This window comes from Podarcis muralis, chromosome 7, assembly GCF_964188315.1.
Source record: "Podarcis muralis chromosome 7, rPodMur119.hap1.1, whole genome shotgun sequence".
NCBI lineage: Eukaryota > Metazoa > Chordata > Lepidosauria > Squamata > Lacertidae > Podarcis > Podarcis muralis.
In genome coordinates, this window is record NC_135661.1 from 32,637,445 (window position 1) to 32,709,533 (window position 72,089).

At 45.2% G+C, this 72,089-nt stretch overlaps 1 protein-coding gene across 2 annotated transcripts; it reads right to left on the bottom strand.

Annotated features, from left to right (window-relative positions):
- Positions 1-8,763: 8,763 nt before the first annotated feature.
- Positions 8,764-47,821, bottom strand: VSTM2B (V-set and transmembrane domain containing 2B). Of its 2 annotated transcripts, none has more exons than XM_028740258.2 (6): positions 46,925-47,821; positions 45,211-46,067; positions 43,993-44,177; positions 36,377-36,406; positions 31,011-31,485; positions 8,764-9,547 (listed from the first exon to the last, which is right to left on the bottom strand). In XM_028740258.2, exons 2-6 carry the CDS (start codon positions 45,281-45,283, stop codon positions 9,459-9,461), a joined length of 852 nt encoding a protein of 283 aa, XP_028596091.2. In that variant the 5' UTR covers positions 45,284-46,067; positions 46,925-47,821; the 3' UTR covers positions 8,764-9,458. The 2 variants fall into 2 exon arrangements, with proteins under 2 accessions (XP_028596091.2, XP_028596090.2); XM_028740257.2 differs by lacking the exon at positions 46,925-47,821 and adding an exon at positions 46,604-46,821.
- Between the last annotated feature and the right edge of the window lie 24,268 nt (positions 47,822-72,089).

Genomic DNA, 72,089 nt, shown 5'->3' on the forward strand with positions numbered 1-72,089 from the left:
GAAACCCAGGCTGGATCTATACTGATAAAAAACACACACACCCCGCTATAGAAAAAAGTGCTATAAAAGTTCTCAGTGCAAAATCCCATTGGTGATGGATCACTGGCCTACAGGACCACCTGGTGTCTCATGTTTATGACGCAGTTATAACGATATAATTGACAAGTGTTTGGAGCTGCGGTCCAACAACATCCAGAGGACTGCAGGTTCTCCAGCCATGAATTGGACAGCTTTGCCTAGCCCAACTTGGGAATAAGCACCATTGAACAAAGTGGAATTTACTTCTGAGTAAAAGGGCATACTGGTACACAGTCAGAACTCTACTGATTTCCATGGGAGGACTGCATGTTCAACTCTCCTACTGAAATCAGTGGGATATAAAAGTACTTAAGGGATATGTGTTCTCACCATTGCCCTTTCTGGCTGACAAAACCCCTTAAACCCTCAAGCCTGCTTTTTAATTTTTATCCACTGTCTTTCATTACGGCTGCTAGTGTTTTATTGTATTGTCATTAGGTTTAAGCTAATTTATTTTCTATAATGCTGTTGTTCACATTATCATTGAAAGAGGCCATGGGATCTGTTTTGATGAAGGGCATTTTAAGTAAATGAATAAAAATAAATTAAGGTGGCCACCCTGTATCCACTTACCTGAATTAAACTTGCTTCTGAGTGGACAGGGATAGGAGCATGCTATAGGCATCGGTTGCAGCTTGTCCATTACTTTTTCCTTTTTTAACTGCGCTGCATCATACTTTTTGAATTAATATTCTCACAGTTACCCTCCACCAATCTTCTCTTGGCTAAAAGCATTAATTAAGACATTAACATTTTTGATCCCATCAAATTTTTCAGTTCCTTTTTTATTAAATAGAAGTACTGAGGGACTTGCAATAATAACTGCCTGAATTTCAGGGATAATGAAAAATGAACTTGACGAACCTCTGGTTGAGCCTGAAATATATTGGGTCCTTGAGATGCTGTGGATACGAGCTTGCATGTTAACCACTGGTCTGCACCACCTCCTGCATGAAGAACTAACTCCATTGTGCCCTCCTCTCTTAATCTTCTCTTTTCTGGGCTAAGCATGCCCTGCTCTTGCAATCATTCCTCACAAGTAGAGATGCAGTGGTATAGGAGTGTGTGTGTGTGTGTGTGTGTGTGTGTGTGTGTGTGTGTAGGTTATTCTTTCTGTAGCAGGGTCCCTTTCTCCAGCATCCAAGAGCCACCCACTTAACATGAAAGGGGAGCTTCTTAGCCAATGAGAATATGTCTTCTCACCTTTCATGCCAATAGGAGCCAATCGGAGTGAAAAGAGGCGAGTTGGCCGCTGAGGATGGGCTCCTAAGGTCCCCCTGGAGCAGGTACAGGGGAAGAACTCCAAGGAGTTGTTGTTCTGCATGCTCGAAAACAAAGCATTTGGGAACATTGGTGGCATTAGACAAAGAGGATAAAGTTAACCCTTTCTCATCCAGCTGCTACCCTCTCAGGGTGTCCCTCCCCCAGTTTTTGAAGAGGGCATGCAGAGGGCTAACTCTTCCTTCTGCAGCTGCCCCCATACAAGGCATTTAGGCTTGGGATGGGGGAGGTCCCATTTGCACTAATGGAAGCTCACCTCCCAGCTGATGTTGGCAGGATGGGGATGAGCAGGGGCAGGGTGTGAGGTGAATCCAGCCTGCTGGCCAGAGGTTCTCTGCCCCCAGTGGCGTAGCGTGGGTTGTCAGCACCCGGGGCAAGGCAAGTAATTTGCGCCCCCTAACCCATGGATTTGCCCTAACCCCAGATGTTGCGCCCGGTGCGGCCGGCCCCCCCTGCACCCCCACGCTACGCCACTGTCTGCCCCTACCATAGACAGAAGGCCAAAGCCAAAAAGATCTTTCTAGTTGTCACCCACTTCACCACTAACAGGGAGGCAACAGAGACAAACACACACATGTAAGATGGGAGGAGTCCAGGAAGGAACACATTCAGCTTCTAGAGGTTCCACACCTGTTTAAGCATTAACATTCATTTTGAATCCCTCTAACAGAGTGCATCTAACAGAGGAGCTTGCTGGTCAAACATTATTATTTTTTTGTATGACAATGTCCTCATCAGTTTCCGCAAAGAATGAGCTAGGTTGCAAGAGTTACAACTAAACGATGGTGCTGTATAGGGTAATGGGCGGGCCTTTCCTCCGCATACCTGCTGCTAGGTAGGAGAACAAAAGCCAGAGTGGTGTGTGCAAGCTAAGCAGGAAGCAGGCTGGAAGCAAGAGACAGCAGAAATATGCTCGCTCTGTGCAGGATCAAAAGTGGTGCCAAATAGAGAAGACAGATCTCTTGGGGTGTTGAGCCTGGGAGCATCTCCATTTTAAACTCAGGTTTTATATATCTGACAATAAAACCATATATTCTAAAGACACCACAATCTCTGCTGACTTTCATTTCATGGAAACAGAACCCCTGGAATCTCTCATGACTTGGAAACCGGGGTGGCATGTAACGTCACGTTCATAATTCCCAATTTGCAAACATTTTAAGAACAGTTGCAAAGCTGGGATGAGATTAGAGAATGGAGTTGGTGACGTCATGTGTGTTAGCCAATGCATGCTCAGCATAACTGGCTTTTCCTCGACATGCTAGAAAACGGTAGCACCATTCCCCCTCTCCACAGCTGAGCTCTCCAGCACAGAAACACCCCCCCACACACATGTAAGTGCATTGCGGGGCAGTGAAGTTGCTTCCCATCTACTTCTCTCGCTTTTTAAAGGACATCTATGTCATTGTCCTGAGTATCTTATGCCCCAAGCCACATAGGGCTCTGCTGGTTAAGAAGAGGCCATTGCTTTGTGCATAGAATGCTTAGAAGAAGTCAATGTAGATTCCAGAGCACTGGTGCAATGTGCTTAAAATAGACACTCTCATCAAGATGCAGGCTGTTGGGTTGCCTGCTACGTCCTTTAACCCTGCGCTGCTCGGTGCTGTGGCACAGCCAGAGTTTGTGACCTGTTTTGATGCACACTGTCCGTACAAGTTAGAAACCGTCCACAGCACCCAGATGGCACTTTGATTTAATGTAGCACATCAAAGGTTCAGCTAACCCATTGTTCGATTCCGAAAGGCTTCAGAACTGAAGGAGATTAGGTTTGGGGAGGATACACACACACACACACACACACACACACACACACACACACACACCCAAAACCACAAAGCCTTTGTACAGCTAGGCCAGTGTCCATTTCTAATCCACCATGACAGCCTGCACTGGAAAGAACATAGACTTCTTCTGAAGGAGTAAGGCTTGCCCCAGGCCTCTGTCGATCAAAGCCACGACAGATGCACTGTGCCCAACTCTCGTCCTTTGCAAACACGGTCAGTAAAAAAAAAGTAGGACTCTCAAAGCACCACGGGGGGGGGGGGATTTCAAAGCTCCTCTGCCTATGACATGCACCCACTCGACCACTTTAGCACTATTTTAAGTGTTGCATAAGAACTCGATCATAACTGGATCTTTAAGTATGGCAGTACCTACACTTCGGAACTCCCTGCCTATTGATAACATGAGGGCGCCTTCCCTGTAAACTTTTTGGTGCCAGCTCAAAACCGTTTTTTTAGGCAAGCCTACCCAAATGTTTAGGAAGTAGATGCGAGTTTTAATCTATTGTTATTTTTAACTTTTCAAAAGTCTTAAATGATTGTTGTTAATTCTTCTTATTGTTGTATCTTCTTTTTCTGTAAATTGCTTTGAGGGCTTTTTTTTTTTTTTAACAATCAAATGGTTATGAAGTAATAAGAAGTAAATCTAATCCAAATCAAGAAATTCACTGCTACACTTGACGAGCTGTGTAAAAGTTGGAATTAACCTCACCGAAAGCAGGTATGTATAGCAATGATGTTTTCACCACTTGGAGAGGCTCACATCACTCTCCCCAGTCTATCATCACATGGATAAACTCTTGTGATGGTTAGGGTGCTGGACCAGGACTTGGGAGAGACCAAGATCGAAATCCCCACTTAGCCATGAAGCTCACTGGGTGACCTCAATGGCCAGCCACCATCTCTCAGCCCAGCCCACCTCACAGGGTTGTTGTGAGGATAAAAATGGGGACGGCAGAAACCCACGCACACCGCCTTGAGCTTGTTAGAGGAAAGGCAGGACATAACTGTAATAGATAAATAAAAAAAGAAGGTTGAAGTCAATATGGATGATAGGAAGATCAACTTTTTAGAGTGAGGACTGATTTTGTGAGTTGGGGGGAAAGGGATACAGCAAAATGCAAGACCTGCTTTCTTCAGCCGTGCTAGCCCTAAAGAAAAGGAATAATCCAGTGGGGGGAGAAGGTAATTATGTCCCCAATAACCTGATGCAATGTTTCATCCCTGTCGTAGTTCCAGGGATCATAGACACAGGAAAGCTTCCTCCTATTGAGTCAGACCATTGGTCCATCTAGCACAGTTCTCCCAACACTGACTGGCAGCAGCTGTCCAAGTTTTCAGGTAGGCAGCCTTACCTGCAGATGCCGGGGGAGGAAGAGGATGGAACATGGGACCTTTGACATGCAAAGCATGTCCTCTGCTACTGAGCCAAGACAGTTCCTTTCATTTTTTTAAATTTTGTAGTTGCTGGATCATCCAGATGAATTCTGATTTCACTGTTGATTAACCCCCCCCCCCCGCCTCTGCTTCTAATTCTTCCCTTCGTGCTCCCCCCAGCCCATTCTTCTAATGTGATTAAAGGATCATGCAGGGGAGATGGGGGGGGGGGGAGGAGAATAACACCCCTTGGTTATTACATACGGTTTCTCAGCACACACAAAAGCCTTTAATTGATGTCAAACCTTCGCACAGATAATTGATTGTATGACTAAAATGTAGCAAGTAAATGTAGAGGGAAGACAGGGAGTCAAGGGCAATGTCGCCAGCTCAAGTCATGGGATTCATTTGGACTGAATCGGTGTTTATCCAGAGCCCGGAATTTCAGAGGGCAGCTTGGATTTAGAGGGGCCTTGGGAGACAGAATCTTTTTGTTTCAAAATCCTTTACCAAGGGCATGGCAAGAATGCATTCCTCTACAGCAGGGACAGATGGGGAATTCGATTCCGTTTGCATTTAAACCCAGTTTGATCCAGTTCACACTTCCGGAAACAATTCATTAACTGAACACAGCCATCCCTCTGGAATCTATCCAAATTTTTCCAATGCAAAGAGCATTTATAAAAATGCATTATATTAAGGCAGCATGTGCACAAGAACTGAGATGTTGTTGAAAATGACATACACAAATGCATTGTGCTGGGAGAAATAGCTTGCAAAACTGTGCGCTTTTATCAAAATTGCATCCCTCCTGCCCCGAGTTCAGATCTTACAAGCTGCTGTGATAAAGTATAAAATGTACTTAAGAAGGTTAAGGAAACATCAACACAGACATGCACACTCAGTGGAACAGGAGTTTAATTTATTTCAAAGCCCAAATAGTCTAAAGAATGAAAAGAACCACATGGAAGAGAATGAAGTTGAAGAGAGCCAGTGTGGTGTAGTGGTTTAAGTGTCGGACTAAGACCTGGGACAGTCCATGGTTCAAATCCCCGCTTGGCCATGAAGCTCACCTTGGGCCAGTCACTGCCTCTTAGCCTAACCTACCTCACAGGGTTGTTGTTGGGATTAAATGCAGAAGGAAAGACCCATGCACAGCACCTTGAGATCCTTGGAGGAAAAGGTGGGACATAAATGCTATAAATAAAACAGCTAATAATAAGATGAAATCATTCAACGCTCCACCACCAAACAAATTTAATTCATGTTCATTTCGCCCATCAATTCCGGGAACTACTTGCGGGTGCAGTTCCAAGATTCAGTGAACTTTGTGAAATGGAACTAGTTCGTTCCAAGCGCTGAGCTCAACTACCAAGTCCAGCACTCAAAATTCCCTCGCTGCGACCACTAGTTTGAAGAGGATTCTGAACAGTTATGGCTCTGAAACAGCTCTCCAGCTCTACGCTATGCTTCTGAGAGAGGAGGATGCAGTTAATCATAGTGTGAATCTGTCAGTGCTTTGACTGCAAGTTGCTGGCATCCTTTTAAAGCACTGGTCCTGTAGATTCTGCCATCTTCAGATTGCTTTGTTTGTGGAAACAATCAGCCAGGTTGCCCATTGTACAGCGGCAGCCTCAGCAACTCCTTAATTAAGTGCTTTGTTGAGGTATATTAGAGAGATGCATTCTGCCAAGGACTCTCACATCTGTTTCAGGGTTTTCAACCTCTTGAAATGGCACTCAGGGAACTGCGTCTTGGTGGGGGCTTGGAGCTCCCCGGAGGCTCCAGACAAAGGAATAAAAAAAACACACCCTCATTGCTCTGATATTCAGGCTGCTGTGCCAGCAGGGTAAGATCCATTCATTCTGTTCTTACGATGCAGTGATCAAATAGCGAGTGGACAGATTCTCTGCTGGAAGGCCAAAAGCCACCAGCTGCAGGCAAATATCAGAAGAGATAGTCCAAGTCAGCTTGGAGTGTCTGAAAGTTGACATGATGCGCCCCTCCCCTTAGTGGCACATCTATCTATCATCTATCTATCATCTATCTATCTATCATCTATATCTATCTATCTATCTATCTATCTATCATCTATCATCATTATCTATCTATCTATCATCTATCATCATTATCTGTCTATATCTATCTATCTATCTATCTATCTATCTATATCTATCTATCTATCATCTATCTATCTATCTATCTAACTCTATCTATCTATCTATCTATCTATCTATCTATCTATCTATCTATCTATCATCTATCTATCTATCATCTATCTATCTATCATCTATCTATCTATCATCTATCATCTATCATCTATCTATCTATCTATCTATCTATCTATCTATCTATCTATCTATCTATCTATCTATCATCTATCTATCCATCTATCATCTATCTATCTATCTATCTATCTATCTATCTATCTATCATCTATCTATCATCTATCTATCTATCTATCTATCTATCTATCTATCTATCTAATCTATCATCTATCTCTCTATCCCTCTATATCAGTGGTTCTCAACCTGTGGGTCCCCAGATGTTGTTGGACTACAACTCCAATAATAATAATAATAATAATAATAATAATAATAATAATAATAATAATAATAATAATATATTAATACCCTGCACATCTGGCTGGGTTTCCCCAGCCACTCTGGGTGGCTTCCAACAAAACACCAAAATACAATAAACTATTAAACATTAAAAGCTTCACTAAACAGGGCTGCCTTCAGATGTCTTCTAAAAGTTTGGTACCTCAGCGTCTGGGCAGAATAATGGAGGTGGAGACGCTCCTTCAGGTATACTGGACTGAGGCCATCCCTGAGCTCTGCCCTTGCTAGCTAGGGGTGATGGGAGTTGTAGTTCAACAACATCTGGGGACCCACAGGTTGAGAAAGGCTGCTATATATCTATATCTATATCACCAATAGTTCACAATTTGACACCTTGATGTGCATATAAAAATGAGATGGCCACTTGGATCTGCATGATGTGGTCCAGCACCTCAATTATGAACTGTAGAATTGGAAGAGACCCTGGAAGAGACCCTGAGGGTCATCCATTCCAATGCCCCCTGTGATGCAGGAATCCTGCCTACAGCCATCCCTGGGTGGACTCAAACCACCCACCTTCTAGTTAGCAGCCAGACACACCAAACCATTGTGCCACAGAGAAAGAGCTGTATCCTCCTTGGTCGGGGAAGAGCTCCAGAGTCGAAGATGACTGGGTCTCCAAATGTACCTAGTAGTGGCATACGAGAGCCGAAAATATTTCCAATATATTTCACATCCGGCAACCAAGGTGCCCCTTTGGTTTCAGATAGTACATGGGTAGACGAGTCTTCAAAGCTGGGGACACCAATTTTCAAGGCCCTCTAGCAGCTATGTACCAGAAGTAATATATTTAGCATTAACTCAGGCAGCGTCTCTGCATGTATATTTTCCTCTGGGAGGCTTAGTTTGGCCAGAATTGAGTATGCACTTCCAGAGTGTAGCTAAAGTGAATGGGAAAGGCTGCTCGTGCAGGAGCAATGTGTTCACACAGTATGGGTCTGGACAGAAGACTCTTGCTTATAGGAACATACCAACATCCACTTTTGTACGGGGGAGGTCCCTAACCTCGAATGGAGGGGTTCATGGGATGGTGGGCTCCAAACTTAGCACTGTGCAGGTGTGTGGCTGCCGAATGGCTGGCAGAGCCCCGTGTTGGTTGTTGAGGTCCTGCTCCCTCAGTCATTCACCTAACCTACACCTCCTCCACTGCCTTGCAATGTCCTTCAGTAAACAGGTCATCTCATCCTGCCCTATGAATTTCTGTTCAGTGACAGATGCTGGTAGATTCCAGAGAACTGGCTTGCGAGCAACTGCTGGTTATGCTTAGAACAGATGTGGGGAAACTTTGGCCCCCAGATGTTGCTGGGCTGCAACTCCCATCACTCCTGGCCATTGGCCATGTTTTCCAGGACTGATGGGAGTCGTAGTTCTACAACAGCTGGAGGGACACAAGCCCCTCACATCTGGATAGGAACAACGACCAATTCCCTTTATGGACCCAGCTGAAAGCAGGGAAGAATGAGCATTAGGTCTAAAGATTAATGGTATTTATGTGTGCGTCTTTACATGAGGAAAAAAACCTATAGGAAGCCTCCCTGCTCTAAGAAATCTAGCAGCACAATGTTGGATTTTTCATGGGTTGTTTTTTTTTTGGTGGAAATTTATACCTCAATGCAGAAATGTTATTTCAAAATCTCTTTTTTTTTTAATTCAACTGTTATTCAGCAATATACAATACGGTTTATAAACAAATGTCTTACCTTGTTTCCAATCTTTCTCTTTTTTTATATTTAAAAATAAATATTATCGACAGTGAATATCCATTATGGTAAGATGTGCCTTTTTAAAAAATCAAGAGTTCCCCCCAAAAGAAATAATTTAATTAAAAAAGAGGGGGAGGGGAAGGGAGGAAGAGAAAGGAAATAATAATAATAAAAATAAAAAGCCTAACCACAATAATCTACTAAAAAATAGGACCCTTCCTTAGAAGGGCTTTGCCCCCCCCCATGTCTTTACATATCATCATAAAAGCAACTGTTCAACAGTTCGTGCAAAATTAATTGTCAGAGGAAAGGTTTAGAAAAAAAAGACGTTGGAAAAGAGAGAAATAATAGCTACCTTGTGTGGAACAGGGCATTGATACCATAGAATCTCGAAACTAGATGCATTATTTCAGGTGACTGACCTTTGTGTAATGTCCCAAAAATATGCTTTACCCCTCCCCTTGTTGAATGTGTTCATGCTTCTTTTCCAGTCTCTTTCTGTCCATCTTTAAGATTCTAGTTCTCATTGAGGGTTCTTTTTCCGTGTGTTTTTTGTTTTTGTTTTAAATAGTTTCCTTCTCATTTGGCTGAGGATTATCAGATAAAGAAGTCCATCAGTGGTCTAAGAATAAGTGTACAAGCTTATGGAACATCAACAGGAACGAATAGAGGAAAGGATCTGTCACGTAAATTGGCTCAGTACCTAGGAGGGAACAAGAGGAAGAAAAATGAAGGAGGGAGGGACAGAGAGAAAGAAGAGAAAGGTTTAATTTTTGCAGCAGTTCAGAATCATTGATAACTTTAGTGTTTTGGTGAAGCACTGAGTGGTCACAGGGCAGGCATGGGGAACCTTTGACCTGTCAGGTGTTGCTGAACTACAACTCCCATCATCCTTGGCCATTTCTTCTGGGGCTGATGGGGGTTGAGCTTCAGTAACATCTGGAGGGTCCACAGGCTCCCCACATACCCCACAGAGAATGCCTTCAGTTCAGGCAGTTTTGAGCAGAGGTGTGCAACCTGTGGCAGTAGCCATCTAGATGATGGACCAATAATGCAAGGACCATTTTTAGAAGTTTATGTCCATAAATACGACACATCCCATGTTCATTGTCCAGGCTGGGTGTCATTCCTAATCTGTATATAGGCGAAGGGAACTCTTGGATTGTTCTGTCTAGTCCAGGGGTAGTCAACATTTTTATAGCTACCGCCCACAAATGCATCTTTCTTTATGGTAAAATTTCCTTACCACCCACCAGTGCTCGATGGAAGGAGGATTCAGCTTGTGCTGTAGAACCTCCTACCGCCCACCTAGAATCCTGAAACGCCCACTAGTGCGCGGTAGGGACCAGGTTGACAACCCCTGGTCTAACCACTACAAATCTTTCTGGACTGATCTATGCTCACAACTGAGATAGGGATGGCTGGCTCCATAGTCAATATTGTTGTCTAATGCATGCTGATTGTGAGCATGAAGACGCTGAACTCCATTCAATGTTTAGAGCTTCAAAGATATTCTTTTAAAAGAAATCTTATTCCCCCCCCCGCCTTATTTATTTGAAAATAAATAAAGGCATACTTGGAACATAAATTCTATGGTTGATTACAGCTTGCATGGATCGAAACAATAAAATATCATATTGCCTAGATGATGAAAAGGGATAAAAAACAAGCAAAAAGGTGCACTCTTCTTTGCCTCTATCAATCGATAACACTCATCCCCCTGTCTGCATTCCTGCTATTAGATTTCAGTGCAATCCAATTTGGAGAGCCCCAAAGAGCGTTCCAAGAAGCCACCTTGCAGGAATATGGCTGGCCTCCGCTGTTCATACGCAATTGTAATTAAAAGCTCTGCATAAATATTTGTGTAGGGTTGCATCACCATGGATTAGCTGTGTGTGTTGAAAAGAGAAAGGTGAGCTCACACGCCTGTGCTTCTGGTACAAGCGAAATACCAGCCAATGTAAAGGCACATATAAAAGGTAAAGGGACCCCTGACCATTAGGTCCAGTCGTGGCCGACTCTGGGGTTGCGGCGCTCATCTCTCTTTATTGGCCAAGGGAGCCGGCGTACAGCTTCCGGGTCATGTGGCCAGCATGACTAAGCCACTTTTGGCGAAACCAGAGCAGCGTACGGAAACACTGTTTACCTTCCCGCCGGAGTGGTACCTATTTATCTACTTGCACTTTGACGTGCTTTCGAACTGCTAGGTTGGCAGGAGCAGGGACTGAGCAACGGGAGCTCACCCCTGTCACGGGGATTTGAACAGCTGACCTTCTGATCGGCAAGTCCTAGGCTCTGTGGTTTAACCCACAGTGCCACCCGTGTCCCCAAAGGCACATATACTGCTCCCTTAAAGCAGAACAATACTGATGCTGTGTAGATGGATGAAGAGGGGAATCAGAAGAAGCTTCTTCTCCTTTCTAGGGATGGAGAGAAACTGGGTTCTTTTCACACTTCAATAAGAAATGACACAATTCACATTTTTTGCAAAAAAAACCCCTCTGTGCATCAAAACTTGGTTCTCTCTCCAAGATTGCACAGCTCCAAATTTTGCAATGTGTTTCTTCAACTAAGTGATGTATACAAAAAAGTGCATGGGGTGGGGGAGTGTGTGTATAAGAATCCATACATTCATGGCAATAGTAAAGGTAAAGGTACCCCTGCCCGTACGGGCCAGTCGTGTCCGACTCTAGGGTTGTGCGCCCATCTCACTTAAGAGGCCGGGGGCCAGTGCTGTCCAGAGACACTTCTGGGTCACATGGCCAGCGTGACGAAGCTGCTCTGGCAAGCCAGCACCAGCGCAGCGCACGGAAATGCTGTTTACCTTCCTGCTATAAAGTGGTACCTATTTATCTACTTGCACTTGAGGGTGCTTTCGAACTGCTAGGTGGGCAGGAGCTGGGACCGAAAGACGGGAGCTCACCCCGCCGCGGGGATTCGAACCGCCGACCATGCGATCGGCAAGCCCTAGGTGCTGAGGTTTTACCCACAGCGCCACCCACGTCCCATTCATGGCAATAATGTACGAAAATATGCATTGCATCAGCAGATATAGTTTGCAAAAAAGTGCATAATAGGGAGAAAGTGCACAAAAATGCAGATGAAGTTTCATGATTCGCTCGCTGATAAGGAAATGTGGAGAACGGAACTTAGAAAGAGAAATGCCTGTGGGAAACCCACAAGCAGGATTTGAACTCAAGAGCACCCTCCCCTCCTGTGGTTTCCATCAACTGGTATTCAGAAGCATTACTGCCTCAACTGGGGAGGTAGAGCATGGCCATCGCAGCTAGTAACCAATAGTAGCTTCATCTGCCATGAAATTGTCGACTCTTCTTTTAAAGCCATCTTCTTTTAAAGCCATCTATGTTGGTGGCCATCACTGCCTCCTGTGGGAGTCAGTTCCACTGATCCTTCAGTTTGTCTAATCCTGTTTTTTTTAAAAAAATGCAGTCTAAGCTACTGGCCATAGTGATGTATTTGGAAACCCAAAAGTTATTTAATTTAATTTATTAAACACATTTATATCCCACTTTGAAAGAAAATATCTTCACACAGTGGCATGCAATTACATGTAAAATACACATAGAGCTACAGATTCAACCCCCCCCCCCCAATTTGGGAAGCAATCATACAACCTCATGGAGGAGAGGGTGTGATAACTTGCAGAGCCTCCAACCAATATGGCTTGGAGCAAAATTGCTTTCTGACCCCCCAGCAATGCCATGAGTACACACGGAAATCCCTGCAGCATTATGTATTTTGAGAGAGTTCCAGGCCTGAGTTCTGTAAAACGTAAACAGTAGAAGGAGTGCCTCTGTGCATGCGGTGCCTATCTCTCACTGCTGGGTAATTTGCAAACAGCCCCCGCAGGTCTTAGATTAATTGACCAGACACTGTGCAGCAGATCCACTTAAATCAATAGTTAACTGCAGCCTAAATATAGTTTGAAGACACTCGAACTCAGGACGCAAGGGAGAAACATGCTACAAGGAAGGCATGCTTGGCAAATCCACAACATGATCAGCTCCCGCCTAGAAACCAATGTCCCCACTGTGAAGGACGTGTGGATCCAGAATTGGCCTCCACAGTCACCTACGGACTCATTGTTAAAACCGTGTTTATGGAAGACAATCTTACTCAGCTACGAGTGATCGCCGAAGAAGAAGATACTTTGAGATGCTTAAAATGTCAAGGCTATTATGATAGAAGCTCAAATCATACACCCTTAAAAAGAAAACCACCCTTCACTACAACCTGAACTTATTTCCAAGATGCGCTATTCATTAAATATATATCATCCCTGAAAGACTGATCAAACCTGAGTATGATCCAGGAAAAGTTACACTCCATTTCACACAGGCACACAGGTCCCTCGGTGACTGCAATTCTGGATGATTGGCAGCTGCACATAGGAACTAACAACTCCTCTGACTTGCATTGCAGACGATGCAGAGTGGAATAAAAAATGCTGTCTGTGGTGCAAATCAGGAGCGGATGCCAGCCATTATTTGGGTTTGCCCCCAAGCAAGTATCTATTGCTTTTGCAGCTTAAAATTGTGTGTGCCTGCAATCCAATGTTCACTTGGGGAGCAAACCCCACTGCAATTAAAAAGGCTTATGTCTGAATAAACATATATGGGGATGCTCTGTTAAGTCCCACTTGTACCAATGGGATTCGAACATTTCAGCTTCTCTGCTACCCGGCTACCCTTCTGCAATAAAATCTGCAACAAATATAAAAATGAATTCATGATGATGGAAAAGCAATTATTTGCAGAATTGCTTTGCAAATTATGTGGCTTGGGAGTTGCCGCAAATCCAGTGGTTCACTAAGCGTCTCCATCAAGACTCTCTTAGAAACACGGTACTGTTGGGGAAGAGTCAAAAGCTCTGAAAGCATCCACTGCCAGGCAGCATGTAGGCAATAGATGGACCAGTGGTCTGGCATGGGATAAGACCATTTCCTATGCCTATCAAGTTCAATGAAGACAAAAATCAGCACAGATCACCTAGATCGACCATGGGACAGGATGTAGCTCAGTGGCAGAACACCTGCTTTGTATGCAGAAGGTCTCAGGTTCAATCCCTAGCATCTCCGGGTAGGGTTCTGCCTGATACCCTGGAGAGCTTCTGCCAGCCATTGTAGACAACACTGAGCAAGTTCTACTGATGGTCTGGGTATAAGACAGCTTCCTATGTTCCTATGTACCATCTTTAACCTTCGCCATTTGGAGTATCCCAAAAGGAGCTGATGGAAGAGCATTTAGTACAGGCACAGCTGCTGCAACCAGTCCGATTCAGAGCTGATCTAACCCAGACTGTAGCTTTCTTTGCACTTTGCTGTGACCAGACAATGGCCTCTGCCCCATCTGCTTGACACATCTGCATTATAAGTTTATTTAAACAAGCTTGAAGCCAGTTCAAATGTCATGGCTTCCAGCCCACTGAATAGAAGCAACATTCTGAAAGAACTGACAGTGACATGGCACAAAATTCCTGGCTGCTTTACAGAAGCACAACTCTCAGGGATGTGCAATCTCCGGCAGCTGTTAGTTAGGATGGCTTCATTACCTCCCAAATCAGAGAGATACTTTGACACTGATTTAGGGCTGAGAGATACCTGGTTTTCAACATCACGATATATCACGATGTCTGAAATAAGGATGGAACTATGTAGAAGTGAACAGCAGGGTTGGGTGATATCTGGTTTTCAGCTTTGTGATATATCACCAGCTAAACATTGCAATATACTAATATATGAAATAAGGATGGAATTATGAAGAGGAACTGGCTAGGTTCATGGTTTTTTCCCCTATATTGTGATTTTTGCATAACAGCCCCCCTCCCGATTTGCAATAAATTGCCAGGTCAAAAATTATGAAACCAGTACAGTGGTACCTCGGGTTAAGAACTTAATTCGTTCTGGAGGTCTGTTATTAACCTGAAACTTTCTTAACCTGAAGCACCACTTTAGCTAATGGGGGCCTCCTGCTGCCGTTGCGCCACCGCTGCATGATTTCTGTTCTCATCCTGAAGCAAAGTTCTTAACCCGAGGTAATATTTCTGGGTTAGCGGAGTCTGCAACCTGAAGCGTATGTAACCTGAAGCATATGTAACCCGAGGTACCACTGTATCATGATATGGACCTCAAACTGGTTTTGGACGATATGTTGATATATCGCTCAGCCCTACTCTGAATACCAGTTGTTGGGAAACACAAAGGGGGAGGGTGTGGGATAGTTTCTGCCTCACACTTTAATCAGTCTCGGCTCCCCCCAAAGAATTCTGGGATCTGTAGTTTGTTATGGGTGCTGAGAGCTGTTCACTGACCTCCCATTCCGCTCACAGAGCTACAGTTCTCAGAGTTCCCTGGGAAGAGGAGTTGATTGTTAAACCACTCAATGCATATTAATCTTTTCCTGCATGCAAACTGCGGAAGTTTAAAAATGCAGGGCAAATGTTGGTTTACAACAGATGGCTTGTGGAATCCTCAGGGGTATTTCCCTGTCTTTTGAGAATAATCTCTGATCTGTCTTGTGAGTAGGACAGCAAAGTGCTAGATAATTAATCTTTAAAGGGATCAAGTCATAACCCTATAAAACGTTAGGCTTAGCATCAAAGTTCAACACTTGGTCAGTTTTTGCAGACCAGTGGGTCAAACTGAGTTGAATTTGCTTCTTCTGTATGCCTGTGTGAATCTCTTAGATGAGTGGTGCAACAATGCTTAATATTTGTACAGCGCTTTCCATTGCTTAGAATACTTCATGAGAATGCAAAAAGAGCTGGATCAGATCAAAGGCCAGTATCTAGGCCAGTAACCCGTTTCTCACTGGACAGAAAGGTGCTTCTAGAAAACCCACAAGCAGGACCTGAGGGCAATAGTCCTCTCCCAGTGTCACTCATGAACTACAGGTATTCAGAAGCATACTCCTGGAGGTAGCAGAGCACAACCATTTGATAGCCTTATTTGTCACGAATTTGTATAATGCCTGTTGAAAGCTGGGAGCAGTCTTGAGGAATTTGGGGCCAATTTGGGGTCATTATGCTGTTGACACTCAGCTCTCTTTCTCCAGAACATCTGAGTTAGGAGAGCTGTGCAGTCCCTGTATCTGTGTTTGGATGCAGAGGTGAGAGGGATGGCGAAAAGGAAGCTGAGCTTGAATCCCGGCAAAACAAGGCCAGTAGTTCCCATGACCAAGACATTGGTACGATTGCCTAACCTGGGTGGGATTCCCTTTCCCTGAAGGAGCAAGTCTGCAATCTGGGGTGGGTGCTTCTGCATCCAGTTTCGTCACTGGAGGCCCAGGTAGCCTCAATGGTTAGAAGCGCAGATTGAAGCAGATGTTTTACGTAACTGTTTTTTAACTGGTAATTTTGCTGTGTTGTTCTTTTTGTAAACTGCTTTGAGGTCTTAAAAAATAATAATCAAACAGTATGTGCATTTTGTGAAATAATAATAAATAAAGCTGCCTTAAGTCTGCAGCCATCAGCATGTCTTGTGGCCAGGAATTCCACAGGTTAACTACACATGATGTGAAGAAGTAGTTCCTTCCTTGCCTGTCCTGAATCTCCCAATCATCAAGAAGTGGAGGAAAACATCTCTGTAGACACTATGCCCAATTTTATAGACCTAGGAGCATAGGAAGCTGCCTTGGACCAAGTCAGATCTTAGCTGAACTATCTCAGTATTGTCAACAGTGACTTACAGCTGCTGTCCATGATTTCAGACAGGAGTCTGCAGAAGTACAGAGACATTTTATTATTATTATTGGGGGAAGGAAAAACTTCAAAAACAGTCATATGAAGACAGAGTGCGCTCTGTAGCTGCTATGGAATGCCAACTGTATGGGGTGGGGTGGGGGATGTAAAACCAGTTGAGGGAGGAGGTGAAATGGAGTATCATTTCAGCAGGACATGGCTGGCTGGGTGGCTGCAAGATCTCTGCCCTGCCTCTCTTCTAACAACAACAACAACAACAACAACAACAACAACAACAACAACAACAACAACAACAAAATAAAATAAAATAAAATAAAATAAAAATAAATTTATTTATATCCCGCCCTCACCAGCCGAAGCCGGGCTCAGGGCGGCTAACAACAATAAAATACAGATAGGTAGCCGTGTTGGTCTGCCATAGTCAAAACAAAAAAAATTCCTTCCAGTAGCACCTTAAAGACCAACTAAGTTAGTTCTTGGTATGAGCTTTCGTGTGCATCTGAAGAAGTGTGCATGCACACGAAAGCTCATACCAAGAACTAACTTAGTTGGTCTTTAAGGTGCTACTGCAAGGAATTTTTTTTGTTTTAACAATAAAATAGTACAACATTCTAAAATCATTTCATTATAAAATTAATTCAAATCAAATTAATGGCAACCACTGGGCTAGAGTTCTGTGAGCATTACCAAAGGAGGGGGTCAGGCTGTGCCCTGACCAAAGGCCTGATGGAACAGCTCTGTCTTGCAGGCCCTGCGGAAAGGTGTCAAGTCCCGCAGGGCCCTAGTCTCTTGTGACAGAGCATTCCACCAGATCGGAGCCATTCCTTCATGGAATTCAGTGCGGCCTCAGGTTTCCAGCCAGTCTCCCTTGTACCTCTGCGTGTTCAGCAAGGGCTGGTGCATCGCATGCCTCCCAACCATCATTCTCTCCCTACTAAGCTTTGTCCTTTTGAAGTCAGAACTGGTGCCGGACTGAATGGTGACATCCTTTCCTTGCCCAGAGCCATATTCACAAGATACAGATTCCGCTGTTCTGCTAAAGTGCTCCACTTCTCCGATGACAGCAATTTGCCTCCCCGTTGGTAACAGCCCAGCAATGCAAAAATAACGGTTGCTAAGGACTGTTGTGACAAATAACCCCCCGTTTCACTGACACCCCGGCTTTTACCAATGCAAAAACCAACAGGAGCTGTTTAATATTGATGCACACAGTTGCTTTGTTCCTGCCTTGCTCGCAGGAGCGCAGTGGTACATACAGGCATTGTGCACTTGCCACAAGACGCACTCCTTAAATTAAAAACCTATAATCAATTCATCTTCCTCCTAATACAATGCTGTCAGAGATTTGTACGGTGGGGGTGGGGTGGGACAACAGCAACAACACAAACCGGGTCCTTTCAAAATACTCACAATTGCTGTGCTTTTCTTCTCTACTTCCAGACCTTTTTGGCCCTTGTTAATAAAAACGTTGGCTTTGCTTCACAGAAAAGAAAGAAGGAAAAAGACTCCAGCATGGAACCAACTCCAGTGTCAGAGACATCTTGCCTATGTATATTTGTGGCTGAGATTCGCAGGTGAGCAGGGTGCTCTTGTCCTGCAGCCTTCCCACAGGCATCTGACTGGCTACTTTGAGAACAGGATGGTGGACTAGACAGGCCAGCAGGCTCTTCTTATATTCTTAACTAAGGTTGATTCATGGCAGATGAAAGGAAGGACTTCTTTACATAGCACATAGTTAGACTATGGAACTCACTCCCACAGGAGGCAGAGATGGATTTAAAAGAGGAATGGATCAATTCATGGAGGAGAGGATTATCAATGACTACTAGCCACCATGCTCTGTCTCCACAGTTGGAGGCAGCAAGGCTTCTGAATACCAGTTGCTGGGAACCACAGAAGGGGAGAGGGCTCTTGAGTTCAAATCCTGCTTGCTGTTTTTTCACAGGCAGCTGTTTGGCCACTGTGAGAACAGGATGCTGGACTAGATGGTCTGATCCAGCAGGCTCTTTTTATGTTCTTATGCTTTGATCTTTACCTGGGAGTAAGTCCCATTGAACTCAAGGGGGCTTATGCCTGGGAAGGCATATACAGTGGTACCTTGGGTTACAGACGCTTCAGGTTACAGACTCTGCTAACCCAGAAATAGTACCTCGGGTTAGGAACTTTGCTTCAGGATGAGAACAGAAATTGTGCTCTGGCGGCGCGGCGGCAGCGGGAGGCCCCATTAGCTAAAGTGGTACCTCAGGTTAAGAACAGTTTCAGGTTAAGAATGGACCTCCAGAACGAATTAAGTTGTTAACCCGAGGTACCACTGTATAAAACTGCCCTGTTAAACACTTACCGGTATTTACTGCTGCAGTTCCTGCTACCGTTGCTGTATTATGAAAGGAGCTGTCCAGCAGATCAGGAAGAAGGTTTTCAAAAAAACAGGACTTTTCCAGCTAAAGCAAGGATGAGAAACCTGTGGCCCTCCAAATATTGTTGTGCTCCAACTCCCATCAACTTCAGCCAGAGTGATCAAATGTTGGGAATCCAAACCGTATCTTAAGGGTCACAGGGTTCTCTACCCCTGAGCTAAGCAGGAAAGCAGAACTAGGAAATGGGAAAGAAGGGGTGTTGCATTAGCAGTAGCTAAGCCTCACCTGGACATTTTTTTTAGTTGCCTCACCGCTTTCTAGAGCATCAGCATAGCCATGATACAGAGCATGATTCTGAAGTCATCTTCCCACATAGAACTCAATATTGGAGACCTTGTGTTGCCAGATAGCCACTGAACTTCCTGGTTTGGGTATCCACTTGGCCTCAATGCTGCTCCTGTTGTCCCAGGGATTTTGGGCGGTGAGAGCAGTGAGGGTATCCTAAATTGTCAGCTTTCTTGAGGGCAGCACATTTCAAGGTAGTGGCCTTAGAGACGGATGCTGTTGTCCACTGTCGTTAGCCCATGGACAATTATGATCCTGGGGCTTCAGATTCCAAGCTGCTAACATACTATCAGTGACTACTATAGGTATATGAAAGCAACTGTGCTAGCAAAACTTTTGGTTTTTTTGGGTAGACTCCCAGCATTGATGGATGTATTTACAAGCAAATCTTGGGTTTGTGAACTCTCAGCAGGAACAGTCTCTTTTCTCAGACATTTCACAGTTAATGACTATATTGGTTGTATCTTCCATTTTTTTTTTTTTTAAGGAGTGAAGTTTTTACAGGGTGCCTCTCCCACCTACTCCACATAATTATATATCTGTAAGTCATCCCACACACATCTGGATTAGAGGAAAGACCTGCCCCATCAGATAATGACAAACCCTAAAGGCGTAAATGTTATTCTACTACTGCAAACACCCCACAAAAGGAGCCTTATAACTTAATTTGTTTCTGTTGCAAACTGTTAGGAGACCCCCTATGCCACTTACAGAACTACTCTTTGATTGCTATACAGATTGATATGGCAATCTGTGATAGGAATAGGAGTCTCCTAGCAACTCTCAGAACCCGTAACAAACTACAGTTCCCAGGATCCTTTGGGAGATGCCATGGCTGTTTAAAGTGGCATACTACTGCTTTAAATGTAGGCCATTCTCAAGGTGCCTCTGTGGAAAGAGGCAGGAAGAATTCAAGTAAGACTCTGGCTACCTCCAGGCTTTTGCAAGGGGGAAGTTAAGTGCAGGTTAGAAATCTAGGTTTGGATAATTAAAGTGGATCTGCTGCCCTGATGCAACAAATCCATGTTTTTTGTTTGTTTTTGTTTTTAAATGGTACCTTTGTGGTTAGGAAAATGAACTGAAAAGGATGGGATGAATGGATCACCATACAAACAAATCTTGATGAATTCACGATGAATGTTCATTGGCGTATATCTCTCCCAGGGCCAGATTAAAACCTTTAGAGGGCCTAAACACTGAAAAGATGATGGTGCCCCTCCATACATAATTCTAAATAAAAACAACACAAAATTATAAAATGGAAAGAAATTGTTTTTTTAAAAAATGTGACAAATCTACTATTTATGCTGAAATTAAAACGGCTTCTTTCTAGTTTCCTGATGGCAAAATTCTTGGAAAGTTCATTGAAGCTGACTTGACAAAGCAGGCTCGCTTCCAGACACAGTGGAGAAAGTGAATCAAGTCTGTCCTTACATATTGGTGTTATCTGAGGATTTTTTTCATTTCAGCCAAGAAAAATAGTGATCTGCGGAGCATTTAGTAATAATCAACATTAGAAGAATGATGACTACTTTGATGATTTTTTAAAAAATACAAATGTCAAATTCTTCTTTTTTAATTAAAAAAATTCCTCAATTCTAGTTGGGTGTTCCTGTTTTGCTGGTGGCTTAAACACATGCTTAGCCTACCTATTCGGTAATCCAGCTGCACAAACAAATCAGGACTGAAATAGACTGAATCAGGATTGAAAAGACTGAATAGAGTCTAACCTCTATGTAAGCTTGGAGGAGCCCTAAACTACAAACTTTGCAGGTTTAAAGTAGCACCCAGGGTTGCTGGAAAGATGAAACATACAAAAGCCAATCCCCTATTTTGGGAAAGATAAAATCCAGCTCTCATGCAGATCCACCTCCATCTTTAAGAGACTGATATTCTGTGTACCTGTGAATAATTTCCTATGTACCTTTGGGGACTCCTCTTTTTGCATTCCTGTATGTACATCAGCCATTTGAGAACAATGTTCCAGGCATGCATCAGATAAAATGAGCTCTAATCTAGGAAAACAGCCACCACAATAAATCTACTAGTCCTTAAGGTGCTTGGAGACTCTTTTTTATTATTTTTAAAAGAGTGTGTGTTCATAGCAGGGACTCCACATTCTAGGCATGTCTGAACCCTCATTTTAAGAATTAAGCACTGCCACATATAGCTCTTGACCATCACAAACCTTCCAAATGAGGAAGTTCAACCACCTATTTGTTTCCTCTGGTAGACTCTAAGGACATTTTTCGTACTCTAGGAATTAATCAACATCCCATTACAAAAAAACAGCAACCCCTTGTTCCCTCACTTGACCTCACCGCGATTCAAGGGAGTCCTTAATAAGCCGGGCTTTAAAAACTCTAGTGATGCATGTTTAATAAAAAGTTCCTTTTGCATGTTTCTTGCCTAGTGACATTTAAGAACCCTATCTTGATTTCAATTATGGCAAATATCCTTTGTGGTATTTAATATACCTAGGATAAGTAGACTAGCTGCTGGACCCAGATCTCTTCTACATCAGGAAACAAGGCTGTAGCCCTTAGTTGTTAAAATGGGCAAAGGTAGTGCACACCCTCCAACATTTTTCTGATGAAAAGAAGAATGTCCGATTTCATCATCACCATCATCATCATCATCATCATCATCATCATCATCATCATCATCATATTTATACCCCACCTATCTGACTGGGCTGCCCATAATAAAACATTAAACGTCAAAAACTTCCCTATGCAGGGCTGCCTTCAGATGTCTTCTAAAGGTTGTATAGTTACTTATCTCCTTAGTTTGGGAGTTGCATAACTCTATTCCCACCAGCATTTCTCCGATGAAAATAGGGACATCCTAAGGAGAAGTGGGATATTCCGGGATCAAATCAGACACAGGGACGGCTTCTGTAAATCCAAAACTGTCCCTGGAAAATAGGGACACTTGGAGGGTCTGTTAGTAGCCAATGTGGTATTTCTCCCAGACACTGCTGGACTACAACTCCCATCATCCTCGACCATTTGTCATGTTGGCTGGGACTGATGGGAATTGGAGTCTAGCAACCACACAGGCACCTCCTATCATAGGAAGCTGCATAGAAAGCTGCCTTATATCGAGCCAGACCATTGGCCCGTCTAGTTCAGTACTGTTGGACTATAACACTCATCATCCCTGAACATTCACATGCTGGCTCAGTCTAATAGGAGCTGTAGGGCATCAGGTTCCACATCCAAAGTCTATTGACTAGGATAATTGGGGAAGGACAATATTAGCAACATGGGAAGTTGCCTTACACCAGGCCCAAATATTTTCCCCGACCATCTCACAGCCCTAGCCATATCAATAATTATAATGTATTATCAATTTTAATCCCATGCTTTGTTACCCCTAGGATGGTATACACAGCTATTAACAGTTGTCCTGTGAGCTTCCATAACAATATTTTCCTCTAATTCTTGTGTTGCTTTGCAAATTTTGTATTTTGTACAGGTCTTTGGCTATGCACAATTAACTTGAGTGACTAGAGCCCACTGTTATCTGCTTTGAATGGCAGCAGCTCGTTAAGAGTCTCAAGTTCCCATCACTTTCTACCTGATCCTTTTAAGACTAGCGATGTCAGAGATAGGGATGGAGAAGAAATTCAATTCAGTACACATGCAAAGCCAAATCACATTCTCAGTATGCAAACTGAAACACAGCAGTGCTTTGAAACTGGCATTTATCCAAATTTTGCAATTCAGTTGTCCAACTAATGTTTAGAAAAAAACATGGGAAAGTGTGCATACCAATCGAAGATATTAGTGAAAATAACATGCAAGAACACATTGTATTAGGAACAACAGCTTGCAAAGATGTGTTCATGAGTCAAAACTGCATCTAAAAATGGGTTTATAGGAGACATTCTCACTAAAATGCTGATGGATTTTAATGAGGATTTTATACAAGAAAAACCTTCCGATTGCTGCAAAAAGGCGGAGATCTGAATTTCAGATTGGAAAAAGGAGAAGCAGAGTCAACCAAAATTGTTAGGTCCTTCCATCCCAAAATAAACTGGGATGCATATATATATATATATATATATATATATATATATATATATATCTCACCACATTATCTTAGGCAAATGCATTAAAACATTTAATGAGTTTAGTTTTGAGCATCTATTTCTTGTACAGATGCTTTTAAACACATTATTCACAGAGTGTCTGCCAAAAACACACATTTTATTAACCTCAGGATCAGAAAGGTTAAGTCAAACAAATGCAGAGGTGCTATTAATGCTTCAGTAATTAGGCAAGGATACAAAATGTACCGCAAACATCTGCTAGTACATCACAAAACTGAAGACCTCCTGGGAACTCCCTTCACCCTCCAATACAGAGACTTCCACTAGGCGCAGAGGCCTAGTGAAAAAGAAATGTCCCCCCCCCCTCCCGGCTCCTGCAGATATGTAATGATGGTGCCAGGTGAGCCTCCCTGGGGGCAGCAGTCCTTGAACATGTCCATGATGCAATAATAGTGCATTCGTGGTGCACTTATAATGAACCATCCACTCCTCATTCCACCTTTTCCAGAGGCCAAAACTTGACGCACCCCTTTGCGCTGCATTCCCTGGCTAAGCAAGGCACTGGGCTTTGGGAAGGAGGCACAAGGCTCTGGCAGGGTCCTAAAGCCCTCCCACCCCCTTCCCAAAGCTGGGAAAGCACTAACTAGGCTTTGGGAAGGAGGATGGAGGGCTCTAGGACCCTGTCAGAGCCCTCATGCCTCCTTCCCAAAGCCCAGTGGAGTGGGGTGTCAAATGTTGCTGAGGGCCACCAGAAAAGGTCTCAAGGGCTACCTGTGGATTGCCCTGGGATAGACTGTTGATGGGGACAGACTTGACATCAGCACGTAAATCCGGTGCTTAAGAGCTTGCACCAGAACTCTCCCATTGTTTGCTTATGTGTTTCTTCCATTCGCATGCCATCGTTTCACCATGATGGAACTCAGAGAAGGCGCCATGTTTTTCCTGTCCCAGGACTCCTCAGAGCCTCAGAAGGCCTCATCTTTGCAAAGAACCTCCTGGAAGAGGCTTTGCTCTTAGAGTTTAGTTACCCCTTTGCATCACTGGACACCCCTCTGTTTTTGAGTCCCAGCCAGGGGGAAATGGGGGGGATATAAATAAACAAATAATTTTCCTGTCAGCTCTTTCCCCTTCTTCATTTCCTCCCTCCCACTGGCCTCCCGCTTTTTACTCTTTCACTTTTGCTCTTTCCCTCCTGCACTTTTCCCTTTGAGGTATCGCTTCGTTGTCTGTCTCTTCTGCCTCCCTTCACCTGCCTCTTTTTCCTTGTCCTCTCAGTGTCACTCCTCTTTCACTCCTGTTTTCCCCTCCTTCTCCTCCTCCTGCTTCTTGCTGAGGACTGAAACTGACTCTTCCTGGATGTTGCCTTTTCATATTGCTCTGAAACACTGGCAGCATCCTCCTGATGCCTGTTGAGATCGCCTCATAATAGGGCTTCCTCCCCAGAAGATGCCTCATGAAGGCACTAACCAGACCCAGACCTGCAAAGCTGTGCCTTCAGAACACATTCTGGGACTGGCTCCACCCATCACACACCTTCCCACTTTGCACTGAATTCTCTTGTGATCTAAGATTGCCTCTCCGTTAACTGGCTGCAACATTTCCTGCCCAATCATCAGTGCAGGAGGCTTCAAATGGTTTGTTAACACGGTGTCCCCAATTCAGGAACATGTCCAACCACCAGAGATATAGAGCAGATAGAAAAGATAAGGCCAGATTATCAGGGGCAGGGGATCTTTGCCCTAACAGACATATCTGACATGCTCTTTTAGCTGCAAATGTTTATGCCCATCTGTTAGCGTGGCTTTGTGCCCATTACAATCTGATCTGGCTGTTTCATTAGGGCATATGCACTTCACAACCCACAGGCAGTCTACGCAAGGCTAAATAAATCAGCTGTGCAGGAAGCTTGGTTTTTCTCTTTGATAGTCGGAAGGCTCAGGCCCCATCTGCACAGTAAATTCAAAGCAGCATCATACTGCCTCTCCCCATATGAACCAACCCAGACCGTGCCATCATCATCTGAGGCCGTTCTTCATGTGCCTCCTTCGCAAGAGTTTTGGGGTTTGGCAACTCGGGAACGGGCCTTTTCTGTGGTGGCTCCCCGCTTGTGGAACGCTCTCCCCAGGGAGGCTCACCTGGTGCCTTTGTTACATATCTTTAGGCACCGGATAAAAACATTCCTCTTCTCCCAGGCCTTGGACTAATTCAACCATCTATGGCATTTTAAACGGTGGGTTTTTGTTCACTCTGTGTTTGTTATTATGTTATGCATTTTCATGTTTTTATATTGCAAACCACCCTGAGATCCTCAGGAAGAAGGGTGGTATAGAAATCTATAATAAAAAAAGCAGTCACAGCTTCCTCCCTCCCAAAAAATCATGGGAGCTGTGGTTTGTTAAGGGTGCTGAAGCACAGTGGCGGCTAGTAACACTTTTACTTGGGAGGGATGCAATTTTTTCATCACAAGAGGTTCTGCCCAACACTTATTTAGAAAAGTATGCCATTACACACACACAGAGTGCCCTTGTCTCCTCGCCTCTACCCCGCTATCAGTTATTCTCTGCACTTCTATGGACAGGGACAGAGCTTCCATGTAAGAGGACCCAAGTATGATTTTCATACAAGATTTACTCCATTCCTCTTATTTAAAAAATAAGCCATACCACACAATGTAATTTTCTGAATTCATGCATTGTTTACACCTGCTCATCCCTTGTGCAAAAACTAAACACAAATAACCTTTTAAAAAGTGAAGAAAAGTTGCTTCCAGTTGCGTGCAGGAATGTAGATTCCTGCATCTGCCTCTCAGCCACTGCTTACCCATGGTGAGCATAGAGAACATGGACTGTATCTAACTAACCTTTACTCAGAGTAGACCTATTAAAATTAAAGGTCATAAGTTTGTTTTGTTCATTACTTGCAATAGATCTCTTCAGAGCATGGCTGACATTGGATACAGCCCCATGCTTTCATCTCCTAAAGGCACCTCTAGATGGAACAGTTTTCAAGCATAAATTTCCATATTCGAGGCATGCAAGCTGCACTAAATACCAGCTCTGAATCTAGCAGGATGAGTGCAGGCAGCAGAGTCCAAAAGAGGCATCAACTCAGTTTTACTCAGAAGTAGATCCATTAAAATACATGGACAACATGGACTAAGTGCCATTCATTTTAATAGGTCTACTCTGATTCAAACTGATTACCTGCTATGGCGGCTCTAAATCTTTGCATTAGTTGGTGCTTCTACCTAATAGCATCAGCAGTAGCTGGTGCCCATTGTGACTGGTAAAGGTGAAATGCAGGGAGGCCAGCAGTAGGTGGTGCCAAAGCCAGGCGGAGTCTACTAATTTGGTTGCCATTCTGTTCCCTGCTGAGGTCTACAAGGGCAATAGAAAGACTAAAGAGGAGGAAACTGAACCCCCTGGATTTATTGCAAGTAGTAAGGCAGGCCGGTGGGTCATATTGAGGTTGGTGGGGCAGTGCCATTCTAATGGGGCAGCCTCCATTGATGCAGCAAAAGAACAGCCCTCCTGGATTGGTCTAGAAGGGTTGGTCTAGTCTGCTACCACCAGCACCATAACCATCATCACCATCTTATTTTCATTACTGGGTTCTTTCCATCTGTGTTCTACTTAGATCAGACACACTGCAGTTAATGAACTTAGCAATAACCATCAGTTTCAAGGGGTCTACCTATCACCACCACCACCACTATCATCATTTATTTGTGGCTTACAACAAAAATGTTTAAAAATGACTTACAATTCTAAAGGCATCCACGATACAGAATTTAAAATTCATCAAAAAGACAAAAGATCATTAATTGACTAAAAGTGCTCATCCTGCAATACCATAAAAAAGAGGGGGGAAATCCAACTCCATCCTACTGAAAGATGAACACCAATGCAGATTAGGATATCATCATTCCATGTGAACAGTAATTGAGAGTCAAATGACTGGATGAACAGGAATGTCTTTGCCTAGCACCTAAAAGTTGTTAATGATGGCACCAGGCACATTTCTCTTTCAAGAGCATTCCACAATTGGGGAGTCACCACTGAAAAGTTCTGTTCTCATATTACCACCCTCTGCAGCTCCCTTGGAGGGGGCAAATGGAGAAGTGTCTCAGATGATGAATGCAGGATCTACGGTAGGTGGGTTCATGCAAGGAAAGGTGGAACGACATAAGGCTCAGGAATTGAGCACTAGGAAAGCACTAGGAAAGCACTAGGAATTGACCACCACTATTTCCAACACTTAAGCAAAATGCTTAAGGGAAGCTCCCTGCTAAAGCATGAAGTTAACAACCTTCATGGAGTCCCCTTCCCCAGTGGGTGATTTTCCTCCTTCCTTCCTGGAAGGAGAGGTTGTTCTCAGTGTATCAATCAGACACAGTTACTCTGCTTCTAGGATCTATGCCTCATTGATAGGAACCAGCGGGCAAAAAAGTACCACATACTCCTTCACGGCTCTCTCTGGAGTCAGTTCATCTATCATAAACAGCAACATGAACCAGTCTTGATACAGACAGAAATGACCTCTTGCTCTACATATTTGTGTGTAGAGGGGAAATGGTGGCCGAGGCATGAATAAAGCCCGGCGAAAATTTGTTGTGACAGTTTATGACAACATACAGCTGTAACCCTCTGAGCATAGCATGCCAGATCTGTCTGTGTTAAACACAGTGTGACCAGGACTGAACTCTGCTAAGCACTGAAATTAATGCAGTAAGAAATGTGATGTTGATTTAGAACGTACTCTCTTTCATCTTGTTGGAAGTTTTTTTTCCTGGGATGTTTGTTTTGGAAGTCTAGTACTCTTAATCGGGGGCGGGGGGGGCAGCATGGTGCCATCCATATATTATTGGACTCCCATCAGCCCCAGTAAGCATGGCCAATGGTTAGAGATGATGGGAGTTGTAGTCCAACAACATCTGGGGGACACTCTGCTCTACACTATACATCATATTATTGTTCAGAGTTTAAAAACATTAAAAAAAAAATCACTTCTGGATCAGGCCAGTAGTCCATTTCGACCAACATCCACAATGCATGTTTATGTAAAGCACACAAGCAGGACCTGAGTGCAACAACACTTTTCTCTCCAAAGTGGAGAAAAGTGTTGGAAAATGGAGGCAGTGTTCTATTGTTCTAATGTCACAACCTTCTAATGTCAAAGAATTTTTACAACAGCACTTTTTAGGAAAGTTCAGCATTACTGTTACCATTTCATGGATGAAACCGAGGCTTGAAAAGGAATGGCTATGAGCGTTCATAATGGAGGACTTTCTCGTTCAGAGCACACATACTTTTACCCTCCAAAACGCTCTTCTATCAGCTCCAGTTGGCATGACCTGTGGTCAGGGAAAAGGCTGCAACTCAGGGGCGAAGCATCCTCAGGTCAGTGACCCACCTACTCCAACATCCTGTTCTCACTTGAGCTGGTGCCAGTGGGAGACCAGCAAGCAGGATTCAAGCACAAAGGCACCCTCCCCTCCTGTGGTTTTCAGCAACTGGTATTCTTGCTGCCTCCAACTGTGGAAGCAGTGCATACCAATCATGGCTAGTAGCCATCAATAGCTCTCTCCTCCTCCATGAATTTGACTAATCCTCTTTGAAAGCCATCTACTGCACTAAGTTGGTGGCCATCACTGCCTCCCATGAGAGGGAATTCCATAGTTTAACCATGTGCTGTGTGAAGATTCTTCCTTTTATCTTTTCTGAATCTTCCAATGTTCAACTTCATTGGACATTGCATTCTAGTGTCACGAGAGAGTGGAGAGGGGACTTTTCTTCATCCCCTTTCTCTATGCCATGCATCATTTTATAAACTTCGGTCATGTTCCTCTAAACTAAAAAGTCCCAAATGCATGCCACCCCCTTGAGGAGTCAATGGTCTGACTCATAAGGATAAGGAAGCTTCCTATTTTTCAGGTATTATAGGAGCTGTAGTTCAACAACATCTGGAGACCACCAGGTTGAGGAAGAATATGCTCTCATGCGGCAGACCAATAAACAAGGGATAGTTGATAGTTTGATCTTCAGAAGCACATATATCTTCTCTTTTGTTGATATGTACAGAGCTTGTTTACTATCTGCTCTAAGCACCCACTTCCCCACGCCTGCTACCTTTCCCACAAGCAAACAGTCTTGTGGAATTGCTATCAAATTCTCACATTCTCAATCACACCTGGAAATAAGCTTCTTTGAAATCAACAGGCCCTACTGCCAAGGGAGTCAGTTCCAGCACGGGTGTCGCACAAAACCCAACATATCACAGAAAGAGTCAAGGCGGCCTCAGCAGGATCCCTATTACAAACATTTTCCCAGTGCTAATTTTTGCAGCGGGACAGAACTCTTTAAAACTGTCACTGAAGGCTTGTGTGAGAAAACATTTTTGCTTCCGCCAAATTGCAATCGACAATAGAGTACTTTACAGGGCTGAAAACAATTCACATAAATTATCCTTATAATCATTATAATAACATTGTAAGATAGTATAAACCTATTATCCCCATCATTCAGACTGAATGGCACCCAGTGAGGCAAAAATTGCATGGAGCCCACACTTTCAGTGGTGTATTACAACCACTTTCTAGTACTGAGCAGTAAAAAAATAGTTCCTATGAAAAGGTGTGAGCTTTTCAACTGCACCATTCAGAGCATGAATCGTTCTGAGAAGCATTAAGAGCTATTTGACAGTGGAATGGACTCCCTCAGAAGGTGGTGGACTCTTCTTCATTGGGTTTTTTTAGTCAGAGGTTCGATGGCCATCTGCCAGGGGTTCTTTAGCTATTATTCCTGCATTGCAGGGAGGTGGACTAGATTACCCTTCGGGACCCTTCCAACTCTACTTTTCTACAATTCTGTGAGAAGTTGCTCAGAAATATATCTGAACTCTTACAAAAATATTAAATGGTGGTGGTGTGGTGGGGGAATTAAATAAAAAAACAAACTAGAGAATACTAAATAGGCATGAGCAAAAATGAATGTGTTGGGGAAATGACAATTTTCTATCTGTTAAGTTATTTCTGCCTACATGAGACTCAATTCTCAGAAATGTTACACAAACCAAGAAATTTTGCAGATCTAAGTAGTAAATAGTTCATCTATCTATCTATCTATCTATCTATCATCTATCTATCTATCTATCTATCTATCTATCTAATCTTTCTTCCCGCTGTTGGAGGGTGATTAAATTCATCTGAGCCACCAAACTGAGATTTTTAAAACTCAGAAAAAATTATTAAGTCCCAACAGCAGAATTCTCATTCTGTGTGTACATTTTGTTATCTTTTCGCTCATGTAAAACTTCTGACAATTTAGCCCGACATAGTCGGGAAATATTTTCTCAAGGAAGAAGAGGTGAACAAGGATTTGGCGTTTCTCCTCCAAACACACCCTATGCTTTTGTTAAAAGGATTAGCAGGAACGAGCTGGGAAAGGAGACCCAAAGCGGACTCCAAACTGGCACTCGGCTTCTCCCAAGCAGAAAAGGGAGCCCAATATTTCCATTTCCCGGGATTTGCTGCTACATACACCCAGCCGTGCCCCGCCGGCTCACTTTTTGGCAAGGCCTCGACATGGTCCATATTCACCGGCTGCCAGATAAAGTCTTCCAGCCGCGCCGCGGGAAGATCCCTGCGCTTCTCGCCGCGCCCCGTCGGGTGTCGCTGCGCCTCCACCTACCTGATCCGTGCTGCTGGCGGAGGATGGTGGCTTTGCCCGGCGGAGGCGAGGCCGACGACGCTGCTGCTGCTGCCGCCGCCGCCACGATAGTCGTGGTGCTGGAGTTGGAGGAGGAAGAGGACGAGGAAGCCGCGGCGGGGATGGAGGCTGCTGACGAGGAGGAGGAAGAAGAGGCTGCTGCTTCGCCCTGCGCCGGCAGGAGACGCTTGTCCCCCAGGCGCGGCTCGGCCGTGGCTCGCCCGGGCGGGCTACTCCTGCGCGGGCCGCTGCTCTGGATGTGCGAGACCGCCTCGGCCGCCTGCACGTCGGGCGGGGAGAAGCGCGCCAGGACGCGCAGCTGCGCCTGGGCCTTGTGCTCCTGAGTGTCCTCGTCGCCGTAGTCCGACACGCGGCACTCGTACACGCCCTCGTCCTGTCGCCGCACACCGGACAGCCGCAGCCGGTGGGAGATGTCGTTGCCCTGGACGCGCACCGTCTGCAAAGAGAGCGAGAGAGAGCGAGAAAGAGACGCCTTAGCCGTCCAGCAGGACTGGTTTCCCGGGATGAGGAGAGAGCTTGGGGTCTGTTCCAGCGCACAGCTCGAAAAAGACCCGCGGTGTATATAAGGCGCTTGCTTCCCACTTGTCCGTCCCCTCCACTTTCTGGACTCCTGCCATGAACATATTTTTCTTTTGGAGATCTGAACATGTGAGAGACAATTCGCCCCTCTAGAAATATCCTATATGCTTTCTGTGTTCCCCCTCATTCCCCGGTGTTATATACTGAGTTGAATAGGATCCAAAAGGCAGCAGTCTGATTGGTGTGCTCACATACCAGATTTCCAGCTATGACTGATTTACATGCACACTATGTTTCTAAATACACATATGCAGAACTGCCTAGAGCTTGTAGTCACTGGGAGTTTGGGGAAACTATCCCTCCCTTGTATTTCAACCTCCCCCCCCCCCCCAATTCCTAAGTAAGTGTGTGTACGTTTGCAGCCTTAATACTGCAATTCTGACATATATTTTTTATTTATTAGATTTATATACTGCCCTCCATCAAAAGATGAAGGTTGTCCACAAGGTAAAATTGGGGACAAAGTCCCTCCTGCACAACGAAGCTATCTTCGGTAACTACAGATGGGCTTTGCATTTTACAACATCGAGTGCCACAGTGTTTACATGTTTCATGTTTACATAGCGTCTGCCAATGGTACACTAGGTGACTGTGCAGGATTTGGTCAATATGCAAGCTGAAGATAAACCAGTCTCTGGTCACACTGTATGGACAAACATACACTTGAAGCTGCCTTGCACATAGGAGGTACAGTACCAGCGAGGAATTAATCTGAACCCGAGTCTGATTATGTGCATACATGTTTTTCTTGCATGAGCAAGAAGCTTCAAAGCTGCCCATGTTTCCCAGGGAAATGCCAGAAACAAAACCATGTAATTACTTTTAGTTGGTTGGCTATTATAAAATTGTATATCACAAATGATGATCTGCAGGGGAAGGGCAGGTATAGAGCACCTTGTATATCTAGCCCAGCATTGTCTAGTCTAGCAGGCAGTGGCTGTTCAGGGTCTAAGGCAGAAGTCATTCCTTTTACCTTCCCCCACAATCCTTTTTTTTTTAAAAAAACCCTCAATAACTGGAGATGCCAGGGGATTGAACTTGAGATCTTCTGTATGCAAAGCAGCTGCTCTACCACTGAGCTGTGGTACCTCTCATGAGATGCACGTGTCTCATGAAATCATCACCAACATCACCAGCTCCTCCCCTATTTTGAACCCTTCCCATCTCAATGATCTGTCAGAATGGCTTGTGGAGGGCTGGCGACTTCCAGTTCTGGAAGCAATTTCCTATCCATGGGCTACAGCTACCACTGTCCCTGCCAACTGGCAAGAGCAGATGAGAAATGGAGCCCAGCAACATCTGGAGGTCTACAGCTCCCTTGTCCCTTCTGTAGAAAAAACACACACAATAGTTTGCTCTAAAATCCAGGTTTCTCATCTGCATTCTGAAATAAATATCTGCTTCATCTCCTCCTATTCCTTTGTTTTTGAAACATGAGATGTATGTTTTCAGGACTCACTGTATTTTTTGTGATTGCATCCCCCCCCCCCCCAATAACTGTAATACCACCACCAATAAGTTATTGTGAAAAGCACAATAAAACTCTGGAGATCTGGCTGCAAGCACTCTGGCTGTAAGCAGAAAAAAAGTCTACCTCCAACTCCTTGGAGACAAAATATTGAAACTGGCTGCAAAAGCACTCTAGTTGATTCTAATGCCCCATTAAGATACATAGGGAAGAAGTTGAAGGTAATCAGATTACAAGCAAGAGGGTGCTTTGTAGGTTAAACCAGAGCTCAGTTTGGAGCCTCAGCTAACCAGTCCGCGAACCTAGAAATACAGAATTTACATTGTAATGCATTAAATGAGAGTGTCCCTGAGCATGTGCAGAGCATCTTTCGTTGCAGGTCCCCACACCTGAGGGATCATGGATCTGGACTTGCAGGGGACATGAGGCAGCTCCTCAAGGAACTTAAATCCTGCCCCCTCCCTTTGTCAAAAATAGACAATGTATGGACAGCATGCCTGACAGTGTTAGAGGGACAACTCCTTGCAAAGATGCTCTGTGGAATTAAACAACAACAAAAAAGCCTCTTTCCCTCTGTCTTAAAAATTCAATTTGTCTTCCTCCCCAGAATCAAATATTCCGCTGCTGCAAGTCATTGCTTTTGGCCATTTCTATCCACCCCCTGCACCAAGGAATACTTCCAAGCATGGGGTCACTCATCCGAAATCAAATGCTGGCCACTAATTCCATCTCCTCCTTCCCTTAATTAAATGCATTTCTCCGTTGCAGTCAACAGCTAGCCACTAATCCTCCTTGCTCCCCCCTCTGCTTCCAGCAATAATGCATTTAAAATGTATCATCTGTCCAAAAGCAACCTCACTGTGCTGGCTCTCTCTAATCCTGCCCTCGTACTCTTGCAGAAACAAGTGCAGCCAACAGCATCCAGCCATTCATGCTTCATTTTTGATTCCCCAAAACAAATGCAGCCCTTCATACCCCTCACCCGATAATAATAACAACGAAAAACAGCTTCTGCATTTAATCCTCTGCAAAGCACACAAAATCCCGGTCAGAGAAAGGGGAGAGAGAGAGAAAAGATGCACCAGGTCCCTCAAAGTTGAACACAGCTATGTTGCCATGAGTGAGTCCAAATCATCTTCCAAAAATAGATGCATTGGGACTAATATATTTTTCCCTTTCCCTCCCGTTCCCCTGTCTGAAATGCAGCCCGCAACATCTGCCTCTGAAATTCTGTCTCCAAACACTTTATCAATTTCCCTCTCCTCTGATCTTGTCCATATTTAGACGTGTGTATTCTCTCTCTCAGGGACGCGGGTGGCGCTGTGGGTAAAAGCCTCAGCGCCTAGGGCTTGCCGATCGAAAGGTTGGCGGTTCGAATCCCCGCGGCGGGGTGCGCTCCCGTTGCTCGGTCCCAGCGCCTGCCAACCTAGCAGTTCGAAAGCACCCCCGGGTGCAAGTAGATAAATAGGGACCGCTTTCTAGCGGGAAGGTAAACGGCGTTTCCGTGTGCGGCTCTGGCTCGCCAGAGCAGCGATGTCACGCTGGCCACGTGACCCGGAAGTGTCTCCGGACAGCGCTGGCCCCTGGCCTATAGAGTGAGATGGGCGCACAACCCCAGAGTCTGGCAAGACTGGCCCGTACGGGCAGGGGTACCTTTACCTTTACCTTTACTCTCTCTCTCTCTCTCTCTCTCTCTCTCTCACACACACACACACACACACACACACACTCCTATTGTTCTGTTTTCTATATTTTAATTATTCCTTTTTTGTCACCAGAAATAATAGTAGGATTGCCAAGATGCCTGTTATCATCAGGGATGCCTGAGCTTGACCCTTATTTAAATAAATCTCAGCTCCAAAGTGCTTCATCAAAGAAACCCCAAAGATTCCGTTTCCTATTGATCTACGTTCCACACACCAGCAAACAGATTGTAGAGAAACCAATTACAGGTGGGTGCTCCAGATCTAAGGCAACCTCCCGTTTGCAATAAACAAATTTCATAGAGGCAGGCCAGGATGGCTTTGCCTCCAAAGCTTAAGGTGCAATCAGTCCAAATAATCTAAAAACAAAAAACAATGTAGCAGGTGGGAAAGTGTGTGCGTCACCCCATTTGGGTAGGGGTGAAACGACTTCTGCAAGATGTCACAATGTGTGATGTATGAAGATAGAAAACTTAATTTTGGTCTCTTGTGCCAATTTAACAGTCACAACCTCTGATGAATTCTGGGAACTGTAGCTTGGTGATGGGGCAGGGCATAATCTATTAATGATTCCCCCTTCCACAGACCCTGGGTTCTTTGGGATGGGGGAAGTAAGAATATTGACTACAGTGCAGATATATACTTGGAATTAAGTTCTGAGTACATATTTAGGCAAAAGAAGTGGCAAAGCTCCTAGACCAGTGATTCTCGAAGGGTATATGAAGCATGCCACACTGATGTGGCAGGAGAGGATGGCAAATATGGAAGGAAGTTTCAAGGCAAACATTTCAGTGTAGTGTAATGTAGTATAATGGTTTTTCTCTCCAGAATATGGGTAGATATATTTTCAAGATGAGAGAAAGAGCATTGAATGATACTGAGGACAATCCTAGTTGTGTTTTCCAATACATCTCTTATCAATTAAACAGGTTGGTGTGGCACTGGCAAATTTTCATTCTGAAAGTGTGGCCCAGAGAAAAAAGTTTGAGAGCCACTGTCCTAGATTGTGACACTGCAGTTTATATGTTTGCAAGTTCTGCCATGAGAAAAGCTCCCTTGTTGCATTCCTTTCATTGAAAGGGATATAGCTCAGTGGTAGAACATCTGTCCTCCCTGTTGATGTCCCAGGTTCAGTCCCTGGCATCTCCACATAGGGCTGGGGATGTTCCCTACCATAATCCAGTGCAGTGGCCCTTCAGATGTTGTTGGACCACAACTCCCATCATTTTTTTAAACATGGGTGGTGCCGGCTGGGAATGATGGGCATTGTAGTCCAAATAGGGTCACAGGTTTCCCCATCCCTGCTCTGGAGGGTTGACATGACGTGGGCAAGGAGGACATCCAAGGATTTGGCTGCATACCATGACGAATCAAGGCCCCATCTTTGTGAGGTCTCATGCGCAGCCCCTCTCCAAGGACTCAGGAACAGGAGGGCTCCTCCAATCCCTGCTCCCTGAGATTCATTAAGCTGGAATCGACAGGGACTTGTTTTTCCTATGTGCTCAGGCTGTGCCTACTCCTTCCCCCACTCCAGCTAGATGCCTACAGAAAAGCAGAATGTACTGAGACACACTTACACTGATCTTTGTTGCATCCTTATTTGTTACCTGAAAAAGAAAAGAGGGAGAAATTAAACAGGATCCATCAGAACAACATTCCTCTTGCACACATTCTCCCTCCCCCTCCCCACCTCACATGCAGCCATTAAGCAGACAGTTCTCTTCCTCAAACAGGGTTAATGGCAGACCACCTTTCCTGGATTGGGGATACACTCAACTGCTTCTTAACTTACTGCGTATGTGGTTTGGGTGAAAGACAATCGGGTTGACTGGGTGGTAGTAAAACAGTTAATCACATTTTGCTATTTGATAACAGCATTTGAGGGCAGTGATGGCCACAAGTCGGTTAACTGACATATATCGCAAGCAGCTGCAATTCCAAAGGCAACCTTCCGATGTGGAATAGCAATGGCAGAAGCAAGAAAGGAAGCTTGTTGGTGAACTGGCCTGGAGTAGTGGGTTTTGATCCACTGTATTTCCACACGAGTCTTTCTTGTTATTATCCATTATTATCCATTATCCTGACCTTCAAATGCATGGTAAAGGTATCTGACGATGTCAAATCTACTCGGAAGTAAGTCCTATTCCTACGGGAGTGGGGTTAGGATTGATATTAAAATAAGCAGCGACTTATAAAAGCAACATCAAAATAAAACCTCTATTGATGTTAAAAAGCTAAAAAGGCATAGGATATTTTTTTTAAGTCTTTGTCTGGCACTGGAGAGGCATCAGAGTGGGTGTCAGGTGAGGTTTTCTGGGGGAGACATTTCAAAGCCAGAGTGCCACCACTGAAAAGTCCATCTCCTGGCAGCTGCCCACTACACTACTGATGGTAGAAGAACCTGGAGAAATGTTTTGATCAGGGCAGATTGCCATGCTGAGAAAATTACCTTGTCAAGCTTAGCTCTACAACAGGGGATCATAGAATGCTTTAGTTGATGGATTACAAGAACCCAATATGGTAGCATATTGAATCACAGAATTGTAGAGTTGGAAGGGACCCAAAGAGTCATCTCATCCAATCTCCTGCAAGAGAAGAATCATAGCTAAAGAAACCCTGACAGATGGCCATCCAACCTCTGCTTAAAAACCTTCACCAAAGAAGAGTTCACCACTTTCAGAGGTCATCGGTTCAACTGCTGAGCAGCTCATACCATCAGGAAGTTCTTCCTAATGTTTAGTCGGAATCTCATTTCTTGTAGCTTGAATCTACTGGTTTGGGTCCTACCCTCTGGAGCAGCAGAAAACAAGCTTGCTCCATCTTCCACATGGTATTTGAAGAAATAGGTTTTTAACATGGCGCCTAGAGTGCAGTTTGCAAACAGCTCTGCCATTGTTAGAAATAGGATACTTCAGCTGGGCCTCTTCATTTACACCATCCACTTAAGGCCCTTTTATGCTACTTTAACAGCTGTGGCTCCCTGCAAAGGATCCTAAGAAGTGACGTTTGTTAAGGGTGCTGGGAATTGCAGCTCTGTGAGGGGTTTTCTAACAACTTTCAGTGTCCTTAATGAACCACAGTCCCCAGGATTCCTTGGAGGAAGCCATGGCAGTTTAAAGCGGTATGACGTTGCTTTAAACTTATGGTGCAATGTGGATCAACGCTGCAGGTAAAAAAAGCTATCGAACATCTCAGGCTCAACGGTTGACAAAGGAGGCCCTTAGCAGTGGTGCCCGTTGGCATTGACCCACAACAGGACCTTCTCAGTGGTGGTTCCCTGTTTCTGGAATGCCCTGCCTGGTGAGGTATATCTGTCTCTCCCATTATTAACTTTCAGGAGGAATTTACAAACATAACTATTTTCACCCAGGCATTTGATGGCAAAAGGATGCTATTCATGGCGACCTTAGAATTACTAGCTGTGAAAGTATATTATTGTTTTAGAATTTTTTTGATGTTTCAATTTGCTTTTAGAGTTTTTTTTTACATGTTTAAAACATCTTTTTGTTTTTATTGCTTTTTAGCGGATGTGTTTGGTGCCCTGGGCTCCTTGGGGTGGAAGAGCAGGATATAATGATGGTGGTGATAGTTAGATTGAAGATGGGACCAGCAATCCAAGCAGTCCCTTCCCCATGTTGTTGTAGGCTTTTTTAGAAGAAAATGAGATGGGGTGGATGGAGCCCTGTCTCAGATCTCCCACGTATTGTCCAGTTTGTCTTTGACTTTTATTAAAAGGCTAAAGGCAACATGTAAAGCTCATCTATATATTTTCCTCTCCGTTGCCACCCCAGCCAATATCGCTGGGCGAGTGCATGTTTTGCAACTCCATTTGAGCAGAGCTGGCATGCTATACATTCAAAAGAAGCAGATTTTCAGCAATAGCTTTGTGACCTGGAAAGGACACTCTAACAAGAAACACTGTTTTACAGCTCCTGCCTCTGGTTCTATCATTACATCTATTTCCGATGTTCCAGTGGTGAGTGCTGTTCTTTTTGTGCCTAAAATGGCACCATCCAAGCACAAGAGGGAGGCTTCAGAAGATTTGAGGAAACCCTTCCAGAAATGAAAATACCTTCAGGGCAGTGGAGACACCAAACATGAGACCAAACCCTTAGTGTCCCTTCCAACTCTGCCATTCTATGTGTCTATGAAATATGGTCACTGGCCATGAAATGCTGGTTGACTTATTGGTGGTGCTGGTGAATTGTGTGTATTTCTGTGGAATAGAGTGCCTGGAATTTTGATTGACAGGGCTCTCCACTGCAACATTTCATTGCAGGTCGCCTTGATCGCATGGAAAAGGCAATAATCTGCCAGACTTTGCTGTGACAAAGGAACAGAACCCTGGGCGGAGCTATGCAGATGGCTACATGGGGCTTCACAAATGAGAACAGGCTTGGTTATCAGCGGCTCCAGCTAGGTTTCATAGGAAATGGTTGCAATTTGGGATGCAGCTGGAAGGAGGCTGCATGTCTTCCTTATGCAAGTCCCTGGGAGCAGTGCAACACCCACCCTAAAAACTTAAGAAGAACCTGCTGAAAGAGGCCAATGGCATATCTAGTTTAGAATCCTGGCCTTGCTGTGGCCAACCAAATGCCTGTGGAAAACCTGGAAGCAGAACCTGAGCAGAAGAGCTCTAACCCCTTCTGTGGCTTCCAGCAACTGTTATTCAGAAAGGTTACTGCCTACTGTGCCTAGTAGCCACAGATAGCTCTCTTCCTTGAATGTGTCCAATCTTCTTTCAAAGCCATTCAAGGTGGTGGCCATCACTGCCTCTTGTGGGAGTGAGTTCCATAGTTTAACTAGGCACTGGGTGAAGCAGGAGGAGAAAAGCTTTCCCATTCACTTTCTCCATGCCATGCCTAATTTTATGAACTGCCATCATGTCACCTCTTCCTTGCCTTTTCCCTAAACTAAAAAAAAACCCCAAACACTGCAACCTTCCTTTGCAGGGGAGTAAGTTCATTTCCACTCCAATGGTTATTCCGAGTGGTCCCTTTCTGTTCTCTTTAAGTGAACGTGCGCCATTTATTCCTACAAGGATTCAGAGTTGTAGTGGGGGTAAGGCATGCTCCGCACACCTACAGTGGATGCCTTGCCCTTGGCCAACAGGATCAACATGCGGGAGTGCAATTTGTCTCCATTCAGAGAGCCACCTTATGCTCTTCCCTGCTGTATACAAGCCTTCTCTCCAACTGAGTGTGCACTTGTGCACACGCAGGCATGCACTCATAACTTACAGGTATTTTTGCTAGTACCAATTCACCAGCTGAAGCCCCAATAAGTGGGTTGCACAGTTTTAGCCGATGTTGGTCTGGGCTTTAGCCATGGGACATCCCCCAACCCAGGTTCTCTTCTACATTTTAATTATTACGAGCCAGAGCAAAGATAAATCATTCCGCCGCAGAGTTATCCTGCAGCTTCTTCAGGGGGGTGGACATATGCACAGGTCACATCCCACCAGAGGAGGATTGGAAGAAGAAAGAAAAAAGCTAACAACTATGAATCATCGGCAGAGAAAAAGTTCCCTGTGCCAAACAACCCACCTCCTAGATTTGTTTACTTGGCTGTTGGCTAGAAGGAAATGGAATGTTCACTTGACAGCAGTGGAGCAGTAAGTCTGTGATGAAAATAAGGCAGTGGAGGCTGGTCCATTGGGGAGAATGAGGAACAGCACCACCAGCCTTAGCCTGTCCTCTGCCAGCCACCTGGCTGCTTGCTTACATCCAGTCCAGGAGGTGGCCCTGCCCACCAGCGTCCTCCTTCCTAAGTCTCATTGGGGTGGAAGGATGGGGACAAAACCAGAATTAGTCAGCTTTCCCTGTCATTGGCTCTGACGCCACCTAATGTTGAGCTCCCCGCTTTCTGCCCCACCAGTCCAGATGGGCACCAAGCGCCGGTGGAATAAGGGGTGTTTCACACATGACGTGGAGACAAAATTGGATGCCCTCAACAGAGAGCCATAGCTAAACCTGTATTTTTTCCACAAGTGAACCTAGATAACGCACCTATTCTGCAAGCATGTGAGGCATATTCATGCATTACACTGGCATCATCTTAGATGTACCCCCCCAAAAAAGTGGTATACCATTCACCAGTGTTTCAGCAGAATCCTGTCTGTTCATATTTAATTGTTTGGTGTGATCCGTTTATCTCGCCATTAAGTAAAGCAGGTTATGGATTTAGCAGTGACTGGCAAATCTTATATGCATCTGATTACCAAAGAAAAAGGCAAATCAGTAGTAATTCTGTTACTAGCTCTACTCTTACTAGAATGAATAATAATAATAATTTCCCAAGGACTGCAACATTTAATCAATAACTTAAATTTTTGAGGGGTAACTTAGACTGCAGTCCTATGCACAATTACATGGGAAAGCAATAGAAATTCCTTCTCAGCAGAGATTCATGAATTTTGCCATAAAAAAAGTGGTGCCTTAATCAATCAGGTCCCTACTTAATTTTTTTATTAAAAAGTTTTCAGGACAAATACTTATACAAATTACAGATGGCAAGGGCTACCTTAAAAGAGGCATTCCCTCCTGTGTATGAGAGGAGGACGCATCTTCTAAGATAAAGTCGTCTGCAAGGAGAGTCGTACATCACTTGAAAACAAAGCAAGCCCCCTTTCTCCTTCAGAACAATTGTTTTTCTCCTGATATGCAAATTTAACAAATTAATTCCCATGCAATTAATGAACTGAAATTAACATAATCAGGCCCCAGTCCTATTAAATTAATTGCATTTTCATTTCTCCATAGTCTTGGGGTAGCTTACCTAGTCATCCTCACATTTTGTCCTCTCAACAAACCTGTGAGGCAGATGTCATTAGACTACATCTCCCATCACCCCTGCCCATTGGCCATGCTGGCTGGGGCTGATGGGAGTGGTAGTGCAAAAGATCTGGAGGAGGTTGGGAAAGGCAGCTGTACAGTAAGACTGAGATTTAGCAGCTTGCCCAAGGAGAACTTCACATCCGAGACAGTCTTCCCAGTCCATGTCTAGTTCACCACAATCACTCAATGCACCCCTTATGAACTCTGCATTTTCTAATGTAGATCAGCCTCCTACCTCTTAACTCTGAGTGCTCATCAGGAGATAGCTCAGCCAGTAGAGCATGAGACTCTTAATCTGAGGGCTGGATTCCCATGTTGGGCAAAAGTTTCCTGCATTGTTGGACCATCATGGGCTCTTCCTATGATTATGATCAGTGGTTGCTGGTGCTCATTGGGACTGGTGGGGTGGACGGCAGGGAGACTAACAGTAGGTGGCGCCAGAGTCAATGACAGGCAGAGCCAACTAATTCCAGCTTTGTTCCCACCCTTCCTGCCTGCCTTCAGGTCCTTCCAGGGCAACACTGAGACAAGGGTGACCCTCAGTGCCACCTACTGGAACCTTTGTGCAAGTAAGAAGGCAGGCAGATGAGAACCAGCTGAAGGCAATGTCCCATGGAACAACCTTCACTGGTGTCCATATAAGCAGGGAGAGAGGGAAGGTCAAAGGTGGCACAAAGGGTGGAAGGATAGCTGGGTAAGCAGAGGCACAGCGGCACAGCAGCACCCAGGCCACATTGCGATATTTTAAGTATTTACTTATAGCATTGATATCCCACCTTTCCTCTGAGGAGCTCAAAGCAGTGTCCATAGCCCCCCCCATCCCATTTTTATCCTCACAACAACCTTGTGAGGTTGGCTACATCTGTGATTGAGTGACAGGCCCAAGGTCACCCAGGGAGCTTCATGGCTGAGTAGGGATTTGAACCCTGGTCTTCCAGGTCCTAGTCTGACACTCTAACCACTACACTGCACTGGCTTATAGTCCAAGCATTCATCTCTAAGCCAAGAATGAAAGGGAAGTTCACCAACAATTACCATTCACAACAAATAATAATAATAATAATAATAATAATAATAATAATAATAATAATAATTCTACCCATATCCTTCCCCACCTTTCATCAAGGGCAGATTTACAACTTGATTCAGTGGGCCTCAGATAGCGCTGATATGGGGACTTATAAACATTCACCCCATGAAGGTAGCTTGCATTTTGTGTGTCCGTTTCCCTGTGCCGAGAGAGTCCTTGTCACCTAATCTTAACTGTACATCATAAATACCCTTCAGCAACATTTGTCATGTTGCAGATAACTACTGTAATTATCACCAGCCCAGGAAACATGCTCAAGTTCCCCACCTGTTCCCCACCTGCTCTGAACCAAAAATGCTCTGCTCCTTTCTGCTGTCAGTCCATCTCGCCTCCCATTCAGACAACCAGTTGATGTCCTCATGGGCTGATTCTTGCTTTTGAGTTCCGACTTCCTATGTGGCTGCTATGATGCATCATTATCAAAATGCAAAGGTTGTGGCTCACCCTGCAACCATTTTTTTTTAAAATATATAAACCGATGAACCTAGGGATGGTGCATTGGAAATGCACCACTGAAGGCCTGTTCCCACATGCACGTACACCTCTTGACTCCTTGTCATTGGAGAACTCGCAGCAGAGTGGCTGGATGTGCTGAAGAATCCTGCACCCTGGATGTGTGGCAACAGGCGAGCTCCACAAGTGAGCTCTGATCGCTGGTCATCGCTCACATAGGCTCGCCACCGCTTGAAGGGGAAAGGCCTGTAGCTCAGTGGTGGAAAATTTGATTTGCAAGCAGAAGGTCTGAGGTTTGATCCCTGGCATCTCCAGTTTAGGACTGTGGAGGAACCCTGCAGAGCTGCTCCCATCAGTGTAGACAGTACTGAGCTTGATGAAACAATGGTTTCACTCTGTAAAAGGCAGCATCCTATCTCCCTATGTCCCCTTGATTCTGAAGCCACCAAGTCCCATCTGTGAACCAGCCATGGATCCATCACATTCCTGAATGTCCCTGCAAGTGCCCCCTCTGTGCCAAATGTTACACCCCCTAGTGGACTGCATGCCCCACTTATTTGTCTGAATCCACTCTGTTACGTGTGGCAGAGATGGAGATAAGCAGAAGCAACCCCAGAAATACCGCTTTCTTGATGCGTGTTGCCGGACCGCCTTTCTTTCTTTCTTTCTTTCTTTCTTTCTTTCTTTCTTTCTTTCTTTCAAAAAACCCATGTATTGGGTTTCTGTTCCTACCTCCCATGGTCTGGATCAAACCTTGCTAATTAATGGTCTATGCATGGGTGGATATATATCTCTATTTGTGTGGATTTATTACCTTGGTTCTGCTGCCGGGGCCACTGATGGCTAATTCGTGAGCAAGCTCTCGTGCTGGTTCCTTAAGATACCACCATTGGATTTCCAAGGAGTAAGAGGTGGATCCGCTGGCCCGGAAAGCACAAGGCATCTCAATATCATCCCCCTCTCTAACAGTCACATCTTTAGGAACTTCTGTAAATGTAGCTGGAGACCAAAAATAAAAAAGGGGGGAGAAGGATAGGGTGGCAAACAGGGAGAGATGGAAAAAGACACAACAGAGCTGTTCTGCTAAGAGTCCAAAATTCACAGCAAAACGTTGCAGAAGGAGGGGCTTTTATCAGCTTTCCTGAACTAGCCAACATGCCATGGATGCCACCCACGCTACATGGAACTGAAGGGTGGCAGGGACCGGGAGGGGGGAACCCAGAGGTCATGTTGTTGAGTCCATCTATCCCCTCAAGTGCCCGGAAATGGACTCATCTGTCAGACCCCAATTGTGGTGTATCACAAAGGGCGAGGTTCTCCACCCATCTTTGCTTGTTGACAAGGGATGGCCGCCATGCCCCCCACCCCCACCCTCTGGCACCCCCTGGTGATCACTGCAGTCTGGGCACCCATCCATATCAGACAAGTGTCAGAGGAGAGAATGTAAAAGTTTGCCGGATAAATTTCCCCCCAGCAAAAACAAAAGCCTGCAGGGAGACACATTTCCCCACCCTCTCCACTTTCTAGGGACCACCACATTTCAAGGGCTGTGTGTCTGGGACATGGTGGTACCCACCCCCTACTGTTTTCACCCCCCCCCTTTTGCTCTGGGTTCTCCTCTGCAGCAAGAGTGCAGGCATCCCTCAGTCCTGCAGCCCGGGCTGTGTTCTCTTGCCTGCACCCTCTTCTCTTCAGCATCATTCCCCAGACCCCTGCATTTCCAACGGCATGAGCTCACTTGCCTCTTTCTGATACAAGCAACCCACAAACCACTCAAACAGTGCAGCATATCTCTCTCTCTCTCACACACACAAAAAAATATATAATGGTGCACATATCAATTTGCCTGGCTTCCAGACATCAGATCAGTTATGCATCTATAGCCAGCTGTCTGCGCAGATTATGGAAACAGAAGTGAAAGGCAGTTAAAATACAGACACTTGCTGCAGACTGAGAACCAGATCCTTGATTTTGCTACCAAAATTAAAGCAAGCGCGGGGGGTGGGGGGTGGGGGAGAAGTTTGGGACTTACCCTGGACCATGAAGAGCAAGGGGGCATTGAGCATCAGGTAACAAAGGGAGCCTAGCAGCCCTCGATTTTCCATCTCATATATGTGGACTTTGGAGTACAGGGCAAAGCGAGGGGATCGGAGGGGGTGGTCAAAACAACCAGGCTAAGAGATCTTCACATCCCATGGCAGTGCCAAGGCATTGGAGAGCCTGGTCCAGCGATAGGATCAATACGAAGAGGAATACTTTAAAAAACGAAATGAAATAAATAGCCACCGAGCTCGATTTCTTTCCTCCCCCACTTCTCTCTTCTCTCTCTTTGGAAGCACATATAAAATCCACAGCCAGTTGGTCCAAGGGAGGGAAAAAAATTGCTGTCGTGACGTTGGAAGAAATTGATCCTGAGAAGCCAAAGCGTAAATCTGCCGGTTTGATTGTAATTATTAATTCCCACCAGCCAGAATCCTCTTCTTCTTCTTCCTCCTCCTCCTCTAACAACTCTGCGGCAACCACAATTCAACTTCCTTGGTCTGAACGGGGTTTTGTGGAGCCCCCAAACGAGGAAGCAATCCCAGGTTTCCTGCCCAGACCCATCTGGGCTCTCCTCTTCCAAGGGAGAGTGAAGAAGCCGAGAGAGCGATTCCCAGTCTCCCCCCCGCGCTCTTCCAGTCGTTATTTCCAAGGGATTTCCCTCCCTCCTTCCTTCTTCCTGACACAGCGAGGAGGAAGAGCTTCCTTCTCTTCCCTTGTGGTGGTGTTTAGGGTCCAAATCAGGCGCAGGATTCGAAGGGTTGGATCCTTCTGCTTCTCCTCTTATTTTTTTTAACCCCCTCTCAAATCAAGATGCTTTGCTCAACCTATAAGAGGAAATTTCACCATCTGACGTTCCGGCGTGGAGGCAGCGGTGGGAGAGAGACCAGTCCAGGAGACGGAGGGAGGGAGGGAGGGACCGAGAGAGAGACAGAGAGAGAGAGGAAAAATTAAGTTGTGTTTCCCTGAGATCAAATGGTTGGATTTTAAAGCTGCACACACGCAGACAGGCAGAGGACGGAGCAAGTCGCCCAAGCAGAGGAGGCACGTTGGCAATTGCTATCTGCTTTGAAGGCGTTTGTTTGCGCGTCTGGGAGAGGAAGAACGCCTTCTATGACAGACTTAAGTCCCCCAAAGTGCAATTCCCCTCGTTCATCGCGACCGATATTTCCCAAACTGGGGGACTGGGGCGGGGTGAGAGAAGGGGATGGTAGAGAGAGAGAGTGAGAGAGACAGAGAATGGGTGGCAGAAAGAGAGAGGGGGTGGGTGGGGAGGGGGTGGCAGAGATTGGGGGGAGGGAGGGAGAAAGCCGCCTCCACATCGTTTCCCGAAACTAGTTCCCTTCCCACCGAGTTTTTCTTCTTCTTAAGGGAAATTTACTCACATCCTACACAGACAGACAGAGGCTGGCGCCGTCTCCAGCTGGTCCCCACTTCCCCGCAAACGCGCAGCTGGGCTTCCAAGTGCCCAGGAAGTGAGACGCTGCTGTCCCCGAGCCAAGAGCTGGATTCGAATCCCACACACACACTCGCACACGCACCGCGTTTAACATTCCGGCGGCGTCCACAGGGCGTGGAAACAGTCCTTCTCTCTCGCCCTCTTCCCCCCCAGCCGCAAAACGATTCTGACTGCGCGCACACACACAGCCCACTCGGAAGCCACCACAGCCCCCGGTGTGGAAGTCTCACTTTTCCAAATATCTTACCTTGGTTCTTCTGTCCAGCCTTTCTGAGGAGGAGGAGGAGGAGGAGGAGGAGGAGGAGGAGGAGGAGGAGGAGGAAGAAGAAGAAGAAGAAGAAGAAGAAGAAGAAGAAGAAGAAGAAGAAGAAGAAGAAGAAGAAGAAGAAGAAGAAGACCGGCGCTGGTCGAAAAGGAGGAGAGGCGTTCGGATTTAAAAGGAAATAAAATCTAGGGAGATGATGAGCTCCCTCCCTTAAAAAAAGCAACACGCCAGCCAGAGTCCTTAGAGAGAAAAATGGTGTGTGTGTGGGGGGGGGAGAGGCGTCCCTTGCAAATAGACAGTGATGGGGGGGGAAAGCCCCCTCCCGGCTAAAAGTCCGCAATGGAGACCGTGAAGAAGTGATGCCGAAAGGGAGGGGCGCGCGAGAGCGATGGGGCGCGCGAGAGCCGGCAGGTGCCTGGACTGGATGCAGGGGCAGATGTGGTGGCGGGGGAGGGGACCAGAGGGGGAGGGGGAGCTGGGGACAGACTAGTTGATTCAGAGCGAGTTCGATTTCCGGTTTGGGATTGGGGGTGGGCCGCTGTGTGTGTGTGTGTTGCGGTTAGAGCGTGCGGTGCCCATCCTCCGTAAAGGGAGCGGGGGTCTGTGTGTCAGAAACACAAGCTTTATGCTTTCCTCCTCCTGCCTCGATTCCGGATAGGGGTGGTGCCTGGTGGAGGGATGTGGGGGAGTCCTGGCAGGTCTCCCCCCAATAGTTCACCCCCCCCCACCGCCCACATGGCCGGTTCCTCGGAGGGAAGGCGCTGCATCCTCAGCTCGGGATGGGGGTTGCGCTTGGCTGAGCGGCGCGGATTCCTACGGAAACTAACCGCTCCCAAACGAGGAGGGCTTCCGAGAAGAAAGGGTCTTCAGGACGGGGAGGGAGAAGGCGAAATGCCTTGATGGGATTGCTCTCGGAATTCCAACAGGTGAAGCTCGCCCCTCCCCCAAAATGCGCTTTCCCCCTTCTGTGCACCCCTCACACTCCCCCCCCCCAAACCCGGATCTCCACGAATGAAAAATAAGCAGGGATTTGTATTGGAAGTTGTTTAGTACTGCATTTCACATTGTCTGATCAGGTTTCTAGTTCCTGCATTCCATACAATTAGGGACTAGAAACCTGAACAATGAGAAATATTGCGGGGGTGGGGGCCAGTTTGTTTCATCACGTGAGAGCACATTTACTGAGATAAGCTGTTTTAAAACAAAACATAATTTCTCATGGTCTGTTCAGGTTTCTAGTCCTTAAGTACAAGAAATGTAGGGCTGGTGACAGCACTTTTTAATCCTCAAGTATGTGAAGGCTTCCTTCCTCCATGATGTTATTTCACAGTCTTATATCATTTTGATTGATGATTAACTGGTGACATTTTATTTTATGGTAAATTCTGATGTGCGTTAAATATGTTGTGCAACAGTTTGAGTGTGTTTGGGTCCAAATTGTGGTTCGGATGTATGCAGATCTATTTTCTATCTATCTGTCTATCTACTGATCAGTCAGTCTCAGTTTATTTGGTCTACAGACCATAAACAATGAACCAAAAACATGAACAACATCAGGCATCTCTGCATGCCAGCTGGTCAGAAGGAACAACTGTTTATAAATCAGTGCCTGAGTTTTGATTTTGATTTTCCTCTTCCCTCCATGTCCCCTTTCCCTTGTGTCTCTTTTTATTTTATTTTTATTTTTTAGATTGGAAGCCTGCGGGCAGAGATTGTCTTCTATGTAAGCCATCCTGGGAGACTTTTCCGCTGAAGAGCAAGGCACCAACGCTTAGAATAAACAAAGAAAGAAACAAATAAGCAAATAAATAAATAAACATATGCATAAAACACAATGCAGCAAAGCAAAAACTCAGTTGTACATGCATACAAATAGGTCACAGTCACCATCAGTAGAAGAATCATTCTAAACACTGATAATGGCATTTGGAAATCTTCACATCCAATCCCTGCTTCTAAAGAAGCAGCAATCAATGGCAGTGCTATCAGAATTACTATTGTAGAGTTGGAATGGTCATTCAGTCCAAGCCCCTGCTATGCAGGGATCACAGCTGCAGAACCCATCCCCCCCTGGGTACCTGCTGGAGCCCAGGATCCCTTGGTGTGTTCACTGGACCAATTCTGGGCACTCCTAGCTGCATGTTTATGGCTGTGGCCAATAGGCCTGCCAATCCACCTGCTGTTTAAAGCATGGGTAGGCAAACTAAGGCCCAGGGGCTGGATCCGGGCCAATCACCTTCTAAATCCAGCCGGCAGACGGTGCAGAATGAGCAGAATGTGCCCTTTTATTTAAAATGCATCTCTGGGCTATTTGTGGGGCATAGGAATTCGTTCATTGTTTTCTTCCAAAATATAGTCCAGCCCCCCACAAGGTCTGAGGGGGAATAGTGGACCGGCCCCCTGCTGAAAAAGTTTGCTTATCCCTGGTTTAAAGTCTCACCTGGAGTCCCAGAGAGATCCTGTTGTTGGGGCATGATGGGTAATTTAAAAGGCAGTTGGCTCACAGCCACCTGATGCAGTGGCTGATGTATGGCACCTGCCTGATGCTCACCCTGACCATAAACGCTAATTTGGGGGGAGGGCAAAAATATGATGGGGGTGCAGACCCCAATGACATTTTGCTGACCACCCCTCATAAACGGAGCCTTACAACAACATAGCCATAGAAACCTGTGGAACCCTCTCTGTACCTCGGGTTACAGACGCCTCAGGTTACAGACTCCGCTAACCCAGAAATAGTACCTCTGGTTAAGAACTTTGCTTCAGGATGAGAACAGAAACCGTGCTCCAGCGGCGCGGCGGCAGCAGGAGGCCCCATTAGCTAAAGTGGTGCTTCAGGTTAAGAACAGTTTCAGGTTAAGAACGGACCTCCAGAACAAATTAAGTACTTAACCCGAGGTACCACCGTACTGATTTTTGGACAGGCTGCCTTCCTAGCAGAACTTATTGGTACATGACCAATAATTTCTTCTCATTTTAAGGCAGTGTTTGGGTTTCCAATGGTTTTATGATAAATTTTGATTACTTCGTTTTCTGCATGGTTTATTTTTTATGCACACCGCTTAGAAATGCTAATGACCAAGCGGTAAATAAATGCTAATAATAATAATAATAATAATAATAATAATAATAATAATAATCCTATAGACCTCAGCCACTTTAGGCTGACAGCTTGTGGTTGCTTGTCTTAGACATGCCACACCAGATTGTGATGCGGGAGGACAAGAAGACAGCAGGCAGCATCCAACTAAGTTCTACTCAAAGTAGACCCATTTACATTAATGGACCTAAGTGAGTAATGTCCATTTATTTCAGTGGGTCTACTCAATGAGTAGAACTTACATTGAAAGTAACCCAATATTTCTAGGTTTTCAGAGTCTTATTATCCACCTTTTAATTTCTTTTCTTGAAAACCTTCCCAAAGGTTTTCTACTTTATTTCTGCAGTTTTAAACTCTTGTTGGTTTGTTTGTTTTTTAGTTTTGTGTACACTGCTTGAGAGTTTATAAATTCTGAAACAAACAAACAAACAAACAAACAAACACCTGCAGCCTGTGCACTTGCTGAGTTTATTTTATTATTTTGTTGTTTTGTTTTATTAGAGAAGTTGGCCTCTGGATTGCTTTCCAGCTCTGGTACCTGAGATCCTCTTTAAATTGGAGATGCTGAGGATTAATCTTGGGACCTTCTGCGTGCAAAACGTGCTTTGCCTCTTAACATTGTGAACATAAGAGCATAAGAAGCACCCTGCTGGATTTAGATCCCTTGACGCATCTAGTCCAGCATTCACTGCTCACAGTGGCCAACCGGATGCATATGGGAGACTCACAAGGAGGGCATGAGCACAACGGGGCTGTCTTTTATCTGACCTCCAGCAGCTAATGTCCAGAGGCATACTGCCTTTGCTTCTGTAAGCAACATGACCATCACTGAACTATTAGCAACAGATAGCTTTATCCTCCATGAATTTGTAGGATCCCCTTGTAGCAGTGAATTTCATAGTTTATGGCCCAGGCATGTCCAAAGTCCACTTTGAGTGTGTAATCTGGCCCGCTGGTTGATTTAACGCAGCCCCTGTGGCAGTATATGTCTTGGGGTAAAATCCTAAAAAAAGCTCATCAACTTCAATCCTAAAAAAGCTTAGCAACTCAGGTGTAAAATTGTAAAAAAAAGCTCAACAACTTCAATCCTAAAAAAGCTGAAGAACTTCAGTCAGCCCTCACTCATGTTCACTTCATCAAATGGCCCTCTTTGGGCACCCCTTATGCTGTATGAAAGAGTACTTTTGTCAGAGAGAGAAAGAAAAACATGTCTACATGCAGCACATTGTTAAACTGTGGAACTCACTTCCACAGGAGGCAGTGATGGCCACCAACCTGGGTGGCTTCAAAAGTGGATCAGGCCCATGGTCCATGTAACCTCTGACCTACCTTGCAGGGTTGTTGTGGAGAAAAAAGAAAGGGGAAGAAGAGAACCTTGCATGCCACCTTGAGCTCTTTGGAGAAAAGGTGGGGTATAGATGCTAATGATGAAGATGATAATAATCCAAAACACCTGGAAAGCATATTTTGCCTCTCCCTGTTTTGAGATCCCCAAGGATGTGTTCTGCAGGGAATAAGCTTCAGGCACTAGGCCCATTGGCAGACCAACTTTGTGTTACAATGATGTCTGCACACGTGACATGAAGGCTGGCAACATCAACCCCGCCAGGTGGGAATCCCTTGCAGATGATCACAGTGCCTGGAGACACAGTCCTGTATCCACAGCAGAGGAGGAAGGACTGTTCTGAAGAGTGCAGAGAGAGGAGACGCCATGGTGCATCATCATCAGCATAACGGATGCCTTCATCTGCTCCAGCTGCAACAAAACATGTCTCTCCCATATCACTCTCCACAACAGATGCTGTAACCTTCCAGCAGTTTGACTTCACCCTCAAAGACACACTCTTCCATTTTCTCCAGAGACAGATGGATGCCAACCAACCTGTCCTAAGCTAAAAAAAGTTCCAAACCCTGCGACCTTAAGACTTGATCCTCCTGTACAGTTGCCCCCTAGCTTTCACAAATCAATGCTCATGTGTGTGTGAGTGTGTGTGGGGGGGTGTTCACAGGAGGTGCACAACACAGGTTCAGCCGGCTGACACGTCACCCCCCCTTCACTTTCTCCTGAAAGGAACTGCCAGGCTGCAATTCAGAAGAGGCAGCAAAGATCTCGGGTGCTTTTACAGCCCCTGCCCAGTGCACGCAACCAAGCCAGGGCCTCAGAACCCAGCTGGCAAGCTGCACGTGGGGAACTGCCTCTGGCTTGGCCCCCCCGGGGGAACTGCCAACAAGGACCAGTCGCGCACACGATGCGACGGAGCCGGATCTGCGTGGGAGTTTTCATTAACTCCAGCAATGGATGGCTGCTCCGCACGGAGGGAGCGGGCCCTTGATGGCTTTTCCTCTGGCAGTTCCCCTATGCCCCATCATGTCACGTTCGGCATCTCAGCCATTGGTACCCTGAGCACGTCCTTGCACGGAGCTTATATTTCACTGGCCTTGGGGCAGGTAAATGAAAGCGCGGGAGGGATGCTGCCGGTTGTTGCTTGTGTTGTTCATTATGTGATTCCCTGTGCTTTTCATAAAGTGCAGTGGACCCCAACGGGCTCCAACGGGAGTTAGTGATGTTTCTTTAACTAAGGTCCTCCCAGCCACCGAGATGGGGCAAAAGACGCTTTTGCAAGGAGATTGGCCGAGGGAGAGACAAAAGAATATTTTCACACACTGCAAAGATTCCATGTTAGGGATTTCTCTCTCTCTCTCTCTCTCTCTCTCTCTCTCTCTCTCTCTCTCTCTCTCTCTCCGCCCCTAGCTCCGCTACATGTTCTTAGGCTGTGTAGTTTGTATATTATGTTGCTGCAGTCGGCTTAACACACCACTTGCTTAAGTCTGCAGTTCTGATGCTTTTCTGGGAGGAGGGGAGGGAAAAGGAAAACGTCTTCACCTCCGAGTTTATAGTCGGCAATAAGTGCCACAAATTGTGAATGAATCAAAAGGGGGCAATGCAGAGACGGTGCGCGCGCGCGGTGCATTCTTTCTCCTCAATCCTGCTTTACGCCTTGTGTCGGATCAACAAATGCTCTCCATATGTTCCATTGCAACAGTGCCTGGCTGCAGTAACGGGCTGGATGAGGGCCAACACACGGAAACTCAGTCCAGACCCAGATGGAAGTGTTGAGAGCGGGTGGCTCATCTGTTCGGGAGAGTGGCGCTTTCAACCTGTTCTGGAGAGGCTTGTGCTCCCCCTCCCCCACAAAAAACAGGGCTGCGGGTCCATTTGCAACTCCAGATGTTGCTGGACTACAACTCTGATCAGCACCGGGGAGCATGATGGGAGCCACATCTGGAGGTCCAAAGCTTTCACACACCTGTCCCAAAGAATCAGGTTTGTAGTTAGGCGTGCTCAATGACCCATCTTTGTCATCAGAGGCATAAGAGTTCTCTGTGGGGTGCTGATACCCCAAGCCTACTTGGATGGAGGTAGCTGGGCTTCAATGACCCTAATCCAGGGGTCAGCAAACTTTTTCAGCAGTGGGCCGGTCCACTGTCCCTTGTGGGGGGCCGGACTATATTTTGAAGAAAAAAAATGAATGAATTCATATGCCCCACAAATAACCGAGAGATGCATTTTAAATAAAAGGGCACATTCTACTCATGTAAACTATGCTGATTCCTGGACCATCTGCGGGCCGGATTGAGGTGATTGGGCCAGATCTGGCCCTTGGGCCTTAGTTTGCCTACCCATGCCCTAATCTAACATAAGGTTACCAGATTTTTTTCAATGAATCCAGGGACACTTTTCAACTTCAATGGATTTTGTCAGGGGACTGATTTGTAAATCTGGGGACTGTCCCTGGGAAACAGGGATGTCTGGTAACCTTAATCTAACAACCACCAGAGATGGCCCAGAAGCTCTGGTATGGCTGCAAGAGTGGTAACCTGAGGTTCCTTGGAGCTAGAGGCGCAGGGGAGCACAGCTCCAGGACTTTTTTGGAGAGCAGTAACAACAGTGTCCTCTGTTAGAGCGCATACTACCCATTGTCACCTAGCGTCAAGACCTTTTGTCTTTTCTTAATTACATGCCCCTAATATCTGGCTTTTTGATGTGTCTTTAATGGGACTGCTCACCTGATGGGTTTTTCTTTTCTTTCTTTTCAGCTTTCCTGGATTAATTAATGCTTGCTATGATTTGTGATTTTTCTCTGATTGCACTGTTGTGCAGAAAAGTTGACGGATGTGCACTAGTGGTGTTAAAGTGAATTCAATTATGTTTTTGTGTCTCCGAGAGAGCAATTGCTGTGTGATACCCGCTAAGCAGAGTGTTAAGTAAATAAATTTTAACCCTGGCAACAGCAAATATAAATTCTGCTCTCAGAATAAATTATGGCCCTTTACAGAACCGGCCCAGCCATTAGGCAGGATGAGGTCACTGCTACAGGCGGCAGAAGCTTCCCAAGCTTGCTGGGTGCCCTGCCTGCCCTGTCCTTTCCTGAAATTGGTGCTAGTGTGCCCCAAATTGGCACCAGTAGTGGTGGTGCTTCTCCACCAATGTCAGGACACATGGTGGCAATGGGCAAAGCAGCACTTCCCATTCTGCCTCAATAGCAAAACAGAATGTTCCAACCCTGTTGTTGTGGTTGTTGTTGTTGTTGTTGTTGTTGTTGTTGTTGTTGTTGTTGTTGTTGTTGTTGTTGTTTTGAGAATCTTGCAAGGAAGGCAGTCATATGCTCTGAGGCCATTGCTGTGTTTGCCCCTTAGGACTGTTCTTTACAATGGCTTAAATATTTGATTTCTCTTATGTGCACTGAGACACACACACACACACAGTTTATAAACCACTTTGGATGACATACAGAAAAACAGACCATGTCTGTTAAACCTGGGAAGGGGAAATTATGGCCTGTCAGATGCATTGGGGGGTATACCTCTGGGTATAGGGCGGTATATAAATTCAATAAATAATGATGATAATGATGATAATAATCTGGACTACAACTCCCATCATCCCTGACTATTGGCCTTGCTGGCTGAGGCAGATGGGAGTTGTAGTCCAACAAAATCTGGAGGGCCATAGGTTCCCCATTAAATAAATAAGAAGTCATAATGGGTATATGCTATCTCTAGGATGAGGGGTAGTTTTGCCTCTGAACGTCAGTCACTGGGGAACAAGAGTGAGAGAAGCCTATTGTGCTCATCAGGGGTGCCAACTTGAATAAAATATTGTGGGGGCCCAGGTAAGCCCCACCCTGCATAACTGATCACATGTCACAGTTCACACACACCATTTGAATGGGAATACCCATCAATTTTGTGGGGGCCCAGCCCCCTCAAATATTTTATTGTGGGGGCCAAAGCCCCCACAACCCCTAGGAGTTGGCTCCTATGGTGTTCATGTCCTGGTTGTGGCTTTGGGTGGAAGCTGTAGGAGGTGAGGAGGAATGCATAGATTATGCTATGCATTCCTTGCAATGCTTGGGATGCACACCTATTCAAAATGAAGTAGGATGCCTGTTTTGTAGGCACAAATGTCATTGAAAGTGTAATTGTATATACGTATAACCACAAGTGAGCACAAGTAAGAGTGTGCGTAAGAAGAGTCTGCTGGATCTGCCTGCCTAGTCCAGTATTCTGTTCTCACAGTGGCTTGCCAGATACGGATAGCTCTGTTGGTTAGAGCGTGGTGCTGATAACGCCAAGGTCACAGGTTCGATTCCCATAAGGGACAGTTGCATATGCCTGCACTGCAGCGGGTTAGGGTTCCTTCCAGCTGATTCTAGGTCTGTCTGGAGTAGGACCCAAACACAAGAGCACTCTCCCACAACTTGTGTTCAGAAGGATACCACCTTCAACCATGGAGACAAAGCATAGCCATCACGGCAACTCATTGGTGATTGCCCTCTCCTCCTCCTCCTCCTCTTTTACAGCCTCCCAGGTTGGTGGCCATTGATGCCTCCTGTGGGAGTGAGTTCCATAGTTTAACAATGTGCCGTGTGAAGGATTACTTCCTTTCATCTGTCTTGGATCTTCCAACTTTCACCTTCTCTGGATGCCCATGAGTTCCAGTGTTAGGAGAGAATGCTCCATAAAATAAAATCCCCTCCACCGCCTCTCTCTTGGACAGAGTTTTGTTTTGTATTTTAGCCTGTTGTCGCCAGCCCATTCTGTTCCATGCCCCACGTCCCATCAAGTTCATCCCTTTCTGTTCTCAGCAATTTAATTAGAAATGTGGGTCTGATCTTAGCACTGTGGAAATCCTTCTTCTTCTTTGCTTAACAGCAGCAGTTAAGCAATACGCTCCAGGCTAGAGGTGGGTTTTTTGTTTTGTTTCAGCCAAAGATATTGTCATTACCCAAGTTATTATAGGCACTCGTCTGCAGTTATTTGCTTCTTTATACTTACTATATCACCAGAGGGGAATGTATTGACTAGCAGCTATGCAAAAATAACCCTTCAAGCATGGAGTAACAGGGGGAACGCAGCTACTTGAGAGCATCTCCATAAATATCAGAGCTTGGCTGTCAAGCTAGAAAATGCTGAGGTGCAGGTTTGTGGCCAACAGGATGGCTCTGTCAGGTTTAAAAGGAGGGAAGTTACTGCGGTCAAGCAAGAGTCAGCAGGCAGATTAACAAGCACCGGCAGATTAAGGCATGCTTTCGGTTATGAACTTGACTGAACTGGAAGTTTTCAGACCAAAACCTTTGCCTTTGAAAGTCAGAGCAGAGAAAAATTCCAGGGTGCATGTGAAAACTGGGAACTTAGCTCAAGGCATTCCGCTGCCTGAGGCAAAAGGCAAAATGGCACCCGCTAGAGATTGGGAAGAAATGCAATTCAGTTTGCATTTAAAAGCAAATCTACCAATTTATTCAATTATTGCATTTATACCCCCAACCTTTTCTCCAAGGAGCTCAAAGTGGTGTATGTGGTTCTCCCCATCCTTTCAAACCACACAACAACCCTTCTTTCAAACCACACAGCAACCCTGCAAGGCTGATAACCGCCTCTTTCAGTGGGTCTGGGAAGGCTCCCTCACAGAGAGAAGCATTCACCGCCCTGCGAAGCCCATCGCCCAGCCCTTCCCGGCTAGCTTTTATAAGCCAGGATGGGCAAGGATCAAGGAGACAGGTGATTGGTTTCACTTGTCCAAGCAGCCTGTCCACATCCTCGGTGGTAATAGATTGGAACTGATCCCACGCAACCTGACTAGACAGGACTCTAGCACTCTCCCGCCCCGGCCCTGCTCCCACAGTGGAGTCTACCTCTTCCCGAATCTGAGTGACTTTATCGGCAAAAAACTTTGCAAAATCATTGCAGGAGATCATGTGGCCTGTACTGGGCCCCGATGGAGTAGGTGGTTCCGCTAAATTGCAAACCACCTGAAAGAGTCTCCTGCTGCTGTTTTCTGCAGATGTAATAGATGTGGTGAAGAAAGTCTTCTTCGCCGCCACTACTGCCACTTGGTAGGCTCGACACTGAACTCTAACCCATGTCCGGTCAGCTTCAGAATGAGTTATCCGCCACTGGCACTCTAGCCATTTCAGCGATTGTTTCATTGCCCTCAGATCCATGGAAAACCACGAGGCTGTCCAGGCTCCATGCAATTGGAGAGGGCACTTCGGAGCCAAACAGTCAATAGCCATGGTTAACTCCACATTCCAGCGGGCCACCAGGGAATCAGCTGAAAGGCCATCAACACGGGATAAAGGATCCCCTACCACTCTCTGGAAACCATTTGGATCTATTAAGTGGCGCGGGGGGGACGGGGGACGGGACCATCCGAATCCATCCCACCTCTGAGTCTATGATTTTCTTATTGAGTGCTATCTTTGAATACATGTTCATGTTTCTTGCTTACCTGGATGGAGAGAGGTATGTGTGCACATGTAGAAACCTTTGACCTGTGTGTGATTGGAATGCAGGCCACTGTCCCCAGGTAAGATTCATGTCTGTTGCTCTGCCCACTTTTTCCTCTGGTCCTGCCCCGCCCACTGCTGGCATTCTGGTCTCTGGGAGTTTGTTCATGAAGCAATGTGGCCCTTGGACAGAAAAAAAGATCATGCCAGGTGTTGCTAAAAGACTCCCATCTTTGCTGCCTGCACTGCGACCTTCACCAAGGAGTTTCTGCTTCAGTGTAGCTCACAACAATAGACTGGCAAGTGTCAGTTTAGTTCTCTTTCTAAAATGTCAGTGGTTTAACATGAAATTGGGAGGTTTTATTGCATCACCATCTTTCCCCACCCTTCTGGGGGATTTCAATTCCAATGAAGCCCAAACCAGTGTGATGGGGGTATTTGTATTCCCATAAGAAGCTGGTAAAAGGTCATCAATGCAGGAAGTTCAAAAGGGTCACCGTTGTTTTTAATATACACTCCCCTCCCCATCCCTCATTCTTCCTCTCACGGCTGTTTGCAGGCAATAGAAGGGGATGTCTCTGTGGACTGAGAAGGATTGTAGAATCATAGAATTGTGGAGCTGGAAGGGACTGAGGGCAATCCAGTTCGACCCCCTGCACTGCAGGAAGCACAGCTAAAGATTCCCTGGCAGGTGGCTATCCAGCCTCTGTTTAAAAATATCTAATGAAGGAGAGTCCACCACTGCCAAGATTGTCTGTTCTACTATTGAATAGCTCTTACCGTCAGAAAGTTCTTTCTAATGTTTAGTTGGAAATCCCCTTTCTTGTTGTTTGACTCCATTGGGTCCCGCCCTCCAGAACAGCAGAAAACAAGATTCCTCCATCTTTCATGGGACAGCCCTTTAGGTATTTTTAAATGGCTATCATATCTCATTTCAGTCATTTCTTCTCCAGGCTAAACAAATCCAGCTCCCTCAATTGTTCCTCATAAGGCTTGGTTTCCAGGCCCTTGATGTCTCTGAACTAGTCTGAACTACTCAGCCCAGCCCAGTTGGTTAGAACATGGTGCTGATAATGCCAAGTTTGCAGGCTTAATCCCCGTATGGGAAGCTGCATATACCTGTGTTGCAGGGGGTTGGAATAGATGATCCTCAGGGTCCCTTCCAGCTCTTATTCTATGATACAGCTCCCATCATAAGGATTCTGGCTAAGCCATAAAATTGCCAGTATGAAGCACCTTCATCAGCAGTGGTTGCATGTCTTAGATTTCTGGCCTACAGGTGGTGTGTGCTTGCCTTTTCTTTTTTCTGCTCTCCTATCAAAGCATCACAACCCTCTGGAGTTCCTTGGAGGTTTCCAGTGGTCTTTCTACCATTCCTTGTCCTTTAATTTTTAATGTGCCTTAAATAAATGCAGCGTGAGTGATGGTGGGGCCGAGAGCGGTTTGGGGGAAACACACACGCACACAATGTAAATGCATGGGGATTATTGCAACCAGGGTCTATTTTGGGATTTGAGTATACGGCAAAGCCTGTGGCTGAGCATTAGCATGGCAATGTCTTAATTAATGCTGCTGCTTGTCTCTGGGGGTAGCGGCAGAGACAGCAAGAGTAGGAAAGTAGGGGGGGGGGGAAGAATCCCTTAAAGAGGAATCTTACAGCACTGATGTCATCCAGGTGAAGCATGGCTTGGAAATGGTGCAATCAGACAGCATGTGCCAACTGTTCAATCAGCCAGCATGTGCATGCGACCTGAGAAGGCATCTCCACCAGGCCTCTTCTCCCCTCAGCTGTCATCTGGGGGCAGCCATTCCATCAGTGGGGAAGATGGGAAGCAGAAGGCTCATTCCATCAACTTTGCTGGAGGCCCAGCTCCATCCTCTTTCAAAGCATTGGTGGTGATTACTGACTCCTGCAGGAACAAGGTCCTATGCATTGCATGAAAAAGTACTTTCTTTTATCTGTCCTGAGTCTTCAGTTTTGTTGGATGTCGCCAAGTTCTTGTGATATGGGAGAGAGAGAAAGACCTTCCTTTGTCTACTTTCTCCACAGCATGCTTAATTTTATAAACTTCTATCATGCCACCTCTTACTGGCCTTTTCTCTACACTGACAAGTCCAGAATACCGCCACCTTTCCTCACAGGGGAGTTGCTCCATCCCCTTCATCATTTTTGTTATAATAAATAAATAACAACAATTTTTTATTTACACCCCACCCTTCCTGGTTCAGAAAACTGGGCTCAGGGTGGTTAACAACAAATTTAAAACACTTAATTGATGCAACAAAAAACCCAGCATAAAATACAGTTTAAAATATGAATAAGAATAAATTCAGAATTCAAAAATCAGTTTAGGGGGAAAATCTATCCAATAAACATTAGATGATCACCAGGGCTAGCTGGCTAAATTAGTCCTATTTGGGCCAGCGAGGAGACCGGGGGAGAATTAGCTGTGGGATCCCAGAGCGGGTAATCTTTATAAAAAGGGAAGGGGGAGGGAAGGAAGGGGAATAAAAGATCAGGCTAAGTTCAAATTGAAAACCAGGCAGAATAACTCTGTCTTACAGGCCCTGCGGAAGGAAGTTAAATCCTGCAGGGCCCTGGTCTCATTGTTGCCCATTTTTGAACCTTCTCCAACTTGACAATATCCTTTTTGCGGTGAGGTGACCAGAACTATACACAGTATTCTAAACCAAGTCGCACTATAGATTTGTATAATGACATTATGATAGCCATTCTTCTAAAGGTGTCTTCTATGTGCCAACCAGATGCCGCTTGGAAACCTACAAGCATGACCTGAGCACAAGAGCCCTCTTCCCTCTTGTGGCTTCCAGCAACTGGTATTCAAAAGCATTCCTGCCTCACACAATGGGCTAGATGGACGGGATATAAAACAGCATCCTATTTGTAATGTTGATGACTTCTTGGATGAAAATCTGCATTCAAAATCCATGACTTTGCTCTGCGCTCATTGGATATCTCTGGCTAAAATGTCTCTGCCTAAGGCAGGGGTAACCAGAATGGGGCCCTGCAGATCTTTTGGACTTCAACTCGCATTATCTCCAGCCAGCACAGCCAATTGTGGGTATTATGGGATTTGTAATCCAAAATATCTGGAGGGAACCAGGTTGAGAGAGGCTGATCTACACACATTGGCAAATCCATTTCATAGGATCAAGCAAACATCAGTTTACATTATCATAAAGATATGATGATTCCCAGGGGAATCAGGGTGTAGCAAATTTACCTGCACTAAAATGTGGGAATGGCGTAGCTTGGCAGATGTACATTTTTCTTCTACTGAGCCGTTGCTACTCCTGATGTTGCTCAGGGGTACATCCTGCAGTGACTGTCGTATAGTTGTTCGGGGGTGAAGACAAGAGGAGAAAACCAGAATGTAGTTGATGAAGACACTGACAGCTAAGATAACCAGAATTAACCCAGTGGTTGTGATATTATTCAGCAGGTGAACTCGACATGCGGAAATCGAAAGAGGCGAGTTATCAGAGGTTTCTGACTGTGCAAAATGAGTATTTGTGTTATGGCCGTGGAGATCCCTGCTTCTTTTCTGCTAACATTTTACTTCTATCAATTTACACAGAAGCCCAATACAGGAAAAAAGAAAGATCTATTGAATATTCCTGCTGCAGTGTCCTTTGCTTGAGCAGGTAGCAGAACCAGAGAATGCTGTGTGAAAGCTTATGTTACTCGCAACTGGTGACTTTCAAACTATGTTCTGGGAAACTCTGGGATTCATTGGAAGCCCATCAGGACTTTTCAATGAGACAATGAGCTTGGTTGCTGCAACCAGTCTTCCCCTGAAATTCACAGGGGAAAGCTGAGTGTGTTCTGGCTTCAAATTATGTTGTTCTGCTTCTTTATTCTTGTGCCATGCACAGCTCTATGCTTTCTTGTATATCTCTATATTTTTCGAGATCCGTGGACTTTTCAAGAAGTGAGGCTGTCCAAAATATTGGCTGCAACACACTGAAGAGCTCTCTGGATGTTGTTGTTGTTGTTAAAGAACAGCAGAAGAATTTTTTAAAAAAGTTAAAAGCTTAAAGGTTTTTTTAAATAAAAAAATCCTACATTGTTCGGCTTTAAAAATAAATAAATCACAGAGCTCTTCAGAACTCTTCAGGTAGCATTCTGGACAGCCTCTCACATCTTAAGGCCTCTTGGGAAGTCCCTAAAGGCCTCTTGGAAAACACAAACACCTGCCAGAAAGAAAGGTGGTTGTGAATGTGAAGCTGTGATTTTTAAAAAGATGTACCACCAAGAGTACACACCACTTTGCCACCTCCTAATTATTTTACAGGAAGAAAGAAAGAACGCCCCCTCCCCCCACAAGCGATTAAGGAGAAAAGTGGATCTTTGTTTGCCTCCCTGCCTCTCCACCCCCCCATGCACTTCAAGCTATTTGTCTACAATTTGGCAGGATGAATCCACTCTGTAAGGACTCCTGTGCCTGCAAATTTCATCCACTTTGGCCAAAAAGTCATTTTTCAGATTCCCCATTATAGTGAGTGGGGGAACACAAAGCTTCACTTTAGGCAGATCAGCTCAGGCCCTGAAACACAGATCAAATGAGAGAGAGAGAGAGAGAGAGAGAGAGAGAGAGAGAGAGAGAGAGAATGGAGCAACTCAGATTAGAATTTTTAAAAATAAGCAGATACAGATACAAGGTGAATCTTGAGGCCTGCGTACAGCCTTAATTTTTATGAAGAGGCAGAATGGCCACCTGTGCCAAGGATGCTGTAGTTGCATCCTGCATTACAGAACATGCATTGAATAGGGGATTAGACTAGCTGACTTCCTAGATCCCTTCCATCTCCATTATTTTGTATCTATACTCCTTGCCCCCAAGTTCTCTCCTTAAATGATCCGGTCAATCTTTCTCACTTTGGCATTTTCATTTTCTCTTGTTGCTTTTTGGCTCCTTACCTATCATCCTTCTTGTTTCCGAGTATATTTTCCCGCATTGGCCTTGATCCCCAGCAACAAGAGAAGTTCAGTCTTCTTGGCAGCTCATTCTTGACCTTTTCTTAAACAACAGCTGATGATTTTCCAGGTTCCTTCTCTAATGGTCAAGGTTAAGAAAGGGCCAAGATGTTCATCTGATTTCACTTGAGCTGGACAACTCCTTACATATAAAATAGCCAGACTCTTTGAGTGAGAGGCACTTGCTTACTGAGAAATATGAGCATGCGGCTGTGTTAAAATATCCTATACTACTGAGGCATGCTGGGTGCCAACTTAGTCTCCAGCCCCCCACAAAGTCACTGTCAGTATTAGCATTTCATCAGCCACATAATGTGATGCCTTTCTGGAAATGCATAATTAGCAATGATAGCCTTAGAAAATGTGTCCTTATTTATAAAATTGGATGCATCAAAATTAAGAACTGGAGCGAATGACTTGCCCTTCGTTCCTCCAATGAAGTCGCTTCATTTTCTCCCCCTTGTGAATTTAGTACTGTAATCGAGTAGCTTTAGTATACTATGGCTTCTGCACAAAAGCACATTACGGGACAGAATGTTATTCGATGTAATGAGTCCACTGTTAATTATACAAAGGCCTTCTTGCAAATCTAGGATACCATCTGTCCGCAAGCTATCTTCTCGATAGCGTTATGCCTCCATGCGCCACATCTGTACATTGCCCTTACACTAGAGGAGCTGAGTAAAGAGAAAGCTGTGGTATCTCTTAATGAATAAAAGAAGAATTACTAAGGCTGTCCAAACAGATTACTCACAGTCTTATTTTCACAACAAGTCAGAGGGACAGCATTTTTCTACATCTGTGTGGCTCTTTGCTGGGTTTTCACTTTGTTACGATTCCTATTGACTAGTCAGACTTGCCGGAAAAACAGTAGGATAACAAATTGTGAGCACATGCAGATGTCACATGTTTTTCCACTGCCCAGATTTGATTGGCAGTTCACACTGGTCTTCCTTGATGTAAGAAGCCACTGTTTCCCATTCCGCCCGGCATTTGCCCCATGCAGCAGCACTGCTTCCGTTCAACTGTAGGCCACTTTCTGCCAAAAGCGATGTTATTCATCTTGCTCACTGAGGAGGGCATTCAGACCATCGGTTCGCCTAGCTCAGCGTTGTCTATACTAACTGCCAGCAGCTCTTCAGGGTTTCAGAAAGGAAGCCTTTCCCAGCCCTACTTGGAGATGCTGTTGGGGACCTTTGTTTCTGCAAAGTGGATGCTCTGCCCCTGAGCCAAGGGAAGATGCTATTCTGCTGATACTTTGCTTGTAAGATCAGAGGCATCTGCTTGGCCACTGTTGGAACAGATATGTCAGACTGTCAGTGACAGAGAGCTGGGCAAACAAAGGCCAACTTGGAAACCTAACCCAGCAGCCTAAACTTCTGGAGAAGCATGGACTTCTGATTCACACTGGGCTTGTGTAGGAGAAAATTCCCTTTGGGGGTTTAATGCAGAGGCTCCAACCACATTCCCCATTAGTCAGGCTTTCATTCAATAATGGACCGAGTCCAAAGAGAGTTTTCCATAATGATAGATAAATAAATAGTTAGTGTGATTTAGGCTGTTTCCCCTTCTACCCAGCCATCTTTCGCTATCCCATTGTCCCACCATCTCCCAGACACCCCCTGTCCTTGGAAACACTTTCCCCAGTTTTGTGCCATGGGCAGAGCCCTCCTTGTACCTTAACTGGAGTTATTTTTCACTCCAGGCAGTGTTAGATTCCCCCTAAACTGGTTCTTACCAGTTTCGTGGGCAGGCTGCACTCTTGCATGTTTGCAGGCCCCGCTGATAATGGGTTTTGTGGAATTTCTACCTCACTTTCCAAGAGGTCTGCTGAATATATCCAGCTGTGTATCAGAATCACAATTGGCCAACAAGTTAGCAGTGGGTCTGAGGTACTACAACAAGCAGAGCCAAAAAAAAAATCCAGGGACTGAATTCAGCTGAGGCTGTCTTTGAAAAATTAATAAAAGAAAGAAAGAGTGGTGGTGTGTGACTCAGATGGTGATGCAACCCAGTTTGGGGTCATAACTAAAGACCAATGAATCAGGGAGTCTACTCTTACGTCCCTTTAGCATTGCTTTATGTGATGCTAAAGGGACATAATGTACTTTATGTGCTTTAGTATTGCCCAGAAAGCTAGAACTTTGGTCTGTAACCATGTCCTTTCCCCTCGCAGCCACAATTTATGACGAGAGAAGCTGAATCGTGTAATATAAAGCGATTATATACAAGAGCCAGTTTGGCCTAGTGGATCAAAAAATTGGCCAACCAGACCGGTCTAGTTTCAGATGGCTGCTCAGTTGTGATAAGGGGTCAGCCCTTATCTCTCAGACTGATCTACCTCACAGGGTTGTTGTAGAGGCGTGAAAGGAAATAAGGAGCATGAAAGGAGCTTCCAACCTAAGCTTCTCTGAGGAAGGGTGTGATGGAGGCATAACAAAACAAGTGTGCAGTTACTTGATATTTTTCTTGTAAATATATCCCCCCTCCGCCCCTCATCTCACTGTGAATATAGCAAAAGTTTCAGAGCGGTCACACTGCTTCATGCCAATTACTACATATCCTGCTGAAATTTTGTAATTCTGAGACACACAGAGGCAGTAATGTCCCCGAATACCATTTGGAGTGAGGGACTACTGGAGGGGAGAGTGATCTGCTGCTTGAATCCTGCTCACAGGTTTCCCACAGGTTGTCTTTTGTGAGAACAGGATGCTGGACTAGATTGGCCTGATCCTGCAGGTTGTTCTCATGTTCTTATGTCAATGGAGAAGTAGTTTGGGATTGATGATCTTGAGGGGATTCAGCAAGGTAGAGGTAAGAACCTGGCAAGCATCTGAATTGCCAGATAGTTGGTCCATTCTGCTACTAAACCAACTGACCCTCCCAGAGCTACAATCTCCAAAGTGCTTTAACAATCAATCCCTCTTCCCAGGGAACTCTAAGAACTGTAGCTTTGGGAGGGGAATGGGTGTCTCCTAACACCTCTCAGCACCCTTAAGAAACTACAGTTCCCAGGATTCTTTGGGGGAAGCCACAAAGTGGCATGATACTGCTTTAAATGTATAGTGGAGATGGGGCCTTAGGAAGATGGTAGGAAAACAGATACATTCACACCAATCTGCCTAGCTTTGGCAGGCAGCATCACTCCAGAGCTGGCGAATGCTCCAACTTGGGAGTCCCAGGAACTCACTGCTGCAAATCTACAGCTCTGGGACAGTTGCTGACAAGTTACGGAGGGATCTGAAGTGTAAAAGGATCTGATCTTTTCCACCATCTAATGCTGAATCATCCGGCCCAGTAAACCTGCCTGTTTAGCACAATTCGATCTGCTCTTGGAATCTGGGGGTTGGTGATGAGCGTAATGTGGAATTTGAGACCTAACTGCTTGCATCAGTCTTCTCACTAACTACCCCAGCTGGATTGACAATAAAAATATAGAAAATGAATGCAAAGAGGGGTTCGAGACCAAGGTAGAAAGTAAGCCTGCGATAAAAGCAGAGAAGGTAGGCGGGGCATTGTCGCAAAGGTCTTGCTGGCTGTCCAATTACAGAGGACCCAGTGAAAGATAAATTAATTTTCTAATGTTGCATCTTAGCACATCTTTTCACATGTGCTAAAAATTTCCAAGTAACCATTTGGTGTCTACTAAAGGATGAATCACAGTTAACGACCAGCTGTGTAAACAATAGATTCATTACTTCTCATGCTGCTTCAAAGCTGGGGATTTTTCTTCCTCTTGGTCGAAAGAAATCAACTTTAAATTTGACAAGTGTTCAGGGGCCAGAGGGAAGAGTTATTGTCAGCAAGCAAACTGAGGTGACAGAAACCTGCCCTCCATTGGCCCTCATTGCTATCACTGCCCAAGAAGAAGAAGAAGAAGAGTTTGGATTTCATATCCCACTTTATCACTACCCGAAGGAGTCTCAAAGCAGCTAACATTCTCCTTTCCTTTCCTCCCCCACAACAAACACTCTGTGAGGTGAGTGGGGCTGAGAGACTTCAAAGAAGTGTGACTGGCCCAAGGTCACCCAGCAGCTGCATGTGGAGGAGCGGAGACACGAACCCGGTTCTCCAGATTACAAGTCTATCGCTCTTAACCACTACATCACACTGGCTCCAAGCAAACATCAACTATCAGCAGTTGCTTTAAAGGGTTCAAACCTCCCTCTAGACCAGTGGTTCCCAACCTTCTTTGGTCATGCCCCACCTAAGCATCTCTAAAATCCTGATGCTCCTCCCCCTGTGACATACAATTCTTATTATATTACCCTCATGTGGAGGAAGCCTAAAAGGCCATTAACTTGGTCTAAACAAGCTTCCAAATATTGCCCCCCTGTGGGGCATGTGCCCCATGTTTGGAACCATGGCTCTAGACCCATGATCCTTTGGTTGATAGATATTCCAGAGAAGCAATAATCATGTTTTCTATCCTCATGCTGCTGGGTCTCATCTAAACTGGGCAAGGTCTTCTTCCCTTACTCTATGGTCTCCTCCTCCTCCTCATAATAATAATTTATTATTTATACCCCACCCATCTGTCGGGCCTCCCCAGCCACTCACGGCAGCATCCAGCAGAATATTAAAATACAATGATTAATCATATATTAAAAGATTTCCTAAACAGGGCTGCCTTCAGATGTCTTCTAAAAGTCCGATAGTTGTTTATTTCCTTTACATCTGATGGGAGGGCGTTAAACAGGGCGGGTGCCACTACTGAGAAGACCCTCTGCTTAGTTCCCTGTAACTTTGCTTCTCGTAGTGAGGGAACCGCCAGAAGGTCCTTGGCACTGAACCTCAATGTCTGAGCAGAATGATGGGGGTGGAGACGCTCCTTCAGGTATACTGGGCTGAGGCCATTTAGGACTTTAAAGGTCAGCACCAACACTTTGAGTTGTGCCTGGAAACGTACTGGGAGTCAATGTAGGTCTTTCAGGACTGGTGTTATGTGGTCTCGGTGGCCGCTCCCAGTCACCAGTCTAGCTGCCGCATTCTGGATTAGTTGTAGTTTCTGGGTCATCTTCAAAGGTAGCCCCACATAGAGCGCATTGCAGTAATCCAAGCAGGAGATAACCAGAGCATGCACCACTCTGGCAGGACAGTCCATGGTAGGGTCTCAGCTGGTGTACCAGATGGAGCTGGTAGACAAACTCCTGGACACAGAATTGACCTGTTCCTCCATGGACAGCTATGAGTCCAAAATGACTCCCAGGCTCCACACCTGGTCCTTCAGAGGCACAGTTACCCCATTCAGGACCAGGGAGTCCCCCACACCCACCCGCCCCCTGTCCCCTAGAAACAGTACTTCTGTCTTGTCAGGATTCAGCCTCAACCCGTTAGCCACCATCCATCCTCCAACCACCTCCAGACACTCACACAGGACCTTCACTGGTTCCGATTTAAAAGAGAGGTAGAGCTGGGTATCATCCACATCATAGGATGCTAAGTCCATCATCTCATCTTCGGTGGGACCCAGAATTATGGGGAGAGGAAGTACAAAGGACACATCCACTCAAGTATCAACTGTAACTATTGCAGAATACCAATACAGTCATCTGCCTTATACTGAGTCAAGACCACTGGGGTCCATCTAGCTCAGTATTGTCTCCAGATTTTTTGGGGGAGACATTCCCAGCTCTAACCTGGAGATGCTGGGGACTGAACCTGGGACCTTCTACATGCAAAGTAGATGCACTATGCCCTGAGCTAAGGCTCTGTAAAAGGTAGCTGCTCACGTGGGGCCCCTGTTTGCTTTGGTTGGGCGAGTGTTGATTCAGATGTTGCCCTCATTCAGCTTTCTCCACCCTGGACTACAATTCTCATCAGCCTCAGCCAGGACAGCCATCCAGAAGGCACCAAGTTGGTGACCAAAGCGCTACAGTGCCACAAAGCACATTGCTACTCAACAAAGTCCCAGCCCTGACATGAAACCCTTAAAAGTCCTTGCCTGGAAAAGCCCAATGGCCAGTAGGATACTGTGGCCTGCAATTCTGGTGACTTGCCACACGGGGCAGCTGCCTGCAGAGTCAAGGGCTCCTAACGTTCTTTTCCTTCTCTCTCTCTCTCTCTCTCTCTCTCTCTCTCTCTCTCTCTCTTTCCAGAGAGCAGGCTCAGCTCTTGAGCTGGCATTCAGGTTCCCCTTTTCCTATATGCATGACCTTTCCGGAGCAGCCACATTTACAGCAGCAATTAGCTAGAGGGGAGACCGAAATCCGCTGGAATATTAACGTGATATTGTTTGTAAATGCACAGCAAAACACGTGCTTTATTATGCATTGTGCTATAATCATATGCCTGGTATGTTTTGTTCCATGGCCGTCAGCTGGTGAGATGGTATTTTTATTCCACACTGAAATGCATAAAGAATATCGTGTCTACTTTCATCATACTTTGAATTAATTATCAAAGGATCCTGCCTTTGCAGCTTCCATTTTACAATCCTTTTGGAATTAATGCATTTCCCTCTTTTCCCAACTTTTTGAGTGCATATTTGTAGTGTGGTTATTTGTGGGAACACAATGAAAGGTTGATTTTTTATTTTTTTTATTTTTTTGGTGTGGGAAGGAGAAAAGCCAAGCAGATATCACTGGCTGCTATAAGCTCTGTAATGCGCTTTTTATTGTGATGCACACACCCGCTCACAACAAATAAAACGCATTGTATTTTGATCGCAAAGGAAAATGTGGGCATTAATACTCTTCACATTTCTTTGTGTTGGCTACACAGAAAAGAATAGCTGGTGGTGACTCCAAAGAGGGCTTTATGAATTCTTTTACATATGATAGATAATCATTGCCTCTCCTTTTCCTTCTCTGGCTCTGTTGCCCCACTGCCAAAATATAATGTGTAAGTTCCTTAAGGCAGAGACTTGGTTCCCTCACAACACTTTGCATCACTCTGAATTGCATTCAGCTGAGATTACTCAGATCAGACCATTGGAAATGAATGGGAATAACTGAGTTAGGCCCATCAATTTCAATTGAGTACAGTGATACCTCTGGTTACGTGCTTAATTCGTTCCGGAGGTCCGTTCTTAACCTGAAACTGTTCTTAACCTGAAGCACCACTTTAGCTAATGGGGCCTCCCGCTGCTGCCGCGCCACCGTCGCGTGATTTTCGCGTGATTTTCTGTTCTACTATTTCTGGGTTAGCGGAGTCTGTAACCTGAAGCATATGTAACCCGAGGTACCATTGTAAATGTTACTGGAATAAACACCTCTGAAAATAGTCATGTTCATTGATGGCACTATATAAATTGAAATAAAACTTAAAATATCTCTCTATTGTTCCATATTAAAATGGCATTTAATGGTCCTAAGCGTATCTGCTGATTTTAAATTATATTATGCTGGTTGGTTATTACTGTGTGTGTGTGTGTGTATATATATAATTTATTTTACATATTATGTTTTATTGTTGATGTTTTAATTGGTAATCGAGACACTATGATTCATAAATGGAATCAAATTATTACAGTAGCAGCAACAACAACTCCTTATGTGGAAAAAGGGATAATGGCTAAGGGTGTGTCACTATCATCTTAAACCATCTCTCCCAGATGCTGGGAGTCAATTGCGGTGCCTACACATCATTGGGGATGTTGTTCTGAATAGCCCTTTCTGTGCCAAGAATTGTCAACTTGTGCATGTGAAAGAATGCCCTATTCAAAAGGTTCTGACCTCTCTCACAGGTTCAGTTGTAGCACAACCTGCTACTGCGGGTTGCAGATTCTCAGGGCTAAGGTGGGCTGGTTTTGGCCCAGATGAGGCTAGCTGCAGACTCATGATTTATAGGGCAACTGGAGAGCCATCCTGATTTGTATGTTTTCCAGGATCCAGCAAATCTGAGGATAATTAATTTAGCGATTCCCCCCTCCCCTCCCCTGCTTGCTTCAGCACAGAGCTTAAAACCTTTAGACGTGCACCAAATCTCCTTACCAGCATCCTCATTGTTCAGGTGACAATTAAAAACAAGAAGCAATATTCTGCATTTGGCAGAATAACAATGCACTACTTAATTTCCTTTCCTAAGGTAGCCTGGGCCAACAATTGCTTCTTGCCCTTGGATCTAAAAATATTTCTCTCTGTGTGTGTGTGTGTTTAAAAAAAAAAAAAAAGCTGCTCCAGAGCATCTGTTGTTGTTGTTGTTGTTTAACTTCATTTGTTACTCTAGAATCAATACAAGCTATTCCAAAGGGCCAAGATATCAGAATAAAAATGACCTTTAAGGGAAAGGGCTATAGCTCAGTGATCACGCATTGCTTTGCATGCAGAAGATCACAGGTTCAATCTCAGGATTTGAGCTGGCATCTCCAGATAAGAAGAACCTTGTTGGATCCTTTCAAAGGCCTGTCTCGTCCAGCATCCTCTTCTCACAGCGGCCAGTCAGATGTCTCTGGGAAACCCACAAGCAGGACCTCAGTGCAACATCACTCTTCTCATGTGTGGTTCTCAGCATCTGGTATTCAGAGGCCTCCTCGCATAGTGGAGGCAATATGTGGCTAGTAGCCTTGGATAGCCCTGCCCTCTATGAATTTGTCAAATCCTTTTAAAGCTGTCTGAGTGAATGGAAACATATGTCAATTTTGGTTCTTTCACTTTCTCATTTCTGCCAACTTAAATCCAGATCTCCCCATTCTTCAACAGCTTGCAAACGTCTTTTCAAAAACCCTCATGGAAATTATTCAGCATTCTCCTAATAAACACATTTTTTTGGCATGCAGCTTTGACTAACACACACATTTTTTTTGCAAGCAATTTCTCATAATGCGTTTTTGTGTGTCACATTCACTATTATATCAATTTTTTATGCACACCTTCCCTGAATAAATGCATTTCTGTAAATGATCTTTGGTTGGAGAACTCTGTGGCAAAATCTGGATATGTGCAAATTTTGAAGGACGGCTGAATTTCAGTTCTCATTTTTTTTAAGCAGAAAATGCAAATTTGATAAATTCAGCTTTAAACACAAACTGAATCAGATTTCTCCCCTCCCCCCAGTCTTCCAATATTCTGTTTCATTGGATGGTTTTGGGTTCTAGAATTGTGAGAAAGGAAGAAAACATCCCTGTGTCAACTTTTTACGTACCATGGGTTGTCCCAGCAACATTTGGAGAGTTGTAGGTTCCCCATCCCTGCACTGAGGTGAGAGACTATCACCCAGTGGTAGAGTGTTTCCTTTCTATGCAGAAGCTGTAACTCAGTGGTAGAGCATTTGTCTTTAATCTAGAAGGTCCAAGATTCAATCTTTCGCATCTCTAGG

Bases quoted from the DNA above. Each gene is read 5' to 3' on its own strand.
- VSTM2B (XM_028740258.2), bottom strand. From the start codon at position 45,283: ATGGAAAATCGAGGGCTGCTAGGCTCCCTTTGTTACCTGATGCTCAAT. The intron at 36,407-43,992 runs GTAATAAATCCA...TTTCTTTTTCAG, and splicing joins GCCCCGGCAGCAGAACCAAG to GTAACAAATAAGGATGCAAC. The intron at 31,486-36,376 runs GTAAGTGTGTCT...CTCTCTTTGCAG, and splicing joins AGGATGCAACAAAGATCAGT to ACGGTGCGCGTCCAGGGCAA.